The sequence below is a fragment of the Amborella trichopoda genome, chromosome 6, assembly GCF_054954075.1.
Source record: "Amborella trichopoda isolate Santa Cruz 75 chromosome 6, AtrichopodaSantaCruz75HAP2 v2.0, whole genome shotgun sequence".
Lineage (NCBI taxonomy): Eukaryota > Viridiplantae > Streptophyta > Magnoliopsida > Amborellales > Amborellaceae > Amborella > Amborella trichopoda.
In genome coordinates, this window is record NC_142341.1 from 42,056,095 (window position 1) to 42,110,463 (window position 54,369).

General features: G+C 35.8%; 2 protein-coding genes across 4 annotated transcripts; both read left to right on the top strand.

Moving 5' to 3' along the window:
* Positions 1-424: 424 nt before the first annotated feature.
* HOS1 (ubiquitin-protein ligase) lies at positions 425-22,001 on the top strand. Of its 3 annotated transcripts, XR_016058592.1 has the most exons (11): positions 438-909; positions 7,066-7,453; positions 7,572-7,706; positions 7,813-7,988; positions 11,274-11,678; positions 11,777-11,935; positions 17,358-17,519; positions 17,645-18,178; positions 19,735-19,869; positions 20,010-20,839; positions 21,547-22,001. XR_016058592.1 is itself a non-coding variant. In XM_006840078.4 (10 exons), the coding sequence occupies exons 1-10, from the start codon at positions 823-825 to the stop codon at positions 21,722-21,724; spliced, it is 3,027 nt and encodes a 1,008-aa protein (XP_006840141.1). In that variant the 5' UTR covers positions 425-822; the 3' UTR covers positions 21,725-22,001. The 3 variants fall into 3 exon arrangements, 2 of the variants coding, with proteins under 2 accessions (XP_006840141.1, XP_088727050.1); XM_006840078.4 differs by lacking the exon at positions 17,358-17,519 and having other exon boundaries at positions 425-909; XM_088870924.1 differs by lacking the exons at positions 438-909; positions 7,066-7,453; positions 7,572-7,706; ... (1 more) ...; positions 11,274-11,678; positions 11,777-11,935.
* Positions 22,002-27,605: 5,604 nt separating this feature from the next.
* Positions 27,606-33,896, top strand: LOC18429905 (transcription factor FAMA). Its single transcript, XM_006840077.4, has 4 exons — positions 27,606-28,093; positions 28,171-28,668; positions 29,308-29,688; positions 32,854-33,896. The coding sequence occupies exons 1-4, from the start codon at positions 28,067-28,069 to the stop codon at positions 32,938-32,940; spliced, it is 993 nt and encodes a 330-aa protein (XP_006840140.1). The 5' UTR covers positions 27,606-28,066; the 3' UTR covers positions 32,941-33,896.
* Positions 33,897-54,369: the final 20,473 nt, after the last annotated feature.

Genomic DNA, 54,369 nt, shown 5'->3' on the forward strand with positions numbered 1-54,369 from the left:
CAAATAACATAGACAAAATATACAAATTTTGTGAACACATGTACGTGAGCTTCTTTGAAAAATAGAAGCTATGGTTTCCCATTAAGAAAAGTATACAATGAGATCAATACAAAGTGGTCACAATTAATCATGACAATTGAATGTGGAATTGGATAGCGGCCTTTATTCCATTGACCAAATTCAAACTTAAAAAGAAATTTTTACAAACTTTATGATACACCCAAGCTATGAGATTTTACATTGAATAGTTATACATAATTGTGACCACTTTGAATACATTATTTGGAGAAAAAAAAAAAAAAAAGATATTTTACATTGGATAGTTGTACATAATTGTGACCATCTTGAATACATTATTTGGAAAAAAAAAAAAAAAAAAATTCTCACGAGCTAATTTCGTGAGCTCTTCAACAACCACGCTCGAGCTTTCAAAATTTAAGCAGTCGCGGGTTACACCAGTAATTTTGACTAATCCTTAGGGCTCTTTTCGTGTTTCTATTTGGCTCTTCAAGGGCCTATGGAGGGAAAGCGCCCCGGCGTTTTACCAGTCGATCTCTCTCTCTCTCTCTCTCTCTTCGCACCATTCAACTGGCATTTCTCTCTCTTCCATTGCTAGGGTTACCTTATTCAAAATTTTCTTCCATATCCCACTTGCATAGACCATTCCTCTCTCTCTCTCTATCTATCTCATTCTCTTTCTCTGCAACTCCGTTCTATCTCCTGAGCCAATGTTCTCTCAGTTCAACTACGGCATCCTTCCTGATACCTCGTGGTTCTTCTGTTTATAGTCCCCTGTTAGTTTATCGTGATTGTGACCAAATCATGGGAAGAGAAGCAGGAAGAGTAGGAGTTTCACCCGAGCAGTCCAGTTTGCAGATTGATGGGTCAGGTCCGAGCAGCATTGTCCAGGTATGGTTCCGTCTTGTTCAAATTGTTCTGAAAGTTATTAGTTTCTTCTATGCTCTGCTTGATTATTTGATTTTCAGGTTCTCCATATTTTCTCCCTCTCTGGTGTTTCTAATTCATTATTTCAATTCTTCCTTCCATTTAAAATTTTCCATGTTTCTTGTGCTATTTTAGTGCATACTGCTAAAATTTACTTGTTTTGTTGTGCTTTTGTTTTCCATTTTTGACATGGAAGGTTTTTTCAGGCTTTCCTTTGGTAATTTGTGTGTTTTACTTTATTTCCATGTTCTTTTGGTAATTTGCGTGTTTTACTTTATTTCCATGTTTGTTCTTTCAAGAGTACCTTGGATTATTTGAAGGAGGGAATTTTTGGTTTATGCCATATGGTATATTGTCTTTTTCTCTTTTTTTTTGAGCAAAGACAGAAAATTTTATTAGTGGATTAAAACCAATGCAAAGATTCCAATAAATGATAAACGATGATAAGTTGGTCTTTTGCAGTTTATCAATTATGGTTCCAAAAACTTCAATAACGAACTAGTATGATTCATCTATTCTGACTGCTCTACGAGATTGTGATGTTGTTCGATTTCTCTTATTTTTCTGATTATTTATTTGCATTGCTTTTACTGAAATACGTTGCTCGCCTACATTGTTAAGCAGGTTCTGAGTTCCAAATGCAACCCAAGTCCAAATCATTTATTCAAGCATATATCATACATTCAATGTAACCCTAACATAGTGTTATCTTTTCATGGGACATGTGCCAAATGGTATTTTGGTGTTCATATGTTGTGATTGCTTTAATTCATCACTTGGGCACATTGTGTCCCAATTTTATCCATGTTATAAAGTTTGTATTCTAGTTCATCAAAGATTGAACTTAGGACGAAGGTTTAGAAACTTGGCTCAGGCTCAGGACTTGGGCCTGAACCGGGTTACTTGGGCATCCGCATCGACTTGCTGGAGTTAAGCTTGAGTCCACCATGGGCTAGGGAAAAATAAAAAATTTGGGGAAAAATTGCAAAAATCAGAAAATATGTAATCAAATGAATTTTTGTATAATAAAGCCAATTAATAACAAAAATAGGATATTTGTGCAAAAAAATGTTAATTTCTTTGAAATATAAACTGTGAGATACAATGTCATGGAGTACACAATTTCTGAAATATAAGCTCATCTCACATGTATCAATCCAATACAACAAAATATAAAAATATTTACAGGTAATAGGAGCGTCGGTGGGGTTCAGGTTACTCTTTGGTTCCATTATCAGCGTGGGGTTCCCTACCAAAAATCTGTGAAATAGGGTTCGCTTCATGCTCATCATGGCCTTGGTCAAAAATCAAAAGTCTTTCCCTCACCTCCTTGGCTATGCCCCTTGGCACCAAGGCTAGGTTGTTGGCTACATCATTGGCTACGATGCTAGCTTCAACATTGACTCAATCGTTGGCTATGTTGCTAATAGCTATACCTCTCTCTCTCTCTCTCTCTCTCTCTCTCTCTCACCCTTTGGCCGACCACCTTGGACCTCCTTAGTAGAGCTCCCATCACCATGTTTGCCCTCACCCCTCTCCGCTTATACTTCATTCACGTCCTCCTGGTTGGTCCCTATCACTTCCACGTCATTAGGGTCATTTGTAGCCTCTTTTTTTATACTACTGATTCCTCCAGCCTCATCGCCCATTCCTCTACTGCATCTCATGAATATGTGGTTGAGGTTGATCGGGTTATGGCCTCTCTCCGTAGCGGCCTTTTCCTCAAGTTGAGGTTGTAGTGGACATATACTAGGTGGTGGAACCTTTATGTCTTCAATCTGTTCTTCCATGTCGTACGTGTCTACTGGACTACTGGAATGTACTCCAGTTTCTCTCACACCTTGTGGAGGATTAGGCTTCGCTTTGGACCCTGATTGCAATCTTTTGTAAGTGATGGGTCATGTTAAGTCCATATGACTCTCACCATTTTGTTGAAAGGAAATAAGAAGATTAATCAATTGATTTAAAATTAGAAATCTGACTATGCATACTAGTTATGTTAGGAAATACTGAATGATGAACTTTGTTAGCCAACCTTGCTCTAAATCTCCTCTAACAAACTTGCTTTAATTCTCCTTGTGTTCCTCTAGCCATGTTGGTCCGAAAATCACCTTGAGCATCCATGTACACAGAAAGCTAAGAAAGAAAATTTGACATAATCAATCATACTACAACAAACTAACAACAACAGTGTTTGACTACTAGAACTTATTTATAAGTTTACCTCTCTTATGGCATGGATTTGGGCATGCTCATCAGGCTCTAGTCTCTCAATGCAGTACCTCACCCCTTCTATGATCTCGGGTTGTTTCATTTGACCCAGTTGATAATAATAATTCAACTTAAGGAAAAAGCTTGCATATAGTGTTAATATAAGCATTAATATGCCAACTCGGATCACAAATTAGCATTAAAACATAAATGGAACTTTGAAACAATAATTACTTGCCACATTGATATGGTGGTGTAGCTGGTTAGCCCACTTGGCATTGATGATCTCCTAAACCTTTTCATGGAATTTGCAATTCTACCTATTGCCCACTTTCTCTTGATCTAATGTCTCATAAAGGAATCCCTTGACTGGCTTAAGATTGGCATCAACCAACGTTAGTACCTGCACAGGTGGTGTGGCGGCCCAAACAACTTCATCGTGTTTAACCCAAAATATCTGACTGCTAAGAATATCATGAACCTAACTTTCAGTTGAATTCCTCCAAAGAGATGTGGAGAGCCACTCCTCTGATGCCACCATCTGCCTCACTACTGACTGCTGCCTTAGAATCAACTCTATGGTCAAATATGAAGTGGCAAACCTCGTGATAATAGGCCTGATGAGCTCTCGATCACAATGAGATCTCATTAAGCTAAGGATGTATGAGTGGTTGTATATAAACTTGGTGATTTTTTTGGCCCTCTTAACACAAATATCCACCTTCCTCAACTCACCTACAACCTCCAGCATGAGATCTACACAGTAAGCAACACATGGACTCCAAACTAAATGCTGTATCTTTTTGATAAACAACATTCCTGCCTTTACATAACTTTTCTCACCATCTGCAATCAACTGCACCACATTTTCTTCTGCAATATTTTATACTACTTTATCAATCTTCCTAAATGGAAGCTTTTTGGTCCTCCTTTTGTGGGGATAGTTCTACACTGGAATGAGAAACTATCTCTTTAGGCCAGTTAGATCAGGAAATTAACTATGTGCCTCTACACCCATCCTGCCAACCCTCTGACATAATTGTGACCTCAGCTGTAGCCCATGACTATTTAAAATCTTGAAGGAACAAATCTACTTCAGCCACCTCATCATTTAAACATTTTTTTGCAAGCTTATCTGCAGTTGAACCCTTGAGTCCGGATCGTGCTTCAACTATAGCAGATATTATAACTTGATAATATTCAAAGTTATCTATTGAAATGGGATGGCATTGCCATGAAAACAACTTGCAACCTCCCCCTTCACCTTAACCTTGAGTTTTGATGCCCATAAGCAATGAAATGTCCTCTGGTGATATTGGAGCTATGGGGATTAAGTCCTAAGGTTTCAGGGGCTTGAGGTTGGGGCTGGGGCCTTAGGATGGGTTTGGGTAGGGGCTAGTAAATAGTAGAAGGCCGGGATGTGTTAGAAGGCCTGGATGAGAAAGACCTTCTCAATATGGAAGAACAAGACCTAAAGAGCCCAAGCCCACACCCTCCCATGCTAGGCACTATAGGTTCGGGAGTTTGGCCTAGAAGTTCATACCCGTCTAGCAAACATCTCATCAATCTGCAGCCGTCTCTCCTATATATCTTGACTAGCCTGCCTAGTCTACTCCATTGAGGCCAAATACTCTGCTCCCTATTATCTCTTGTGGTTGCATAATATTTTCTCCCTATCTCCTTAATCATCCTCTGTCTCTGCACCTTCTTTCCATTTGCCACCTCTGATGTCTTTGGGTTCTGCTCCTTAACTGCCACATGCACTTTGCCACGAGTGAACATCACCCTAAAATTTTGCTAGGTGATATTTTAGGTGATTAATCCCCCTTGTCATCGCCCTCCCACAGAAATTACACCTTTTCTCCCCATGATCCCAAGCTGGATCCTCCCTCATCATCTCTTAGGTCTACAAAAGTTCATATCCATAAATACTTAATCAATATGTTCGTCATACAAGTAATAGTGAAATATGAAGTGGCGAAATTGATCTTATTATAAAGGGAAAATTATCAAAATAACTATAAGCTATAAACTATTTAACATTTTACCCATGTCTTTTGATTTAGTTTCAAAATACCTTTCAAAAGACGCATGATCATGACATGGAATAGTTGCAAAAGGGTAAAACTTTAAATAATTAATCTTTTATGGGTATTTTGATAAATTTTCTTGTTATAAATTTGAAATAAAGGTAACTGATATAAAAAAAATAAAATATGATTACTTCAATCAAAGGTAACTGTCATCATTAAATAAATTGGTTCTTAGAGGAAAAATAAGAAAAATGATATTAGAAAAAGCCCAATGCACAAGATTTAACCTACTTCAGAAAAATGGATCCCCCTAGTCCAAAAATAATTCCTTAAAAAACAGTTCCTTAACTGCAAAAAATACATCCTAGATGCAACAAAAAAGCAGAAAAAAATGCTGTTCATATCATTAAGTCTACAAAAAATAAAAATCTCAAGCTCATTCATCAAAATGCACCCTAAGTAAATAAAATTTTGGAAAACGTAATTAATACATGTCTTTTTTCTGGAATGCCAGAAAAAAAGAAAAAAGGAACTGATTGAAATGATAACACATAATAGCAATCAATAATATGACACTAAATGATTGTTATGAATTTAACTAAAAAGAATAAAATTTACTTTAGTTTTTGAGGCCAAAATCTGGAACTTTGTGCTTGGCCTATATCGGGACATGAAGTCTGGGTCAAACCTTCTCTAAGCACGAATGGAAGTCCCCAAGCAACTTTTGGTATTGGACTTTGCATCTGCGAGATCCATGGAATCAAAATCTAAAAAAATTGGGCCAAAAAATTGAAATTTTTTTTTATCTTTGAAAGCAAGAGATTGAAGTGTTTTTTGTAAGTAACACTTCTATTAGCTAGATCTAGTAAAAAACAAACCTAATTGTGAATTTGTGATCAAATGGCATGGAGTTTGGGCTTTGGGCAAGATTATTTGGCAAAAATGGGGAATGAATCTTCCCTCCCCCACCAAATATATATATATATATATATAAAATTTCACAAAGTGTACAGTACTCGAGCGAGCATGTACAGTACTCACTCGAGTATTATACGCCTTCCCATGTAGGGTACATGGGAACTCGCCTCGCCCATAGGCTGAAGCAATTCACAAATTCACAAAGTGTACAGTACTCGAGCGAGCATGTACAGTACTCACCGGAGTATTATACTCGTTCCCATGTAGGGTACATGGGAACTCGCCTCGCCCATAGGCTGAAGCCAAGTAACTATTTGATTTGGTTGAGTCCCTGAACACTGCTTATGGCACCTTGTGTTTCTTTAAAGTTGATTCCAGAGTATTATTTTGTATGTAATATCATGTCTTATGGCCCTACTTGAACTGTTAATGCATTAATATTGGCCCATTGTGGAGTCAATGCACTCTCTGTGTGCTTGGGTGATTGCTGGATAATTATGCTATGCGTTGGGAATGCATTACAAATATAAAAGTACTTATATGTCTATAAGCACCTAATTCACTTCCTTTTCATTTGGGTGGGTGCACTTGCACCATTTTGAAATCTGATAAGAATAAAATGAATTTAACATTCAAAATGTATTTGATGTATTAGGTATGCCAGCTTAAATACATTCAAAGACAATCTTTGGATTTCGTAGCATTTAATTAATTATTTAGATGAAAGCTTTTAATTTATTTTCAATGTCGATTGCTATTTTGAAATGTGAAAAGATTAAGATGAATATAATATTCAAAATGTATTTGATGTAGTAGTTATACCAGTTTAAGGACAATCCGGATTTTGTAGTATTTAATTCATTATTTAGAGAAAAACAATTAATTTGTTTTTAATATTGATTGCTATTCTTGGCATTGCATGAGTGAGTCCTTTATTAAATTGTAATTTCTCTTTCAGGATGCTTTGGTACGCTTGGCATCAACTGATCCACTAGAACTGTGCAATGAAGCAAAGATTGAGCGATGTCGTGCTACTAGAGATTTGAGAAGTTGCGGGCGTTATGTTCAGCATGTTCTGAATTCATGTGGGCATGCTTCGTTATGTGCTGAATGCAGTCAACGTTGTGATATGTGCCCAATTTGTAGAATCCCCATACCGAAGAGGGGCAATAGGTTCAGGTTGCGTCTATACTATGAATGTGTGGATGCCGGCCTTATTTCTATAAGAAGTGATGATAGATCTAAAGACAAAAATGAAGGAAAGTATTTGGCTGCTGATATTCAACATCTGTACTCTCTGTTTGATGTTGCCATTGAGCACAATTTGGTCTCTTTAATCTGCCATTGTATCCTTCATTAGTGCTGATATCTTGATTCTCAGTCATATGAAGCACTTATGGTTGGGTTTCCTCCTTTTTTACCTTCCGCTTGGATTTTGTGTTTTGTTACCTTAATGATTGCTAGATATAACTGATGTTTGTATGGATGAAAGTGCTGTATCCAGCGATCCTGTTCTTGCTATGCTTCTTGACGAGGTTGTTGTCAAGGAATGGTGCAAGAGGACATTTGGGAACATCCTAGAAGGGCTTCATGGGATATGTATGCCTAAAGGCTTTTTTGAAGTTATTTTTAAAAATATTAGAACAATTCAAGTTGTTTATTCTATGATCAGTTTTCAAATGTTAAGAGTAGACCTCATGTGCAGATAATCTTGAGTCTAAAGAGATGAAACTGAAGTCTGCAGTACTCCAGAAGCTTTTGGTGCACCTCAATGGAATTGCAAATGTCCTTGAGGCGTTGGACTTATCATTCAGAGGAACACTTTCTCCACAACTTCAAGACTTGCACCATCTTTTAGATAATGTCTCAAAAGCTAAGCAGGTGCTTTTCCATTAAATGAAATTATTTTTTGGTCATGGTGCGGAAACTTGAAACAACCTTGTCTTTTAACTCTCTATATATTGCTATTGCTGAACTAAGTTTCAAAGATGTCTGTTTGTTTCATAGTGTACAAATTGTGACTTCAATGTGGTACTACTCAGGTTAGCTTGTCAAGTTATGCAGCATGAATCGATAGAATGTGACATGAAAAATATTTTATACTTAATGGAAAATAAAAGTGAATATCATAACATTCTAGGAAATAGGAAAAATCAAGAAAGAAAAATTAAGCAAGTTAGGCCTAGTGTTGTATTGTTCAACCACCAATTGGGAACATGAGCTGGGCTTATACTGTTGTGACACAAAAATAAACTACTAGTGAGCATGATACAGTAGCAACTTAACATAGTACATGAGTTACTGTTGATTCAAAGAAATGGTCATCGCTCTTGGTTTAAAAGCCAATGTTACGAAACTAACATTTGCTAAATTATGACTCATCACGTCTAACTCAGAATCCAAGCTAGGAAGAGGGACGCTTCCCTTCGAGCCGTTCCTACAATAAGGTTTCACAAGCACCCCAGAGGCTCATATCGTTGGTGAAGTTTCAAGGGGTGGATGGATGAGCAGGATCGCTTTGCAGTGCGATTCTCGTTGGGCGGAAGGCAAAATTATTTGCTGATGACTTGAATAAATTGCGGCTATAATAAGTGGCTGAGTGACTTTTCTACCACAATCATCTGACCATGTCATGCAAGTTTTGTGTATTTTCAAAGAAATGTCAATCTTTCTCAAAAAAATGAAGATAATGGAAGATACAGAATATGGCATTCGGAAAAGCATAGATCAATAATATTTTTTAGATTATAAAATTGTTAAACTAGGAAATTTAGGACTGGAAATCATTAGAAAAAAACTAGTAAACTTATCTTCACATAAAAGGAATTAACCACCTTTTTCATTATTGGGACAAGATGCACTGAAGAAAAATGGTGAATGAAAAAGATTTTGCATATATAGAGAGATTGGGTAATCCTAAATGTGGTATGAGAAAATGTTCCATTAATATGTTTTTTTTTCTGGAGTCTTTTCATCAATTTAGTGCTCTCGTTATGAAAGGGGGATCAGATGACCCCTTTTAATCCTTGAGTACCAGAGAAAACCAGAAGCCCCCTTTTAGTTCCGATTTGTGATCAAACTAACAATTCAAGGATTTCCTTGGTTGCTCTAACTCGCTTGAGTTAATGAGTCTTGCAAGTAACTACTGTGAGTTAGCTGTAATTGGCTGACTCTTTGTTGGTGTGGTCATTATTTTTATTTATCCCTTGACCATGTTGAATAGATTTGAATGGTTCAGTCCGAACTCCAAAGTCAGTTGACTTCATGTATAATGTATTTACATGCTTTGTGGTTGGGACTGAATTACTAGTTCAATGGTTCTAATGGTGAATGGCTGCATGCAATAGGCCTCGATATTTTGTGGCATTGGCTGAAGGAGCAGTGTAGGTGAAGGGGGTGTATAGACTATGTATTTTGGGGGTGGTTTAGGAGGCACCTGTGAAACTCTAGTCAGTTTGGAACTTCTGATTTGACTGGTTCCTTTTGATGCAAAGCAATGTTTTAAGAGCATATGGACTATTCTTGATGGGTTTGTTTATGACTCGCTGATCCAAATTTAGGTTATTAGTGGTACAAAGTTGGTTGCTAATGTGTGAGTTGTGAATTGTGATTATGCAGTTGCAAGGACTTGCCTTTTAGAAAGAGCAACTCTATCTGATTATATTATAATCAATCAAAGGAAAATCTGGGTTATTTTCCTTTAGGAAGTATTGCTTTGTTTCTCATTGGTTGGCAGGCCCTTCAATGCTCTCATGCTGAGTTTCAAGTCACCTCTCATATTCATGCAAATGTGGTAAGAAGATACATTCTGGCAAGGTCCTTACTTATGTAATATACTGTTTGTGATAGCGAATCTATCTGCTGCTATCTGTCGTTTCCAGAGTTAGTTAAAAATCTGATATGTCTAAAGGGTCTTCACTGTTGTTCAAGCCTCCCAATGAGATGTGATCTTTGAAGTGGGACAGGCGGTTAGAGGTAGCTGAACATTAGGACATGTCGCATACCCATGGAAGGGAATGCATGATAACGATATGGAGATGGAAGGGACCTATTTTTGGGTTAATGTTTTTTGATAAATAACATTTTATTGAAACATTGGAAAGTATAAAACTGATTGTTTTGAAGAGACCCTGATTGTTTTGAAGAAACCGAGTTCCATGAGGGGGGGGACCAATGCAAGAGGTGGGCTCTTTTTAATATATAGTGTAAAAAGGGTATAGTTTAGCTGTTAGGTGACAAAGAGGTAAAGTTGGCAGATCTTTCTCTTTTGTGGAGCAGGGAATATCAGAGTTTGGGGCTTCCCTTTCACGAGCACTAGTGATGATCGTATGGGTGCGATATTTAGGAGGACAATGGCTAGGAGGTCATTTAGTTGAATGTATTATCACGATCTTTAGGAGGATAATGGCTTAGGGATCATATCTTTGGTGCCAAAGAGTCGAAGACCCTTGAATTTCACAGAATTACTTAAAACTGAAACATGTAGTTCTTAGTGTATAAAAATATTCCCCAAGCAATTACACCTCTACCCGGGCCCCCTGACTGGGACAAGTTGATTCCAGGTACTAGCTTAGGTGGCTGCCTGGATCACCATGGTGCCAGCTTAGGCAGCTGCCTTTATCATCGTCTCATACAGTGATTTTTTTTTTGTTCTTATTTTTAAAACATATATTTTGCCAAGAACACTGAACGTAGTATTGACATTCTGGATTGTGGACAAGTGACATCAAAGGGCCTCGATGAATAGTTTGAGCTTTTGTAACAAAGAATCTGAGAATACAAAATGCAAAAGTTCGAAATAAATTTATAAATTAATAGAGTTTCAACCTTTTTATATCTTTTGATTGCTTTAGTTCAAACTTAGAAATTATGCTTGTTGAAATTAATAAAGTTTCAACCTTTTTATGTCTTTTGATTGCTTTAGTTCAAACTTAGAAATTATGCTTGTTGAAGTTTTTTAAATATGCCCTCTATGCGCTTGCGCACGAATCCACCAGACTTCTCTACAGCTTTATGTGTTGGTTTACTAGATAATAATCGCAATTAAGGCTTGCAAAGTCATGAGATATGAATGCATCATTCTCTTATCTTGGCCAGAAGAGTGTCCTTGATTGATCATTATCGTGCTAACCGTCTAGCAGCTTGACTCTATTCTGTTGTTCTCAGCATTTGGAGGTTATGGCTTGGTGCGTGAGATATCAGTTCCTTGATAATATCCAGTCCTGCTATCCCAGCATCATACAGTGGCGATCTGCTATTCGTGAGAGGAAATCAGCTGCTATTCAACGTGCATGGCCTGATTCAACTAGTCAGATAACAGGCATACAACCTGGATCTACGCTATTTATTGAAGATGCTTTATCAAATCTTGGAATAGAACAAGATTTTGTAGAAGAAACAAGAATTCCTTTCGAAGTTACGTGTTTGAAGAAAGATGTTAGTTCCAGATCATTGTTTAGATCCAAAATTGAGGGAATGGAAGGAAGCTATCCATTTGAGAATATGCGAAGTGCTGTAGATACTCTTTTCTTGCAGGGTAGCTCTGATCTTCTTGTTGCGAAACAAGCTATTGTATCCTTCATAGGCTTGATTTCAATGTATTCATGGTCTTAAATTCTATTTATTTTCCTTTTCTTCCCCTTTTCCTGTTTTCTTTGACATGCATACAGTTGTTGTACTACTTATTTGATCAGCATTGGACACTTCCTGATGCTGAATGGAGACCTATAGTGGATGATTATGCTGTCACTTTCTCTATTACAAGGCACTCAGTTTTGGAGTCTTTGACATTCTATCTTCTGGATGACCATAGTGATCTAGCATTGCAGGTACTTTTGTTTCTATATCTGTAAATTGAATGAGCATGTATTTTTTGTCTGCCTATTCATGGATACATATTTAAAAATAAAAATAAATCAAGTATTCATGGATATATGTGCTACTTCTATGCCTGCAACCTTATGCCTCTTGTCTTTTGAATTTCTGTCTTTTTACTACTAATTTATATACATTTGTTTTGCTTTCTATCAGAAATTATTAGGTCTTTGTCTAGTTTGGACTATTTTACAAATTTTTGGAACCTGTTTCTAAGTTCAATTATTATGATAATGGCAATGCTATCTTTGCACTTGCACTGCTTCTAGATAGTGTTGCTGAATATGCAATATTGCCAACTTCTAGGAAGAGCTAAAAGTATTAAATGTTTATGATTATTTCCTCTTGTAAGAAACTTCTCAATTTTTATTACCTCAAGTTCTCATGTAAAAAAAAAATCACAAATAAATTGAGTGAAAGTTTGAAGTAAACTTTTCTTATTTTGATTGGGGGGGAAGGGTGACAAGTGGGTATGGTTCTTGAAGAAAACCTCGGGACACTAAAATTGAGGACTTGAACTGCATGTTGGTGAGCCTTCAAGAAGTTTTCATTCCACCAGATAAGATATCATGGAAGTGGGACAATGTTATCGCTGAAATTCTATCTATGCACTGAATTAGGTATGAGAAAAAGAAAATCCCATAGTCCATGGGACAAACCAATGTTGTCAGATTTTCTTCAGAGTCTTCTTCGGTTTGGTGAGAAAAATGAAGCAATTCGGTGCTTCACCCTATTCGGTGAAAGACTTCAGACTTTTTTTTAAAATTTAATATAAATAAATTAGATATTTATATATAAAATATATACAACTAATGAATGTAATTGTAATGATAATGAAAAAAGAAAAGAAATCAGAAATCAAATCATAGTGTGATGCGGACTCAGGCATTTGTACAAGGTTTGTCTCTTGAAAAAAAAAGTGAAAGTAAAGAATATAGTAATTAGAATAGAATAATAGAATGAAAGAAAATAAATGAGAAAGACATTCATAATAATAGATTCTATAAGAGTGAAACAAGAACAAAAGTTGTTTCAATAACAAGAAGGAAAGTTTTTTAGTTTTTGAATCAGGCAAATCATTTGATCTATCATTCATTAGAACAAGAAAACGGAATGGCCTGTCCTGTCCTAGGTACTGGCCAGGCCGGGGAACAAATAAATTTTTTGGGCGAAATAATAAATAATAAAAAAAAATACTTTTATATAGCTATTTCTTTGCTGCCCGAAGCATACCCAAATCCGACTGAAGAAGCCCGAAGTGGTCCGAATCTGGTCGAAGCGGCAGCGCTAGGCTTTGCTTCACTTCGGTTTATGCCTAAAATCCGAAGGCTTCGGTCGAAGCGAAGCGAATTTGAATACATTGGGACAAGCAAGCTCATTATGCTGCCTGCTTGTTGGTTGGTTTGCCACTCTTGATAAGATAGTTGCCACATGTTGCCTTGAAAGCAGAGGGTTGTAGACCCCAAACATCTTCGTCTTGTGTTCACAGGTAAAACTCTTGGCTGACTTTTATATTGGTTTGATGTTTTTCCAAGGTTTGGGCATTTCTGTAAGCTTATTTGGTTCGTCCTGAATTGTTTTTGAATCAGTGGAGTGTTTCATAGGCTATTGGTCTTGTGTGGTGATGGTTGAGAGAGTTTGCCATTTCATAAAGTATGCCCTCAATCATCTTCTGTGTAGTTGCAAGGAAAGAGAGTGATCATGAACGCAACTTGTCATGTAGAGCCGTTTTGTAAATCTCCCTGGTTTTTAAGAATTGGGGACCTGATCTGTGAAAGTTAGTTGGCTCTCTGCAGTATCCTTGTGGAAGATAGTTTAGAGATTTGTGGGCCATAGATTATATGATTCCAAACTCAATTTTTATGGCAAGTCCCATGAGAATGCAGGGTTGTCTTGAGTGGGTGACTAGTTGGGATAACCATAGTTGTTGGGATAAGGAGAGGGACGGGGAGTAGGGGATTGTGAAAGGCGTTGGTAAAATGCATATTTTAGGAATCAGGATCCCCAAATGTATGGCATTGAGATCTCAACCTTTTGGGGATCTTGAACCTGAATTTTTGGGGATCATGCTCTGAACCTTAAAGAGTATGTAAAATCTATGACTATATATACTCTTTAAAATAGGGATCTCTTTATCAATATCCAGCTAGCTATGTGTTTAAAAGTATAGTTACATTGCTAGCTGGGCTATAAGTAAAGAAAATCATCAGTTTGGCCGTTATCTTGGTCTTTAAGTTAGAGGGTCGAGATCCCTAACAATGAGGACCATGATCCCAAAACTTTAAAATTGAGATCCTTTAAAGATCCCTTGCCCATAACAGAGGACCGAGAATCTGGAGTGGGATTACCACCTAGGTTGGAACATCTCAACAACTATGGGAGTAACTCAGGGTTAGATTGGATTGTCATGCAGGAATGTATGTTTTTTTTCTGGAAGTGGACTACAAATTTATGCAAAGATGACCTGTAATCTTTTATGTATCTGTCAAAGTTGAGAGCCACTCTCAGTTTTTGTATAAGACCCACTGGAATGGAAGGAGGGTTTGGATAATTTGGTTTAGGAGTTTATATGCAGATGTCCACGGGACAATAGGAGGCCTGCTCGCTCAAACCAAGAACTCTTCTCCCTCCAGGATCTCATCCATTCCATCTGTAATTAGTTAATTTAGAGGAAGAAAGAAACCAAAATATGGAACCTATGTTGCTTTCCTCTATGGCACTGATTAGAGATAAACACAAAAAGGAGAAGAAAGAGGGGCATAAAGGGAGGACATCGAGGAGAGAAAGGAACATGAGTCCATGCCTTACGGGTTGTTATCATGTAACCTATGTTACTGTGTCATGGATATGAGGATCCATGTCTCACTTGTACTTAAAGGAGCTGACTAACCTCCCTATATTTTGCCAAGTCCAATGCCACATCTCGGTACAAAGAATGTGCTTTATGTATAACATACACACACACACACACACACACACACACACACACACACACACACACACACACATATATATATATATATATATATATATATATATATATATATATTAGCTATATATTCAAATGATTTGTGACTTTTAATAATAAGGAACTTAAAAACTAAATCATCGGCTTCCTAATGACCCATGCATTCATGCATCTTACAATATGGACACACCTGTCTTACAATGCACACATATGTGTCTTACAATTGGGCATGTGTCTTATACAAAATGGACATGCGTGTCTTGTTTGTCCAATTTGTAAACTTGCTTGTCCACATAATAGACGTCATGTTTGTGAGCCCAAAAAAATGGAAATATCTTATGTTTGTAGTCATGTATTCTGTCTCGACATGTGCATCCAGTGCATTGGTATGTCAGATTCTCCTAAACAGATGTGACACGCATGTCGTTATTACATAGGCATTGGTGACCCCTTTAGGTGATACATATGGAGGTGCAAGCCTTCTATGAGGAGCATGGGTAAGTCTTAGGGACATTGTAAAGAAAAATTCATATTAGATAAGGAGGTGTTGGCCCCATGCTTGATCATGGATCAAGTGGATCATAGCCCATCATCTTCTCTCATATATATTGGTCTACTGGCTTGAAATAAAATTCAACGATAATTGAGAAAGGGGGGGCATGACCCAAATTGATTTCAAATTAGAAAATCTAGATCCAATTTCAGACATTTTTTTTTAAAAAATATAAGATAAAGAAAAGAAAATTGAAGCCATTTCAGCACATTAACATTTATGATTTTACATCTCTATAAAGAATATGATTGAGCAAATTTATTGACCTTATATTGATGGATATTAGTTACAAAGTACATTTACATTTTCCCAGTGGAAGATCATCCGTTCCCCCCCATACCATGTGCATGGGAAGAGGCCGCATTTTTGCGGACCTAAGTGTCTTTTGGGACATTGGTGATGTCCAATTTTGTCATTTTTTACCTTACCCGAATTTTCCTTTCTTAATTTCTTTTAAATCCCAACCCAAATAACTACTGATTATTCATCTATGTATTGGGGGGTGTCTATATAAACCCCCAACCCACCTCACTAGGAGGATTTTTTTTCCTTGCATGCCTTGAGAAAGAAACTCTAGCAATTCTTTTGAGAAGAAAGAAACTTTTGGTGAGAGAAAATCCTATACCTACCCAAAGCCTAGCTAGAAACCCTAACCAACACCTCAAACTATAGTTAAGCCCTAGAAACCCGAACCACACCTACTTAACCCCCTTGGTAGGTTTCATAACTAAAGTTCTAATTTCTTCTGGTCTAGGAATCTTGTAACTAAGTTTTAGTATCTTGTTGTGGTCCTTGTTCATAAGAGTTGGTACCTCTGTGAAGTTTATTATCTCTATGGTTTTCTTTGCTTAATGCCCTTTATTATCGACTATATTGGTAAAAATAGTTGGCAGTTGGAGAACAATTATTTTATTGCTTGTAACATGAAGTCTCAAAGATCAACACAATAGGTAGTGAAATACAATATGTTCACAATGGTTTATGGTTTTATGTAAGATTAGCGTTGATAATTTTTATATTTTAACTAAGATATCTGTCCAAATATTTCTATAGTATTCACTTTAAAATTTTTTCATAATCCCTTTACTGCTATTATTGCTTGTGACGTTGTAAATTTCCTATGATATCTCTATGCATTTTCAACTTAGTTATACACTAGAGTAACTTACCGTAGAGGTATCTATGGAATCCTACCACTTTAAATAATCCCACAGCACAGAAGTATAGAATCTGTGGGGAGTATCACTTGGCCATTGTAGCTAGTTCTTTATGAACTAAAATGTTTAATCTTTGGTTTCCAACATTGGCGACGTACTGGTTATGTAACCATCAAATTTGAGCTTCTGTGTAAGTATCCCTTTTTTTGGGCAATTTGCGCTCCAGGTGTAGTTATTTAATAGTTGCAATAAGGAACTAAATCTCCAATAATATTCCTATATTGTTAGGCTCCACAGCGGACCATTAGTGAAGCCATAGTTGTCTCAAGTAGCAGTTTATAACTGCTTAGGGACTTCTAAATTGTGAAATTGCATTTTTTATGTTACATTAAACTGGTCACTGTTTCATCATTGTGATTTGGATTTTGAGTTCATTCAAGAAGTTAAGTTCTGTTTCATTCTCTAGAAATAGAATAGCTTTCTCTTGTTTTCTCCAGCATCATGTTTACAACTAATCTCATACTTCCTGATTTAGTTATGTTTGTTAGTGTCCACTTAAGAATCAATGAATTTAATGGTAAGAGACTCAGTTTCTGATTTTCTTTTTAATGGTAGACAACAAATAATCTTATATAAATAATCTTATATTGCTTTTTCTTTTCACTTCTGTGTTTCTTGGAACTGTCTTGCCTTCTCAGTGCGTTCCTTTGGAAGGTTGATTTTATTGACAAAGAAAGTGGAGGCTGCATAAGATAAAAGAAAAAGTGGAAAACAAGGTGCTCATATGGAGGTCAAGAGGGCATCCTGGAGGAAAGAAAGTTAATTACATACGTGTATAAAAAATACCTTCTTATTGCTAGGTTAGAAATAAACAATGTAAAAATTAGTCTTCTGGATAAACAGGTTGTGCTTTTATATGTCCAGATTGCAAAACACTTATATTATGCTGATAATACTGATCATATTTTTCTTATATTTCTTCTAGGAGGCTTGCCGTCTTCTTCCTGAAATTGCTGGTCCTACAGCACATCCAAAGATCGCTCAAGTTTTACTAGAAAGGCAAAATCCAGATGCCGCCTTGATGTTTCTAAGGTACTCTGGTCATGACAATCTGTACTCATATGCAACTTTGGGGCATGAAGCAACAAATTTGGTTTCGCTCAGGGAGGGTGTAACATCTGTTCGGGTGAGAATTGAATGTGGACTACTGACTGAAGCTTATATGTACCAGAGAGCTCATTGCTCACGAGTAAAAGAACATAAGTTAACTGAAACACCTGCATCAAATGTTTCACTTTCACTCAATCAAGATGGTGGATACAACGATTGGTTGAATCAGATGGAGGTTCTGGTAACTGAAATTTGTTGCCTCTGTATTCGGAGAAATTTATTGGATAGAATGATTGAGTTGCCATGGAATCACGAGGAAGAAAAATTTCTCCATAAATATCTATTTGACAGTGCTCTTCAAGACCTTTCAACCCCTCTCGGCAGCTTTCTGGTTGTGTTCTATCTCCAGGTAACATCTTGTATCTGTTATTTGGTATTGTTGAATGTTTTTTTTGCTTTTTCTTTATTGTAGTGTCTTCTCAAGGATGAGATACATTGCTTCTTTGTAACTGAAATATTTGAATCACATTGGAAATGATTTGTTTTTCTGGCAAGTTTTATCAGTATGTCTCATCCTGTTAGCAAATTTGGTCTGGAAGGCAGAAAGCTCTGTGGTTCAAATTTGACTTATAGAAATGCAGTTGCATGTGGCAATGGGCTCTAGGCAGAGGTGGCCAGGATGGTGAGTGCCACATCGTGATGTCTAGAGTTCCATTCCTGCCAGGTTCCAATTTAACATTTAAAAGAAAAAGAAAAAAAAGGAAAGAAATGCTCTTGTAATGTTTGGCTATAATGTCCTCGGCATACTTATCGACTATTGACAAACGCATTTGGTTGATTATCTGGGAAAATGTGCCTTTTGCTTTGAATCTTTGGCTGTATTGGAACAAGAAATGATTTATAGGTGTGTTTGTTCATTGTACTCAGATTAGCTTTGGATAGCATTTTGATTTGTTCAATCCCAATTTAACACTGTTCCTCTCTTGCCACTGCTTGGTACATTAATTAGATGTCAAAAACATCATTCTATGTGTTCATCTCAAGGAGCAGGCTTATGTGCATCAGCCTTTGGCTTTGAAAGCTAGTATTTTCTTCCTCTACATATTTTAAGCTTGCCAAGGCTTTCTGTGGACTTGGTTAGGCTCTCTAAGCATGGTTCAATAATTGAGCGTCAATACATCATCACTTTCAGCTATATCACAATCTAGATTTATCCTCAATGTTCAACACTTCTGTGATAAAACCATTGTGTTTTGGAGGGAACATTTGAGGTTTTTGATGGGGCGTTTCTGATCAGAAGGTCAAAATGAGTTAGATATTATGGGGTTCAAAACCTGGTGGGGAATTACTTGAAGATGTTGGGAGAGTGTCGATGAAACTGTGAAATTTTGTCTCATCCTTGCATGGTGACACTGTGGAAAGTGTTTCTTATTTTCCAGGTTTTCATTGTGGGGGTGCTATTGGTGCATTTTAAAAGCCATTTTAGGAGGGTCTAGATGGAAATACGCAGTTGGACACATCTCCATAGCATGTTTGGACTGTGTTTGGTGATCATCATTCATTGGTATCTCAGTATCTTAAATCTAAAGGGATTAAGTAGTAATCATAGTCGTAATCATTTAGTGAGCTGAGCATTGCGTCTATATTTTCATTATGGCAACTTCTTGATTCCTGCAAATTCGTTAGAGAGGGAAGAAAGGTGATTGATAATCTAGATTGTCACCTATAATTTTCTGGAATGGTGCGCAAAATTGTCTGTAGATGTACGAATTAGATGTATGCAGGTAATAGCTGGCAGTGTAGCGTGCTGGTGCTCGTTGGAGTATCTTCATTCCTTGGATTTGTGGGGATCTGTGGTTCTACATTCTTGTTTAGTTTTAGAAGCATCTTTCTTATACATTTCAGAAATTACAAAATGTGTCAAGCTATATCTTTGAATCGTGATTTTCTTTTATTACATTTCAGCGTTATCGTTATATAGAAGCATATCAAGTTCATCGTAAGCTTCAGAGTTTGGAGCAGAGCATTATTTCGAGGAGCACTGATGGGGAACTTGTGTCTAAGATGCAATCTATGAAGGAATGGAGATCAGGACTTGTTGTAAGTAACTCTTATGCCTTGATTTCAGCAATTGGGCTAGTGCACACAAACACACAATGCGGACATTGATGGACAGATGGATAATATTCAAGCGAAAAGTATGTGCTGATCTCTTTTCACATTTTGTCAATCCATAACAGGATAAGTCCATTGATTTGCTACCTGAGTCACAGCGCCAACTGGTAAAGAGTGGAAACATGCCTGACCTTTTTCTTCTCCCTATTAAGGATGTTGAACCATATGTGAAAGCCAAGATGACAGCTATGCAGCCACCAAAACACATCACATTACCTGTTTCTGCATCCATCGCTTCTTCCCTTATTCTTTCTCCAGATTGCACACCATTTTCCTCCAAGGGGGCCTTGGCCTCTAAAACTTTCGCTAAGACTGATGAATTAAATACAGGCTTCAACTTTGATTGGAGCGATTATCGTCCTCCCTCTATACTCCATGGGAGATCATTAGCCTCTCTAAGAAACCCATCTTTTTTGAACAAATTTGATACACCAGCCAAGAATATACCACCTATTCCTGGAGACAAAACTGATATGCTTTTGACTCCCATCACATCTAGAATACAAGGATCTGGCCTGGGTGCGAGGCATAGTTTTTCATTGAAAGAGACTCCAGGAGGTCGTAATCTTGGTGGGTTTGAACTTACCCCTCAAAAAGACACCGAGAAAAGTGCTTCTAGAACCATGCAGAGCATTCTAGAAACTCGATTTCATGGAGAAAATGCAAATGGGTCTGGGAATCAAGTGGAGGATTCATCCCCCATGCCTTCAGTTGAAGATGATTCTATGGAGAATGGGGTCCTTCCCCGAGATAATCTGGCAAACAAAATGAATGGTTACGATTCGATCAGAAGTGGGACTCGAGAACCTGTTTTGAACTTCACCGGGAAGCGTGTTCCATCAGACAGATCACGGTTGACAGTGGGTCCTGTTGAAGAGGCCAATTCCATTGAGAGGTAAGATAGCTGTCCTCATTTCTGGGGTTTTACTTTAAGGAAAAAGATGTATACCCCGCTATTTGAAGCCATAATCCCAAATACCCCCCAACCCCCAACCCCAACCCCAACCCCAACCCCAACCCCAACCCCAACCCCACCTTGGGCCTGTGAAAAGCGCATAGGCCCCCTTCCAGTTAAAAGAAAAAGATGTTTAACCCCCTCCTTTTTTTTTTACTGTCCAAATTACAATATTTACCCGTTTTCTTTTTTCTAATAACCCGATATAAATGGAATTTGAAATGCCTTTTAGCATATTTGTGAGTTTCATGAGATCAGAGAGATTTGAGGGTTCAAGGGAGGTTGAGAGAGAGAAAGTGATAGGTAGAGGTTCATGGGTGAGAAAGAGAGGGAAAAGGGGGAGCCTTTCTAAGGTGTTGATGGAGTCATTAGAAAAATAAAAAGGATAAATAGATTGTAATTTGGATAATTATAAAAGTATAGAGCATGGTAAACGTCTTTTTTGTTTATAGGTTGGAGGGGGTCATGCGCTTGCCATGGTCCTACGGGTTATTTGGAATTATGATTTGAGAGCGGGAGGGTGTACGTTTTTTTTCCCTTTAGTTTTCCTGCCTTAGTTATTACTGGTGTTTGGCTCTCTCTCTCTCTCTCTCTTTCTCTGTCTCCATAATGAAATTTTGATTTCAATAATTTTTTGTGCTTTGAAGTATTCACGGCAAGAGAGAGACTAGCTTTGGAGATACAATTATGAATAGTGGGTTGAGATGGAGGTTAGATGAAACTAGTGATGATGAGGAGGAGGGCCATCTGAACCCTGCTGCAGAAAGAGGCAGGCATTCCTCTGTGACTCCTGCAAGAGGAAGAAGAAGAAGCAGGTTTTACTGAAATTGAGGGGCCTGAAATTGGTTCTTTGCGTCCATTTTTGTAGATCTTTCATTACCTTCGGTTTTCTTCTCTATCTTTGTTTCGTTTTGTTGGAGAAACAGGTGAAACAGGCTGTTACAGTCAAATATTGAAGGGTCATGAATGTGCCTCCCTATTGTTGTTTTTAATAGGAGAGAGCATTGTTAATGGTCCCCCTTAGCTTTATTAAGCTTCTGTATCATTACTGTATTGCTAGGTAATAGTGTTTTATTGCAATAATAACATCTTAGCAATGTAACAAGGGGAATACACAGTTTGTGGTGCCTTAATCGCTTCAAATCTGGCTAGGAATGACACCCGCCACATTCATTATTGGAGTCGGGCAAAGAGCAACACTCACATTGTATTTCTCATTTTCAAAGTTGAGAGAACTGGACAATTGATTATTCTTTCTTCATTTAGAGATAGAAAGGACGGGAAACTAGTTTTCCTTTTTCCTTCTACCCAATTAGTTGGAAAAAAAGGCTTTAATGACGAAGATGATGATAAGGGGGCGGAATATGAAAGGAATGCTGTTGTGGGAAAGAAAGAAATTTCGTATGGACAAAGGGCATTGGTGTGTGAGCCAGTGCACCAATTCAAATGTGGTCTCTTTCAAAAATCCATCTTAGAGATGGAGTTTGGACTTTACTATTCAAATGTGGTCTCTTTCAAAAATCCATCTTAGAGATGGAGTTTGGACTTTACTATTCAAATATGGTCTCTTTCAAAAATCCATCTTAGAGATGGAGTTTGGACTTTACCATTCAAATGTTGGTCTCTATCAAAAATCCATTTTAGAGATGGAGTTTGGACTTTAAAATTTCATGGGTCGATAATCTTGGCTAATGTGAATTTAGGAAAAATTGGATTTTGTGCCTAAAAGAAGACCATTTTAAACTCTCTTTTTGAATATTTATCATCTTCATTTTTATTTGCAGATCGTATCTGTGCTATTTTTTGAGCAGCAAAAACTTGGATCTAAGGCCCAAATGCATATGAATTTTTGGGAAGGGCCTGCATTTGAACAGTAACTCATTCAAATGTTTCATGAACTGCTTTTTCAAAATAATTGGGTAACGTTTCCTTGTAATTACATTTGCATGCAGTGGTACCTTCAAACTTTTAAGTTGGAGATGGATCGACACCTTAGAACTATTTGAATCTAATTGCTAAACAGTCTACTTCAAGTTTTTCTAGATTTAGATTTATCATATCTGTGCCATTTTGGAGCTCCAAATTCAGGGTTTGGGGGCAAAAATGGTCCTGTAAGTCATCATGAGGCATTAGATCCTCAATCCATCTCCCAAGATGGAGTTAAGGGGCTGCGGTTGCATGCATCAGCGGCAAAGCTTTTTCCAAATAAAAGATTAATCAGTAGCTGCAAGTTAGTGGTTACACTACTCAAATTTGTGGGGTTATATGAGCGCAATATGTGCATATTAGGGAGGAATCTTGCTGGGTAGCAGTTGACCTTGGCAACACTACATCTCAAGTTCAATTCTTATTTCTCGACTGCCAAAAAAAAAAAAAAAGCTACACATTAGGGCAAAGATTCTCGCAGGGTGGGTGGCCTTCATATTGGCCCTTTACCATCCATGCATGCATGAAAGCCAAACAAGAAACAAGAAGGGAGTAGTGTTGGCTACAAATTATGGACTCAGTTGTCTTGTTGCGAGTTTCATTGTATCATATCTACAAGGAAACAAATGACCTGGCGGATGCGCTTGTAAAAAAGAATGCATATCTCTCCGAATTGGTGATTTTTGATTATGTAACTGTGTTGTTATGATCTGAATACTGTAACTCTCTGATTGATTAAAACAAGTTCCGAACATTGTAAAAAAAAAAGAAAAGAAATAAAAAGAAAGAAAAAAAAACGAAGTCAGTCAAATCATTTTTATTTTTTTTCAATTGAAAGGAAACGAAGATGATGTTTCCATGTAATCGTTAGTGATCCAGTTCATGATGTATCGTTTTCTCCTCTTTATGTGAAAATTGAAGGTCGCCTTGCTCATCGATATATACCTTTGGTCACGAGAAAGCTACACAACCTTTTTACCCCTTAACATGTGAGCATCACATGAAATTTTACTTCTCTCAACCTAACCACGGCTTCTCCTCATCTTCACACGTGCAAGTCATAGACAGTAGACACCTGGAAAACTCTAGCAGCCTAGAAGCTATGACTTTCTTTAGAGGCTTCTAAGTGAGATTTGGAAATGTTTAGATTAAAATGACATAAAATGTCTAATTTAATTTAGACAGTGTTGATTTTGCGTTGTACTTTAGATAGTCGATAATTTTATTAAAATATTAAAATACCCATTCTTAACGACTTCCAATAATTAAAAAAAGGTAACGATGATGATGAAAATATCCATCCTTCACCTATAATATCCACTTGGAACGCGCCAAGTGGAACGCGCCTGTCTTAGGTATTAGAATACATTGGGAAGTACATGAGGATGTGGTGAATGGATCAAGGATTACATACTCTATGGGAACCCCTTAACCATGGTATGACACGTCCAAACGCTCCCCTCAAATCAAAAGAAGAAACCATAAAATAGGTCACAGTATTTCTTCTTTTTCTTGATTTTCTATGGATGCAGCCAGCTGAAAAAAAAAAGAGTAAAGGCCTCACTTCAAAATCTTACCCCGAAAACAATTGGGGTATGAGAGATGGGCAAGCTTTTTATGCTTCCTCTACAACATAAAAGTTCTATCTTCTCTTTTATCCAACCTTTCATTCTGAATGGATGGTTAAGATTGTCCCAATCACAATGTCACATCTCTACATTATTTTATTTTTAATTTTTTTTCTATAAACTATTTTGACACCAAATTTTGGATGTCCATTCCTCTATTAAACTCGCACTAGAAAAAAATAAAAAAAAAATCTTTTCAATAAAATAAAATGACCAAAATACCCCTGAAATCTTCAAAAGGTATTTTTGTTATTATATTTTATCGAAAAATTATTTTAAATATTTTTTATAGGTGCGACCCAATGAGAAGATGATACATACCAAATTTCATATTCATACAATTTGTATACAAAAAACTAAAAATAAAATATTTGGAGACGTCGAATCTAAGATCAAACGGTGAGTGGCTCTCTTGGTCAAAATTGGGCGGCTGGATGGTAGGGAGAGGATAGAACTTCTATGCTGTAGGGGAAGCATAGTAATCTTTTCCATGAGAGATCCCTAAGATGGCTTCAAAATCTATTTATGTAATTGATTATGAAAATTTATAGCTCAAAAACTGGTACTGATCTTGTAGATCCATGAACACATGAAATAGACAATTTAGATAACATGTTATAAGGACATGGTTAGCATGTGGCCAAGCCCGCACATGTACAAGTGCGGGCTCTGCAATAAATATATATATTAAATACAATTTGATCCTAATTTGTATAGAATATATAATCTTTAACATAAGATCATGAATATGCATAAATGAATAAATTTTGAAAACTAGAAATAATAATTATATCAAGAAAAATTTGGACCGTTAGTTACAATTGTTTTTAGATGGACTACCTATTTGCATCCATCTTTAAGATGGATGACCACATATTGTACAAATGTGGTCCAACCCGCATGAAACAATTGTTCATATTATATTGTACACTATTTTTAAGGCCGAAAATCCTAATTTTTTTACAACCACAATAATGATCAAGGTCGAGATGATTGATTTGAAGGTTTCTGATACTATAATATTTAGTGAGTTTTGAGGAGAGGTTTTACTTTTTCCAAAAAATCTAAGCCTTATTTTAACGTTTTCCTTTTCTATAGCCGGAATTACACAAAAAATTGATTAAATACAGGATGGGGTATTTATATCCATTTTTGTATTAACATAGTCATTTTGGTTGAGTAAGGGATTGTATCTAATGAGACTATTTATCTTTGGTACAAGGAGGTCACAATTATTTGTAGAGAAATGATCATATAGGATCCTCCTCTACCCATGTGTGTAGGAACCCAAGGGTTCACCATTAAATTTGACACGGATCTATAGAAAAGTCAAGTCCTATACTCATGTGATAACTTTTTTAGAGATCCATGTCAATTTTAATGGTGATCCTTTGGGGCCCTACATACATGGGTGGGGAAGGGTCCTATAGGATCATTACTCTTACTTATAACCATCCAATGTGAAACCTGATAGCTTGGGTGTGTCACAAAGTTTGAAAAAATTTCTTTTGAACTTTGAGATCAGACAATAAAATAAATACAACCACCCAATTTCACATCAATAGTCAAAACTACCTTCCCTCATTTAGGAGTTAAAAAGACCCTCATTAATGGGCTCATTGACATTTTTTGAACTCCTCCATTTGGGTCTCAAACAATATGCTAAGGGTGCAGTTTGCATACGGACGCATCCGTAGGTGTAGATGTAAGGTGCACCTTCAACTTTTATCATGGTATATAATTTTGATGTAAAATATTCTTAGGATTATCTCAAAATCTATTTTTATATCTAATTATAAAATTTTAAATTTAAAAAAATGGCCAAATCAAGTAGATCTATAAACATATGAAAATCTTGAAAATGGACGGTATAGATAATATGTTGTAAAATTCACTCTTTCTGAGACTTAAAATCTTTTTATTTTTCATAGTCATACATCTCGATGTCGAGATGATCAATCAAAGGGTTTTTCAACATTAAAACCACCTTTTCCAATGGATTTTTGAGGGGCATCCGTAGTTGAACAGTATAAGGTAGCATCCTCATATAAACTTTTTTCATATGCTAATCATCCCATGTCAACAAAGGACAATTGACGGATTAGGAGGTGTTAGTATTATGTTTGAAACCATATGCCATAAATAATTTTGGGATATTGGATATTGGGCCAAATGGGTCAATTTCAGAAGGACAGAGGGCCAAATGGTTATCAAAATCGGACCAAACCGATGGTCAAACTAGTCAGAATGTTGATGGGTGCTTTTGCCCATTTGATCCTAGGTAAAATGAGATTTGATAAAAAATTATTCGAAATTATTATTAGACCGGTTTTGGCCAGTCAGATCAAATGTTTTAAAAGGTCATTGGAGTTCGGCATATTTTTTTAAGTATTTTATATTTTTAAAATATTATTTTTATTTTTCTTTCATTTTTCTAAAATTCAGTCTAACCAACTGGTGCAGTAGTTCAATTGGCTTTAATAGGACCAAACCTTGTATGGATTCAATGGACAGTCTGATCTTGGGAACACCCCTTCGAAGTAGGTCCTAGTTAGTGCCGAGAATGGGTAAGGTTGGATTCGGATCTATTGAGATTCGGATTCAGATCTGAAAAGTATACATGGGATTTAGATTCAGATTCAAACCCAATCGGATGTAGATTATTTGGATTTGGATCCGAATCCAAAAAGTATATATGGGATCTTGATTGGGTTCCAAACCCAATTGGATCCCAAAAACTTTTTATATCTATAAAATAATATATAACAAAAAAGTACTCTTTAAGAAAAAAAAAAAATTTACAATAATAATAATAATCTAATAACTAGGCCAAATCGAGATCTCTACTCAGATCCAATCTGAAATACTATTTGAATCCAAAATTTGGATGTGGATAACACCCATAGGATCCAATCTTAGATCCATATCCAAATCCAGATAGAATCTAAAATTCCTTTTCGAATCCAAACCGGATAAAGTAAGTTGGAGAGGGGCGGTCACTAATCAAGTGGGTGTCATGGGAAAAGTTGGGAGGGGAGGGGAGGGGAGAGGAGAGCGGGGAAATTAAACAAAAGTGAGATAAGGCGACTTGTGAAATGTATTAAGTTAGGAGGCGGAATTTATTTATTACGCCATCAATCTCAAACATTGCCATACCATCCATTCAATATCCCAAAGGCTCCTCAATACTTCTTTCTCTCAATAAAACTATAAACAACCACAAGAACCCACCGTGTTGCTTGATCCTAGAGAGAGAAAGAGGGAGACCCACTTCTCTTGTTCCTAGAGAGAGAAAGACCCACTACTCTTCATCCTAGAGAGAGAAAGAGGGAGACCCACTTTTCTTGTTCCTAGATAGAGAAAGACCCCACTTCTCTTGATCCTAGAGAGAGAAAGAGGGACACCCACTTCTCTTGATCCTAGAGAGAGAAAGAGGGACACCCACTTCTCTTGTTCCTAGAGAGAGAAAGGGAGACCCGCTTCTCTTGCTCCTAGAGAGAAAGAGAAAGTCACTTCTCTTGTTCCCACAACTGCAACCATCCACCTTCATGTAACGATTCATAGGAACAAAGAGCCTCTATTCTCTCTCTCTAACCAAATCCCAAATACTTAGATGGATAAAGACGAAGCAAGCTACTCGGTAAGCAAGAATCTCTCTCTCTCTCTCTTAGAAATGATCACTGAATTCTATCTCTCTCTGAAATTTTGTTTGAACAGGTGATGATGCAAGGAAATTATTCCGGCATCGATAACTCTGGTGCAATTCCAGAGTACTCCATGAATGGTGGTTTGTGCACCTGGGCTTCTCTTGAGAGATTGGGCTTTGGGGAGCATGCAGGCGTCGACAGTGAGATGGGTATAGAATTCCTTAAATTTCCGGTGCTAAGCGAGAGATTCGAGCACGAAGGTGTGATGAATTCTTCGAAAACGATTGAAGAGGAAGAGATAGAAGAAGAAGAGAGAGAAACTGGAAGTCATGGTGCAATTAACAGCAGCAAGAATAGCAGAAATGAGAGTGTTGGTGTGGCTAACAGTGGGGGTGGAGAGATGGAGCAAGGGAAAGGGAGAAGGAAGAGAGGGAGGTCGATGAAGACGAGCGAGGAGGTGGAGAACCAGAGGATGACACACATAGCGGTGGAGAGGAACAGGAGGAAGCAAATGAATGAGCACCTCAGGGTCCTCAGATCTCTCATGCCAGCCTCCTACGTGCAGAGGGTAAGTCGGTTAGAGAGAGAAACTATTATATCTCTCTCGTTTTTGAGAGAGACTATCTCAAAATTATGAGAGAAAAAAACTCTCAAAATTATGAGAGAAAAAACCTATCTTAAATTTAAGTTTTAGAGGGAGAATATCTTCAAGTTTTAGAGAGAGAAACTGTATAAAATTTTAAAGAGAGAAGAAAGCAATTGAAAATTTTAGAGAGAGAAACTATTTCAAAATTTTTAAAGAAATAATTTCAAATTTTAAGTTTTAGAGAGGAAGTGTATTAGAATTTTTTTAGATAGAGAAACTATCTTAAAATTTGTAGAGAGAGGTTATCTCAAATTTTGAGTTTTAGAGAGAGAAACTATATTAAAATTTTAGAGAGAGAAACTGTATCAAATTTTGTTACCAAACAATGGACATGGATATCATTACAAGGAACCCATAAATTTTGTATAGTTTATCCAAACTAGAGATTTAAGGAATCCATGACAAGAATCCTTGATACTAAAAATCCATAAAATAAATTTTTTTGGATTTCAAACATCCAAAAATCTTACTTTCCTCCTATCCAAACGGATTTCTCAGTCATAAAAGAATACCATGAATGGAGATTCATGGTGAACGGTGGATATGGTGTTTGATATGCAGGGTGATCAGGCTTCAATTATAGGAGGAGCCATAGAATTTGTTAGAGAGCTTGAACAACTACTCCAATGCTTAGAGTCTCAAAAGAGGAGGAGGATTCTTGGTGGTGCAGAAGGGCAAGGAGGAGGATTGGTGGTCATGGGAGGAGTGGAAGGGCAACAACAACAAATGGCTGTGGAGGAGGAGGGAGCGGAGCGGCGATCATGCGTGGCCGACATCGAGGTGAGGGTTGCCGGGGGCGATGCCATGATAAAGGTGCTTTCGAGGAGGAGGCCGGGCCAGTTGTTGAGGACCATTGCAGCCCTTGAAGAGATGCCTCTTTCCATACTCCACACCAACATCACCACCATAGACCACACGGTGCTCTACTCCTTTAATGTCAAGGTGTGTGATTCTTTTGCTTACCATCTCCACCCTCTGCAAAAGGACAAAAACACCACAATTTTTTTATACTCATTAACAGTATGCAGAAGCCAACTTCATGCACTACATGCACGCACGTTATAAAAACTATCGTCTTAAAATGTATACAAAATTTATATATAGGCTTTAAGACCTACTCCATCACCACAACCATAGCCACCACCATTATCCTAAGGCTTGTTTTTGTTTGTTTTTCTATCTATCTATATATATATATATATATATATATATATATATATATATATATATATATATTAGGATAGTTTGTGAATCTATCTTCATCTCTAATTATAAAATTTTAATCTCCAAAAATAATTCAAATCAAGTAGATCTATAAATATTTGAAAATATTGAACATAGATAGTCCGGATAATGTATTGGAAGATACACTACTTTTAGGACTTGAATCCTTTTTCCTTTTCATATTCATATATTTCGATGTCGAGATGATTAATTAGAAGGTTTTCAAACGTAAAAATGTTTTTGATAGAGTTTTTAGGCGCACCTTAATTCTACATTTTAAGGTTGCAACCTGAATCCTTCATTGTTTTCCTTTTTTCCCTTATATCTACTTTCTCTCTCTCTCAACTCCTCCTTTCGCTTGTTTTTATCTCTCCTTCTATATATCCCACCTAATGCTCTCTCTCTCAATCGTCTCTCTCTATCTCTCTCTTCACATCTAACAATTCTCTCGTGGATCTCTCTCTTCCCTTTTTTGCATCACTTTTTTTTTAGATTTTTCTTTTATTTATCTAATATCTTTAATTTTCTCCTCTAATCCTCTATCTCGCTTAGATCCCCTTTCCATCTCTCATATCTCTCTCTCCCCTTTATCTCTCGCTCAGATCGTTATCTACCTTTGAAATATCTCTCTATCTCCCTATCCCCTCTCTCTCTCTCCCTCCTTTGCCCTATTGTTCCACCTCCAAAGCCCCTTTCCTCCCTTTTCTATATCTTTTATCTCATTCTCTCTGACCTCTATTGTCTTCTCTATTTCCTATAGTGCCCATGTCCTTCTCTCTCTATTATCTATTTTGTTCTCTCTTTTATTTTCTTAGCTCTCATTTTCTGTTTTCCCTCTCTTTCTTTCACAATTTTTTACTAGCTATTCCTTCTCTTTCTTGATTCCAAGAAAAAGGCATAATCTCCCCCCTCCCACACACACACCTTCCATCCCTTTTCCTGTATGTCTCCTTCCATCCATCTACACCATTTGTTGATGACCTCTTATTGGCTTTTGACCATTTTTCTCTTCCCTCGTCTCCCCTCCCTAAAGTAAGTTAACATCTAAGATTAGATTCTCTCATCTATTTGGGATTCAATAACCTTTCATAGGGTTTTTTCGAGCATTGCGGTTTGCTTCGAGGGCTTCGATGACCCTTGTATCTGGTTACTTAGATTAATGCCTAAGATGGGGTATGGCCCTTCAATGGGCCTTAGTGAGCCCTATTGTGGTTTTTTTTGTTCCCTTTCAAGGGACTGGAATTCTTTTGTGTAGCCAAATACTGTTTCTTTTGGGAGTTGTCAAAATTAGCTTCCTACAACTCCTCTTTCTTTGTTTCCTCTTTTATTCACTTTAGCCATTTTACTTGACGGTCCCTCACTTTTCTTCTTTCTCTCCCACTTCTCATTTAATCAATCTTTTAGATCCTAGTTTTAGCTACTGGTTATGATCCGCCACCCTACTGTACTTTGCCATGCTTTTTTCATTATTTATTTGGCGCCGTTTCAATATAGGTTGTGCGCTACCCTAATCATAGCCATTTATGGGGGCGTTTTTTTGGGAAGTTTGGAGTGGGCAGTAGAGGTTTTGTGGTGGCGTAAGATCTTTCGAGGTTAGGGTTTATGTTGTGTTTAAAAATCGAAGCGGGTCATTTTTGAAAATAGGGAGTATTGTTTATATTCTTGTAGTTCTTCATCTCTTTGCTTACTATTGTATTTATGAAGCTTTGTTCCTTTATGTAATCAGAATTAATAGTTATTATGAAGAAAAACAAAAACTATCCTCTTGATATAAATTTGGTATGATCTTTTCATTTTTTTGAGTGAACATAAATTTGGTATTACTTACTACTTGGATAAGGGGTTAGGACCCAAATCTCCATAATCGTTTGTCATTTTGGACGTAAATCTAAAAAAGTTTGCCATGATTGGTTGGTGAACTTTTGAGTGGAAAATGGAAATTTTGGTGCTCCCTTGGCCCTAGCAGCCATGATGATTTGCATATACTTGAACCAATTCATCAAAACCTACCGAAATTTTGGCCATAACAACCCGCCTCTTTCAACAAATTGTCGTTTTTATTATTTATTTATTTGCCTTGTTGGTTTGTCTCCTTAGTTGTTATACAGGTTAGTGGGTCCATGTCGTTTTTAAACTTTTCTATTTAGTAAATACTGACACTTTCATTTTGTCTGCATTTTGAGTGCTCCTCTCTATTTAAAGGACGCGGTTTCTATGGGGGACCAGCCTGCATATTGTAGAAATGCGGGCTTGGAAATAAATCTATATATTTTAAAGACCCGGTTTCTATTTAGTCAAGCCGGCATATGTAGAAATGTGGGCCTCTTAATAAATTTATTTTTGACATGGATTTTAAGACTTAATTTTAAAGATATAGAATCTCTAACATAGAGATCATGAATATGAAAAATAAAAATAAAAAAATAAAAAATTAGAAATAATAATTCTAGTAAGAAAACATTTGGACCGTTAGTTTCCATTGTTTTTAGATAGAACACCTACTTGCATCCATAAGATGGATGCTTTACGTTTTCTAGACAAGAAATGTGGTCCAACCCGCATGAAACAATTTTTCATATTTTAAGAATAATTTGATACTAAATTTTAGTGAATATATAGTCTTTAACATGGAGATCATAAATATGATTTTTTCGAAAAAAAAAGCTAAAAATAATAAGTACATTAAAAAAACATTTGGCTTGTTCCTTATATAAATGTGCATATTGGATTTTAACCTTATCTTCATTTGGGTTTTCTTCTGTGGCATGGATGAATTTAGATGTCTATTCTTTGAAGTAAGTGGGAGAGTATAGATGAATTAAGATCTATGCCTATTTCATTTTGATGGGATTAACAATCTTTTTATCCTATTTTTCCAAACAGATTATTGGGGATTCCAGATTTACTGCAGAAGACATTGCCAGCTCCGTACAGCAGATTTTCAATTTCATTCATGCCAACACCATTTAACAAAATGAAAATGCTCTACCTCTCTCTCTCTCTCTAAAACCCCTCCCCCATCTCCTCTCTCTCTCTCTCTCTCTCTTTTTCTCATAAAATCATAGAGAGATGGTTTATTGTCTTGGGAGCGGCGAGTGTAAATGGGTTGGATTTGTACGAGACAAGTTCAGGAGTGGGGGACATGAGTTTATACACCATGGATTTTGCAAATGTCAACTCCCATCACTAATGCCATTGACTTGTCAGTCTCTCTTTGTTGCTATTAGGCTATGCCACTCCAAATTTTAGCACGCCCAAGGGGACCCAACCCAACCCAATCTCTCTCTCTCTCTCTCTCTCATAATCTACAACTTCTCATTTTCTCTCTCTTGTCCCTCTCTCTCTTTTAATCTACTTCTCATTTTCTCTCTCTTAATCTACTTCTCATTTTCAGTTTCTTGTCCCTCTCTCTCTCTCTTAATCTACTTCTCATTCTCTCTCTACAACTTCTCATCTCTCTCTCTCTCATAATCTACAACTTCTCATTTTCTCTCTCTTAATCTACTTCTCATTCTCTCTCTACAACTTCTCATCTCTCTCTCATAATCTACTTCTCATTCTCTCTCTACAACTTCTCATCTCTCTCTCTCATAATCTACAACTTCTCATTTTCCCTCTCTTGTTCCTCTGTCTCTCTCTCTTAATCTACAATTTCTCATCTCTCTCTCAACCTCCACTTTCTCATTATCTCTTCAGCTTGCCTCTTATCCCACAACAGAATTTGGGGCTCTAAAAGCTTGGCTTCATATGTTTTACGACTGTTTGTGTATGTGTACCTACTTTGACCAAATACTCTCCCCCTTGTTTGGCCATGGAGGCCCATTCATGCTCTCAAGTCTCAACCAGTTGATGCTTGCAATTGTATTCTGATGTCTTTAGTGCTTTCTCTTGTCTTCATTGAGCTTGACTTTAGTACTATTGCTCCATGCCTCTGTTTTTATGTTTGTGTTTATGCATGTGCGCATGTGGAAATGGTACTCTCATTGTGGCGCTAATGAAAGGTATTGCATTGGCACTTGTGTGACGAGATCTTTCATTCAGGCTAAGAAACAAAAGCCATTTAATGCAGAATTGAAAAAGGTCAACTATAGCTACTCTTGCAAGTCCTTACTTGGGAATTATTCATCGTCCATTTGCTATTTTTACTACCAGGCTAATATGGTCATGGATATGGACTTGGGAATTATTCATGGTCCATTTGCCATTTTCATTACCAAGCTAATATGGTCGTTGATGTACTTAAAAGACTGCAATTTTTTAGGAGGCCACCATTTGACGCTCTAAGCCTATTGAACTTTTTTACCTTCCTTTACTTCATGATGTGGTGCGATTAACTTATTGTAAGGTTGTAAAATAATGTGATGTCATTTTTTCTATTTTTTATTAATAAAAAGAGTAATGATCCTATCAGACCCTCCCACACCCATATGTGTAAGATCCCAAATGATCATCATTAAATTTGGCATAGATCTCTAGAAAAATTATCACATGGGTATGAGACTTGACTTTTCTAGATATCTGTGCTAAATTTAATGGTGATCCTTTGAGGTCTTACACATATAGATGTGGAAGGGTCTTATAGGATCATTATTTTTTTTATTGGTCCATCATAAAAGGCAAGTTTAGATGAGTTTTAAACATTGAAAAGGTAGTGTAATTCTTGTTTAATGGTCCATCCAAACTTGCCTTTATGACAATGCGCATGTTGAGGTATATTTAAACAAAAGTGACATCAATGGCACTACCTTTCCTCCTGAGGTTTCTCAATGTATGCATATATTATTTTGGTAATTTTAATACATTGATTAACATTATCAAGAAAATTAAATGTACAAAGAAAATATTAAAAGATGAAGACAGTTCAGGAAAGTAAAAGTACTACTTGTATGGTTTACAGCAAAGTCTTGCTACATGGATAAAGCAATAACATTGAAACTTTCGGCTATTGCTTAAAATTCAAATACAAGGTGATATATTTATATATATATATATATAGAGAAGGAGCTATCAAAAGGTGGCGTCGATATTTACTAGTAATATAGGTGGAATCTCAGTAATTAGATCTTGAACGAATGGCTGAAAATGTATATTATTTAGGTTATTTTAAATTCTTGAAAATATTTGTTTTCAATTTTTATAAGGTGGCGATGGTGTTAAGTTACTACACCCAAATTTTCATTTTGATTTGATTTGTAAAAAAATTAAAATTCAAATGATGACATGCATTTTCAATCACTCGATCAAGATCTGGGGACTAGGATTCCACCTATATTAGTATTTATTATAGATGTCACCTTTTGGTAGCTTTATATATATATATATATATATATATATATATATATATATATATATATGAAAGATACCACAAAATGCTTATAAGCAAAAATAAACAGTGATTTTGCTTATCTCATCACCGTCCAAAGTTCATTATACGGTCACGATTGTCCGGTATTGTTTTATTTTTTATTTTTTTTTACAAATCTAAATAATTTGAAATTTGGAGCGTATGTTAATAAAAAATAAGCGAATCTACGAAAAATATCAAAAATATATTTTACATGAAATAAATTGACCAAAATACAAAATACCTTCAAAATGTTTTAGGGGTATTTTGGTCAATTGTTTTTTGAAAATTATTTTGTTATATATTTATTAGGTGCGCCTCATGAAGATTTACACATGCTCCAAATTTCAGATCATTCCGATTTATAAAAAATAAATAAAAAATAAAACACTACAGGATAATCGTGACCGTGCGATGAACTTTGGACGGTGATGACGGTAGGCAAAATTACTGTTCATTTTTGCTTGTAGGCATTGGGAAGACTTTTCCATATATATGAAAGATACTACAAAATTCTTATAGGCGAAAATGAACAATGATTTAGCCTACCCTCATCACCGTCCAAAGTTCATTGCACGGTCATGATTGTATAGTAGTGTTTCAATTTTCAATTTTTTTTACAAATAAAAAATATCTGAAATTTGGAAGGTATATTAATTAAAAATAGGTGAATCCACAAAAAATATCAAAAAAAATAGTTTACATGAAATAAATTAATCAAAATACCCCAAAAACATTTCAGGGGTATTTTGGTTATTTTTTTGTGAATTACTTTTTTTTATATTTTTATTAAATGCATCTCATTAATATGTATACACGTTCCACATTTTAGATCATTTCCATTTGTAGAAAAAGAATGAAAAATGAAAACTACAGGACAATCGTGACCGTACGATGAACTTTGGACGGTGATGGGGGTAGGCAAAATAACTATTCATTTTCACCTATAGGCATTGGGAAAACTTTTCCATATATATGGAAGATACTACAAAATACCTATAGACGAAAATGAACAGTGATTTCACCTAAACTCATCACCGTCCAAGGTTCATCGCACGGTCACGATTGTCCGGTAGTGTTTCATTTTTTATTTTTTTTGTACAAATCAAAATAATCTAAAAATTGGAATGTATGTTCATAAAAATAGGAGAATCTACAAAAAATATTAAAAAAATATTTTACATGAAATAAATTGATCAAAATACCCTAAAAAAGTTTTAGTGGTGTTTTGGTCAAAACAATTCAGCGAATTATTATTTTTTATATTTTAATTAGGTGCACCTCACTAAGATGTACACACATTTTGAATTTCAGATCATTTCGATTTGTAAAAAAAACAATGAAAAATGAAACACTACCAGACAATCGTGACCGTGCGATGACCTTTGGACGGTGATTAGGGTAGGCGAAATCACTGTTCATTTTTGCCTATAGGCATTAGAAAAATATTTCCATAGAAGATATTGGAAAATGCCTATAGGTGAAAATGAACAGTGATTTCACCTACCCTCATCACCGTCCAAAGTTCATCACACGGTCATGATTGTCTGGTAGTATTTCATTTTTCATTTTGTTTTTACAAATTGGAATGATCTAAAATTTGGAGTGTACGTTTATAAAAAATAGGCAAATCTACGAAAAATATAAAAAAAACAGTTTACATGAAATAAATTGATCAAAATACCCCCAAAATATTTCAGGGGTATTTTAGTCAATTTGTTTTACGAATTATTTTGTTTATATTTTTATTAGGTACCCATCACTAAGATATATACATGATTGAAATTTTATATTATTTCAATTTGTGAAAAAAATATGAAAAATAAAATACTACTAGACAATCGTGACCGTGCGAACTTTGGACGGTGATGACGGTAGGTAAAATCACTGTTCATTTTCGCCTATAAGCGTTGGGAAGAATTTTCCATATATATATATGGAAGATACTACAAAATTCCTATAGGTGAAAATGAACAGTGATTTCGCCTACCCTCATCACTGCCTCATCACCGTCAAAAGTTCATCGTCGGTCACAATTGTCTAGTAGTGTTTTAGTTTTCATTTTTTTTTTACATATTGGAATGATCTGAAATTTGGAATGTATGTTCATAAAATATAGATAAATCTACGAAAAATATCAAAAAAATTTTTTTACATAAAATAAATTCATCAAAATACGCCCGAAACTTTTTAGGGGTATTTTGGTCAAATTATTTTTCACGAATTATTATTTTTATATTTTTATTAGGGGTGCCTCACTAAGATGTATAAACGCTCCAAATTTTAGAATATTCTGATTTGTTAAAAAATAAAACACTACCGGACAATTGTGACCGTGCTATGAACTTTGGACGGTGATGAGAGTAGGCAAAATAACTGTTCATTTTCACCTATAGGAATTGGGAAGAATTTTTCATATATATATATATATATATATATATATTTGGAAAAATCTTAGGTTAACCCACTAGCTCATATGAACATATGAGCCCAACGGCCCAGATTGAATCTGGGCCAATTTGACAATCACAGAAGTCCGGTAATATTTGAATTTTAATTATTTTTTTACAAATCTAAATCATTTGAAATTTTAGGCGTGTGTTCATAAAAAAATAGAATAATCTTAAAAAAATATCAAAAACATATTTTACCTAAACAAAATTAATCAAAATACCCCCGAAATACTTTGGGTGTATTTTGGTCATTTTTATTTTCACAAATAATTGCTTTTATATTTTTAGTTGGTGTGACTTGATGAGAAGAATACAAACCTAAAATTTCAAGTAATTTGGATTTGTAGAAAATAAAATAAAATTCAAGCACTATCAGACATCCGTGATCGTTAGATCGGCCCATATTCAATCTGGGCCGTTGGACTTATATGTTCGTATGAGCTAGTGGGCTAACCCCAGTTTTTTCCTATACATATATATATATATATATGTATTATTTTTATAAAGTTGAAACCTTAAACATTTAGAGCAAAATGCACCTCCAAACTTTGTCATAAGATGCAATTTTGGTATCGAAAAATCTTAAGATGGCCCAAGAACCTATTTTCATCTTTAATTAAAATTTTTTTGAACTTTAAACATAATTCAAATCAAGTAGATTTATAAACACATGAAAATCTTGAAAATAGATGGTTGAGATAATGTATCGCAATATGTACTCTTTTTGAGACTTAAAATCATTTTTTTTCCTATAGACATATATCTCGATGTCGATACGAACAATTAAACTATTTTTTTGAGGTGTACTTTAATTCTAGAATATAATGTGTCAACCTTATATAAATGTTTTCATATGCAATGGTTCTATAGTAATATAATGAAAAAATCTTCATAAAACATTTTACGGCTATTTCTTTAATCCCAATTTTTAAATATGCATTCTTTTCATTCTAATAAACAATTACAAAAAAATTAATTTGAAAACACATATTAGAAAGTATTTATTTAGCTCAAGTAATATAAGCCATCTATTTTAGTGAGATGCATAAATTTAGGCTTTAGAAGGATGTTTTATTTTCCGTGGCCCAAGTAATCTAATTGTTTCATCAAGAAGATTCTAGTCAAAGTGATCATAGGCCTTCTCCCAATCTAGTTTGATCACTAGACCAGAGGTATTTGACACCATTCTTGAGTGGGTGGATACATAAGTGAACTATCAGAGCACCATCAAGTATCCGCCGGTTTTGAACAAAGGCACTCTGGTTATGGGAGATAACCGAGTTGAGGAGTGAGTAATCCTAGAAGAAAGGACTTTGGAGGAGAGGAGATTTTGTTAGTATGGATGATGACGCTAATGGGCCTACAATCTTCAAGGTCTTTCGCTTCCTCCAGTTTTGGGGTAAGGGAAAAAGGTAGCATTCATTCTTTTATGAATAATGCCACGATCATGAAACTCGGCGAAGAAGGATGTAAGGTCAGGGTGAAAGAGTTCTTAAAATCGCTTAAACAAGGCCATAAGAAAACCATCAAGGCTTGGTGCCATGTTTTGGCCAAGGTCATTAATTGCCGAGAGAATTTCTGTTTATGAGAAAGGCCTTTCGAGCCCATTTGCTTGGGAGGGGGAGATGGACCGAGACGCTACATCACCATGAACGGGGTGGCATAGGAAGGGGCCTTAAGGAGGTTTTGAAAGTAGTCCAAGATGGTTGATTCTATAAGCTGGGGTTGGTCGATGACCACCCCTTGGGAGGAGATGTGGGAGATGGAATTATCTCTCTATCTGTGGTTGGCTATCTATGAAGTCATTTGTGGTACAATCACTCTTATCCATTAGACGTAAATTCGGACAGCATAAAGTGTGTCACATAGTTCGAGAAAATACATTATGGACTTTGTGCCACCCTCAACTGCCTAATTCCACATCTAGCGATGATAATTGTGACATTTTTTTTATCAAAAATAAATGATCTTATTATATAAATCTCCGCATTTTGAAGGTCTTGTCACTTAGGTGCACCTAGAAAAATTACAAAAATAAATAATCTATAAAAAATGAATTTTATACGAATAGGTCATTTATCTTTTGTACATAGATGTCACAATTATTCTCACTTATTAGATGTAAAATTGAAAGGTTTGGAGTATCAAGAAGTCTGAGAATTATTTTTTAGAACTTTGTGTTTATCCAATGACACTCTTACAACCACTCATTTTAAAATTTAAGGGACAAAAAAGATTTTGACCTCCATGTACAAAAGAGAAATGGTCTCTTTGTAGACAATCCCATTAAAAAATAAGAGTATTTTGGTCATTTGTTTGCATTTGGCTTTTTATATTTTTTAAGGGGAGCTGATTGAGGTTGATGGACTTTTAAATTTCGAATGAATACCTGAATTGTCAAAAAGCATTAAAAATAAAAATTTACAAACAATCACGACCATCCATTTTCTTTGACTTGTAACTCTGAGAGGGTGAGGATGCTTGTGCACCCTTCAAGCATCCACATCACATAAACGTACTTCTCCAAAATTCAATAGCATACCTAGCTGTTTGGCATTCTATTACATTTTGATATCACCATCATTCAATGCTTATTCCAACATTTTGATACGCATGTCATATAATATGAAACATATTTTGATCCATATGATCGAACATTTTAATCAGCATCAAACTAATTGATGGACAATGGGGGACTGGGACGCTCCAAAATGAAATGACTCGGATGGTACGTCCTACCTTCTCTCTCCACCTCCATCCATCAATTGGATTGAATGGTGATGATAGTCATTATCATGGTTTCTTTATGATCGTATGGATCAATGTACCTTCCCTTTCCCACAACACTCTTTCTCTTATCACAGTGCTCGTTGTGATCCGACAATATGCGTAAGTCTCCCAAGCACATGGATTTATTATTTTCATGAGTTTCGTTGCACTTTGTTATGAAATCTAATTTCCCCAGATTCTGAAATAAATGATTAGAGTCTCAAAATGGATTTGTTTATAAAAAATCAATAAGATTTTTGCTATTTGTGCCAATAATCACAAAATAGCATCTTTGGGATTGTTTTGTAGAATACAAGATTGATTTCGAAATCAATCTTCCCGGGAATGATAGAAAGTTTTTAACTTCTTAGAAAACCAATAGGAATGGAGTATTTGCATCTGCAGTCGATGCCTATGTACTCATCCCCCTGGGGGGCAGAAAAGGCAATCAAGTAAAGGCTATAGCATCATTTTCTACCACAATCCGCGACTCTAATAATCAATTTTCACTGACAATGAAAATGAAGTTCTTACTTTCTCAAGTGCAGAAATACTAGACAACCTCCTGCTGCTGTTGTTCTCTAGCTCTGCGAGCACAGTCAGTGAATGCATTGACAACATCAACATACTTGAGAGGATTATCCTTCGAGTGTTCCTTGTAACACTGCAGGCACGCATCCTTCTCCCTCATGCATGGCACTGGCTTTTGGTACAGAACCTTGAACTCCTTGTCTCTCACTCTCTCTCATAACTTCACAAAAGCATTAATCTCTTCCTCATTCACAGCAAAAGTGGAGGGAGTTTCAAGGGGAGGTTGCTTCAGTGGTAAAGGTAAGAATGGGGGCATCATTTTGATTGTGGAGTCCTCATGATGATGGATAACATTGGGGGCCTGCTGTGGCAGAGGAAGAGGTCTTTTCTTTGATTTGTTTCGGGTGGAGGGCTTCTTCTTCTTGACTTCATCTTCGATGGTGAGCCTGTTGATCAGATTGGAGCGGATCTAGATACCCAATGACTCACTCATGCCTGCAAGCAACCTACATGATCATAATCAAAAGCTAATATTCAAGCTTGAAGGGTATCTCATACTAACTTAACAATCAAACAGCCACTAATTGGCACACTAGTGGTCCCCCTCTTTTGACTAAAGCATCAACCACAATGAATCAAACATCCACACAACCATTACAACAACATAGACATGCAAAGAATAGTTATGTTACCCTTGCAGACCTGTACACCTTGGGATATAATTATGTTGTTTCTTTAAGGCAATAGAATTGACATATTACCAGATGTTCCTCATGAATTAAATCAGAAGAAAGAGTTAATTTTTTTTCCTCTTTATTTTTATTTGGTGAGATTGGTTTTTTAACCCCTTTATTTTTATTTGGTAAAACTGCTGACGAGTGAGGGAACTCTCCACTTGTCAAACATATTATAATCCGATGATGAATTTATTTGAGAAAAGAAAAAAGGAACAAGAACCTTAGATATTATCTAATAGAAGAAGCCCTTTATCCAGAATTTCTCAAATAAAATTATGGAATATCAAGGGATTGTGACCTAGACTTAGATGGGCTGGCCATATATAACGTAGAACTAATACAACAACGATTAAGAAGGATGATTTGGCTCAAATAGAAGGCTCTAATAGGTCAAGGTTAAGGCCCAAAAATACATGGATGGAAGTAGTGAGAAGAGATATCATGACTTATGCTCTAATAGAGAGTATAGCCATTGATAGAGCAGAATGACAGAATATGATTCATGTCGCCGATCCTAAATAGTTGGAATAAGGCTCAGACGATGAAGATGAAGGGGTCAGGAGTTCAAGCATGTTGTGAGGAGAGTGGTCTAAAATTCTTAGATCATTTCCCATTATGTTGCAAGAAGGCAAAAGCTGAGACAATTGTCTGTGATTTTGAGACATTTTTTAGTTAATTGTTGGTTAAATGGGAGTATATTCCATATCATGGGGTATTTTGGTAGTATGTGGTTTCGTAAACCTGGTTAGAGAAGATATTGTAGCTGGAGAACTCTCACTTTTGTTGAGATTCTGAAATTTAAATGATAGATGTTGTTGGGTTGGAATCCCATGTTAGTGTATGGATGAAACCAAAGATCTTGAGAGGAGAGAACTGAAGTGGGGCAAGTTGGTGCCAGGAATAGGCATGAGTAGCCTTGAGTCTTTGGTGGTGATTCAAATGTGGCTCAATTCTGCTTTGAAAGAAGAATTGCACAGCCCCTCCACTCCCTCTACGCAACCCCTTACAATTGGGGTCGGCACAAGCTTCTACTCACCAATCCAGTGCTCAGATCGACTCTTTTTATTCGTCCGCACCTGCTACCTCGACACATTTTCCTCGCCTATCTCCTTAGGCTCCAGCACTGCTTCAAAGATGGACTCCGCTCAAGGCAACATCAACCGAGTCCTTTGACTGGTTGGCTTCAAATTTGATGAGCCTAAAGAAGATGTTGAATCTTTCTTTAATTTCAACTTGCAGTCCAGATTCAAAGTAAGTCCCAAACTTTCTCAAGAGCTCGCAAAGTTATATTATAGCAATAACTACGACCACCATTCCAGAGCTATCCCTAGTACTCCTCCATCCTCTAGAGCATCCGCCCTCACATGCTCTGCCAAATATCACCACTTTACTTCTAGATTATGAAAATCTTGTTTTGAAATATCTGTGACTCGGCTCCATGCTAAAAACCAATGCAGTTAGAGCGCTTTGCTCCAAACACGCACAAGGCATCTTGGCTCTGGTGGAAACTAAACACTCTTCCCCATCCCTCTTATAAGCCTAACAGGTATGGGGGAGAAGACCTTGCCAATGGGTGGTCGTAGATGTTGTTGGAGCTTCATGCGGTATCTGGGTTATCTAGGACCCTTCTGTCTTTTCCCTGTCTAATTCTATATTAGCGGAGTTCTCCATCACTGTGTCATTGCATAGGATTTTTTATGCCTTTCCCTATAAATTCACGATTGTTTACGGCCCCAACTTTGACTTTGTCCTGCCTATGGCAAGAAATTGACGTTGCAGCTGCGTGTGACCCCACGAGAAGGTGCCCTTGGAGGTGAATTCAACGTCACCCGATGGTCATATGAGAGAAACAACTCTTCTAGAATATCTCCGACCATGCTCCTATTTGCTGACTTCATCACCTGGCAGGAGGTTATTAATATCCCTATCCAAGGGCCAGCGTTCACCTAGCCTAATCATTCCCATGCCTCCTCCTCTTACTCCAAACTTGGTATATTCCTTTGTAGCCTTGATTGAGATTTTTCATTCCCTGATACCCACTCCTCAGCTCTTCCCAAAACAACTTCTGACCACAAACCCCTCCTTTCCACTTCTCCCATTCTTGGGGGTCGTAGACCGTTCAACTTTGAACTCGCATGGCTGGAAGAACCAGGCCTCCTATCCTTTCTCCCTTCTTGGTGGTCTTTTTGTTCCACCCAAAGGTGGGTGGGCTTCAAATTATAGAAAAAACTCACCTTCTTCAACACGCCCTCAAAGCTTGGAGTGTGACCCTCCCCGACAATTTTCAAACTCAAAAAGCTTCTTCTGTCCTTGATCCAAAACTTCGACTTCCTTGAGGAGCTTAGCCCTCTCTCGCACAATGAAATCCTCCTCTGTTCTCAAGCCAAATCTAATTATTCCTGCACCCTCCAAAAGGAAGAAATATTTTGGGCCCAGCATTCCAAAGGAAAATGACTAAAATGCGAAGATCTCAACACTACCTTCTTTCATAGGATCGCCAACTGCACACGGAGAGATAATTTCATCTCCCATATCTCCTCCCAAGGGGTGGGCATCGACCAATCCTGGCTTATAGAATCAACCATCTTGGACTACTTTTAGAACCTCCTGAAAGCCCCTTCCTACCCCACCCCATCATGGCTGACCTATTTTTCTGGTCCATCTCCCCCTCCCAAGCAAATTGGCTCGAAAGGCCTTTCTTGAAAACATAATTTTTTTTTACAATTAATGACCTTGGCCAAGACAAAGCACCGGGACCTGATGGTTTTCTTGTGGCATTGTTTAAAATTTTTTGGGACTTTTTTCGCCCCAACCTTACATCTTTCTTCGCCGATTTTCATGATCGTAGCATTATTCATAAAGAAATGAACACCACTTTTCTTGTCCGAAAATGGAGGGCAGAGAAAACCTCAAAGATTTTAGGCCTATTAGAGTCATCATCCATACTTACAAAATCCTCTTCAAAATCCTTTCTTCTAGGCTAAAATCGGTCCTCGACTTAGTTATCTCCCACAACTAGAGTGCCTTTGTTCAAAACCAACAGATACTTGATGGTGGTTTGATGGCCCACGAATGTATTCACTCAATAATGACGTAAAAACCCCTCATCTAGTGATCAAACTAGATTGGGAGAAGGCCTATGATCATATTGACTGGAATCTTCTTGATGGAACCAAGTTATTTTTTTTCCCATGGCCCAAGTAATCTTGCTCACAGCTACAGTGTAAGCCCATTGGCCCAGATTGAATCTGGGCCGATCTAATATTCACGATTGCATTTTATATTTAAATTTATTTATTTTTCTATAAATTTAAATCACTTGAAATTTAGAGTGTCTATTATTTAAAAATATGAGAATCTAATAAAAATATAAAAAAAAATCGTAAAAAAATAATTGACCAAAACCCTAAAAAGTTTCAAGGGTATTTTGATCAATTTATTTATGTGAATTATTTTTTTAATATTTTTATTAGATGCACCTTGATGAGAAAAATAGAGCCCTCAAATTTCATATGATTTGAATTGGTAGAAAAACTATTAAAATTATATTACGAAATAAGGTAGTGACTGTCAGATTGGCCCATATTCAATCTGGACCATTGGGCTTACACTATTTTATCAGACCATGGGCTAACAAGATATTTTCCTATATATATAGGGAAAAGCTTATGTTAGCCAACTCGCGTACCCTTTTCCTAAACGCCAACGGTCTGGATCAGCTTGACATTCGATGGACGGTCTTCAAAGAATTTGCATAACGTGGCCTTTTTCAGTCAAAATAAATAATTTTATAATGTACTCTGACTTTCGTACACTGAGTACTGACTCAAAATCAGATATCTCTCTGTCTCTTGAACGACCTCTCTCTTCCTCTTTTCAGTACCCAAAATCAGATATCTCTCTCTCCTGAACGACCTCTCTCTCTTCCTCTTTTCTCTCTCGTTTCATTTACCCAAAAAAAGGGCTTTTCTCCCTCTCTCTCTCTCTATTCCAATAGAGAAGAAGTTATGTTCCTACCTCTTCCACTTCCTTGTGCCAAGCTGCTCCTCCCTGTGCGAAAAGAAGGGCTTTTATCTCTTCCTCTTCCTCTTCCTTGTTCCCAGTATCTCCCCCTTAGTATTCCCTTTTCCAACTTCCCGCTTTTTTTTTTTTCTTTTTTCAATTTTCCGTCGGGTTTTTAATTTTCCGACGAGTTAGGGAATATCTGATTTTTATTTATCTTCTTGTTCATGATTAGGCGGAGGGATGGCGGTTGTTGCAACTTGGCTGAGGCCTCTGGTCTGATTTTGGTTAGTACTTTGAGCTCAGTCAAGCTTTTTCGGCTACTGTTCGTTCATTTTTCAGACTGCATCTCGTTTTCTGGCTATCATATGTTTATTTTTCAAGATTATAGTATTGTTTTAATGTGCGTATTTAGTTTATTTATGCAAATATTGTCAATCATCCTATTGATTTTTTGTAAGAATTTGATGTTATTATTGTTGATTTTCTGGTGATTAGCACAGTTTTATAGTTGTGATTCATTTTTTTAATATAATTGTTTTGTTCTTGATTGATTAGGGATTATGTTCTGTCTACGGCGGGGATTTTCTCTGAAACAGTTGTACATAATTGATTTCGCAGTCAAAATTGGCGCTTCGTGTTACTAGAGATTGTGGTTCAATTTTAGCAGCTATTTTCATTTTTATCTTACTTTCCCACTGCGGAGTTCAATCTCCGTTACTTTCAAAGTACTTTATATATTTGTACAGATCCTCTATCTCTCTCTATGACAATGTTTTGTAGGCATGGTTTCACATATCTACCTCTCTACCACGAAAATTTTTAGGGCATGATTTTTTCTCTTTTGTATAATCGATTTGGGGGGAGTTTGGACGTGGTTTCACCAATTTTCCTCTATCTCTCTCTATCTCAAACATATACTCGTTGAAATTCTTAGAAATTACAATATCTGAGTTCTCAATTTCCATCATCGATTTGGGTGGAATCCACCAAGATTTTTTTTCTCTTTACCTCTGATGATTTTTAGGGCATATTTGTACAGATCCTCTATCTCTCTCTATCTCAATATTTTTTGGGCATGGTTTCACATATCTACCTCTCTACCTCTAAAAGTTTTTGGGCATGATTTTATATTTGCATCGGAACAAAATTTGTCGGTTGAGGTTTTGCCATTATATAAATGGGTTGGTCTGTTAAAGTGGCTCTCAATTTCTGAAGCCTGGGCTTTGTAGTTGATGATATTTGTTTCCTTCATGAGAGTGAATTATAGGAGGAGTGAGGCCATAACAAAGCTACTTATTATACCTATTATATACCTATTATGGAGAAGGTTGTGTTATATTTTGCATACACATTGCCGAGCTCATTGAGTGTATCAATGACTTTGTAGTACTCGACAATGATCGATGTGTGTGAATTAGACGAGTTTTTTTTGGACTAACTAGAACATGATTATGACCATTAACAGCGCTAGTCACTTTCCACTTGCCGTATTCTTGACAACTTATGCACATCCTGAATTTGCACCCACACCTTAATTCAGGGTAAACCTTTCCACTTTTATTAGGTCTATCTTGTTTAACCCCTTCCTTCAAGTACACATAAAGCCTATCGATCCGTTTACCCTCCTTGTTATGAGTAGTCCCCCTACGAATATCAAAACCTTTGGTCAATGCATAAGACATATAGAACTCATATGCATCGTCCACTGATCCAAACAGCATTCCTATATATGGTTCTTCTATTTCTTGGCTTATCTTTGGTGAGCCACATGTTACCCTAGCGAGACAGAAAGGTAAGATATAAAGCACTCCCTGAGGAGATACCGAGCCATTTATAGAAAGTAAAGCATTAGTTGCTAGTCAGATTACGACAAGGGAGAGATAGTTAGTGTTCTTTCTTAGTCGTAAGATGCTGGCTACATGTGGGCATATAATAAGTATATAATAGGTATAACAAGTAGCTTTGTTATGGCCTCACTCCTCTTATAATTCACTCTCATGAAGGAAACAAATATCATCAACTACAAAGCCCAGGCTTCAGAAGTTGAGAGCTACTTTAATAGACCAACCCATTTATATAATGGCAAAACCTCATCCCACAAATTTTGTTCCGATGCAAATATAAAATCAGGCCTTAAAACTTTTTGAGGTAGAGAGGTAGATATATGAATCCATGCCCAAAAAACATTGAGATAGAGAGAGATAGAGGATCTATACAAATATGCCTTAAAAATTATCAGAGGTAAAGAGAGAAAAAAAATCTTAGTGGATTCTACCCAAATCGATGATAGAAATTGAGAACTCAGAGATTGTAATTTCTAAGAATTTCATCAAGTATATGTTTGAGATAGAAAGATATTGAGGAAAATTGGTGAAACCATGCCCAAACTCCCCCCAAATCGATTTTACAAAAGAGAAAAAAATCATGCCCTAAAAATTTTCGAGGTAGATAGGTAGATATGTGAAACCATGCCCAAAAAACATTGTCATAGAGAGAGATAGAGGATCTGTACAAATATATAAACTATTAACTTTGAACGTAACGGAGATTGAACCCTTTGATAAATGAAGTGGAAAAGTAAGATAAAAATGGAAATACCTGCTAAAATTGAACCACAATATCTGGTAACACGAAGTGATTTTGACAGTGAAATCAACTCTGTAAAACTATTTTAGAGAAAATCCCCGCCGTAGATAGAACATAAACCCTAATCAATCAAGAACAAAACAATTATATTAAAAAAAACAAATCACAACTATAAAACTACGCTAATGGCCAGAAAATCAACAATAATAACATCAAATTCTTAAAAAAAATGAACAGGATGATGGAAAATATTCGCATAAATAAACTAAATACACACATTAAAACAGTACTATTATCTTAAAAAATAAACATATGATAGCCACAAAACGAGATGCAGTCTGAAAAATGAACGAACAGTAGCCGGAAAAGCTTGACCGAGCTCAAAATACTAACCAAAATCAGACAAGAGGCCTCAGCCAAGTTGCAATAACCGCCACCCCTCCGCCTGATCAAGAACAATAAAATAAATAAAAATCAGATACTCCTTAACTCGTCGAAAAATTAAAAGCTGGCAAAAAACTGAAAAAAAAAAAAAAAAAAAAAAAAAAAAAAAAAAAAAAAAAAAACGGGAAGTTGGAAAAGGGAATATTAGGGAGGAGAGACTTGGCACAAAGAAAAAATAAAAAACGGAAAGTTGGAAAAGGGAATACCAGGGAGGAGAGACTTGGCACAAAGAAGAGGAAGAGAGAAAAGCTCTTCTTTTCGCATAGGGAGGAGCAGCTTGGTACAGGGAAGTGGAAGAGGCAAGAACATAACTTCTTCTCTGTTGGAAGAGAAAGAGAGAGAAAAGCCCTTTTTTTGGGTAAATAAAGCGAGAGAGAATAGAGGAAGAGAGAGAGGTCGTTTAGGAGAGAGAGAGAGAGAGATCTGATTTTAAGTCAGTACTCAGTGTACAAAAGTCAGAGTACATTATAAAATTATTTATTTTGAATGGAAAAGGCCGCGTTACGTAAATTCTATGAAGACCGTCCATCGAACATCAAGCTGATCCAGACCGTTGGCATTTGGGAAAGGGGTGCGCGAGTTGGCTAGCATAAGTTTTTTCCATATATATATATATATATATATGATGTTAGCCTACTAGCTGATTGCTACAATGTCAGCGCAACGCCTCAGATTGAATTTGGACCGATCTAACGGTCACGACTTCATTTTGTAGTATAATTTTAAATGGGTTTTTACAAGTATAGATCATATAAAATTTTAGGTGTATTTTTATCAATTTAGTTTTTGCAAGGTTTGGATAGCATGTGGTATTCAAGAAATTGCTCATAGGTTTGGATATAAGTTGGGATAAATTTTTAGATTTACTATGTAAATAAATATGATGATAATAATATGATAAAATATGATGTGAACATTTCGATGGTACAATAGGTACATGTACAAATATTGAGTGATTTGTGTTCCCTCTTGTATATGCTATTTCTATTGAAAATCATATATAGACTTTTTTAGAAAATAAAAACTTAATTTTTATCCTAATAGTATTATTGGAAGTGGATTTCCAAATATTAGATCTCATAAATGGTTATCGGTTTTTGATAGAGTAATTGTATAGCATGTTCTTAAAAGCATGCTATACAAATTTCAAAAAACAAAAACCAATAGCATTAATTACTATGTAATGTGGCAAAAGTACCAAGAATTGCTTTGGAATTTTTGCAAAATGGCCGATATTTTTAAAGAAAAACACAATTGAATCTTTTATCTATTTAATGAAGGAAAAAGTTTATATAAGGTGTCAGCCTTATACTATAGAATTAAGGTATACCTAAAAACCCAGTAAAACATTTTGCTCCGAGGCTAGAAAACTGCCCAATTGATCATCTTGACAGAGGATGTATAGCTAAAGAAAAAAAAAAAAAAATTAAACATGAGAGTAGTGCATCTTGTAACGTATCACCTAGACAATCAATTTTTAAGATTTTCAAGTGTTCATAGATCTGCTTCGTCTAAAATTTTAAACTTCATAGTTAGGGATAAACATAGTTTTTCATACTATCACATGAACTTTCGGTTTTCCTACTGGATCTATCAACACAGTTTATTGGTGTGCCTTACTTTGATTTTTAAGGCTAGCACCTTGTACGAACCTCAACCTTCAATAAAAAAAAATCTCTACTTAAAAAGGAGTAATCTAATAAAAAATAATATGTACCTTAGAATGGAACATCACGTTTAATTTAAAATTTTCATTTGAAACATTTCCTAACTCTGGTTTAAAAAGCTAGAAATATATACAAAAGCTGAATTTCGTTGAAATATAATATTTAAATAAATTTTTTTTTGCGAGTATAGTTTTAAAAATTCAAAATTTAAAAATCTAGTTATAAATATAAATGTGTTTAAATTTTATAATCATAACCTATAATTTATAATGCAAAATACCTATTTTTAGAATTCTAACTCATAATTATAATGCAAAATAGGTATAATACAAAATACCTATAATTTATAATGCAAAACAGGTAGAAATATACTTATAAAGTATATTTATATTAAATTTTCTAAATCATAAAGAGAGTTAGGATAATCATTCATAGTTTGTATTATCTACCAAGCACTTAAGATTATTAAATTTGTAGTTACACTTGGAATCACGGGTAATAGATTAGAAAGTGAGTGACCAAAGGACTGTCATCAATAAAATGCTCTCTGAATTCCAATAAATCGTATGTATTTATAATATCAACTTACTAATCAAATTATAAAACATTAATTTTCAAGTTTAAAAAAAAATTATTTTTTATTCACAATATACATATAATTAAACCTTGAATCTAACATAGTTCAAATTTTTTATAATTTTTATGTATTAATTAAAAATGGTCAAAATCATTCCAAAATCATAAACTTTATTCCTTAAAATTAAAATGGGACATTAATCTTATTCTACTTTTGAAAACTAAATACACTTTGGAAATTTAGTATTAATAAAACTTCTAATTTCACCTTGAGTAAAAAAGTCTTCATTTTATAAATTTAATTAAACTATAAAATTAAAATTTTATTTTTTAAAAAAAATTGTTATTTATGGAAACGTATTTTATTTAAATAATGTTATTAATATTATTACTTATGAATGAATGTTTTCCCTAAATTTTATTATAAAAAAATTGGATATTATATTAAGACATACTTAAGGGTAGGACATGTGGCATTTATTTTGACGAGATATCTAATGAAAATGAGTTAGGATAAGTAGCTTACTTTAAGTTACTTTAGGTGATACAATAGAAGATCAGGCAAATTACATTCCCATTAGAAAAAGAGATATGAGATAAGATAATATTACAACTTTTTTTTTAAAAAAAAACGGCCACTTTTGGATTTGAGGATGTTATTTGTTGTACGCACATATACAATGACATTTTATTATTATTTTCTATTTGCATGGGATCAGTTGGTCTTAAAATTACTCTTAAATTAGTTTTCTTTATTTGAAGTTATTATTATTCAAATTAAATCATATTAATTTTTTATTTTAATTAAAATGGTCATAATTAATTGAAGTTATATCTTTTTACACATATATTCCTATTGAACATGCAGAAATCAAGTTTCACTTAAAAAATTTAACATGTTTGCTTTGATAAAAATCCTAATTTACAACCTAGGTTAAAAAATAATTCTCATATTTATAAATATTATGAAATTATAAACTTAAAGATACTCCCATCAATAAAATATCCAGCCATAAAACTTAATTGCCAATTAAATAATGCCATGGGCTAATAGGTACAGCATTAGTCAATGGTTCAGATTGAATCTGAGCCAATATTACGATTACGACCTCATTTTGTGTTTGAATTTTCATTTTTTTTTCTACAAATTCAAATCATTTGAAAATTGGAGCGCATATTCTTCAAAATTAGAAGAATCTAATAAAAATATAAAAAAATAATTTGAAAAATATAAAAATGATCAAAATACCTCTGAAATATTTCAAGGGTATTTTGGTCAATTTATATTTTTCGAATTTGTTTTTATATTTTTATTAGGTGCGACTCGATGAGAAGAATGAACGCCTAATATTTCAAATGATTTGGATTTGTAGAAAAAAAATGAAAAATTCAAATACAAAATGAGTTTGTAACCATCAAATCAGCCTAGATTGAATCTGGGCCATCAGCTGACACTATAGCAGTCAACGGCTGACAGAATCCACTCCCATATATATATATATATATATATATATATATATATATAGGACAAGTCTTTCTAACGTCTATAGGCGAAAATGAACAGTGATTTCACCTACCTCCATCACCATCCAAAGTTCATCGCACGGTCACCATTGTTTGGTAGTGTTTTATTTATTATTTTACTTTTTTACAAATCAGAATGACCTGAAATTTGGAGCATGTGTACTTCTTAGTGAGGCACACCTAATAAAAACTGAAACAATCTAAGTTCAAACCCTAGTTCACTTATAAGCTTCCTAAAATGACGTGACGTGGGACCTCTTAAACTTTCCTATTTAGGCCTAAAACCCCTTTAAACATTCCAAAACATGACCTCAACCTGATATAATTGACTTAAGCCCACCTAAAACCTACCCAATTTGGCCTAACCTCAGCTTAGAGACCCTCAACTTAAGTTAAACTCTAAACCCTACCTTGATCCACTAAAAACCCCAATTTTGACCCTATGTTTAATCCACTTAAACCCCCCTTCAAAGCCACTTACCCAATAATACGCGCCTAAACGCTCACTCCAACGTTCCGAAAATGCTCCAACATACACAATAGGATAGGTGGAGTGAAACTATCAAGGTGTGGGGTACACCGATTTCTGTATAACCCTTTAAAGCTAGCGACTAAGTGTTTTTTTGTTGGTGATCAACGGCCTAGATTGAGCCACCACTTGCCGGAGGCATTATTTAAGAAATTTGCTTATAAATAAGGCCTTCAGCCTCAGTTTTGGGAGAGGAAGACTTAGTGAATTGAGGTGGAATCCTGCTGCATTTGGGACTGGATCCTAACCCGAGAAACCTGTAAGGACCAAAACCCCAATTCCTACTCTCATAGACCCCGAATCCCGCTTAGGAATCTAGTAGACCCAACCTAGGTGCACCCATGAGCTACCATTAAAGTTGTACCACCTTTAGAGACCTACCCTAAGGCCCATTTGTAGTCCCTATACCTAGGTCCTTTCTATCAAAACTACATTTAGTTGATGGCATCATCCTGTTCCAGGAGACTCTAGAGAATGAGAGAAGTCCTTGCATCAACCTCAAATCTGAACCAGGCCACCAAGGGCATATGGACCCCGCTTAAGTTGAGCCCCCTTTTTCTCGTCTATTTCATTCTCTTGCATGCTTAATGTAATCATTTTTTTCTTTTAGTTTCTTTCATTTTTAATTCAAATTTTAGTTTTTTTTCTAAAAATATCTTTTAAATCTCTCCCCCTTGTACTCTGAAACCCCTTTTTTTAGGCATTTTTTTGGCAGATTTTTAGTTTTTTTGCCTTCGCACATTGCCGGTGATTCGTAAGAGAGTGGTCCTACTGCTAGTCTCTCTTGTGGGACGGGACCCCAAATGTATCTCTGAGCGACATTGTTTACGTTCGAGGTCAAGGCGAGCGGTCGAAGCACTGTTAGCCTCAAAACTGGGCATAAAGAGGAAGATACATTCAGTAAGAGCATACAATATTTGGGAAAACAAAACTCAAGCAATTATGTGAAAACATTGTAAGCTCTAGTTCCATTGCCCGTGCATCATATATTCTCTCTCTGTGCATTTAATTACATGGCTGAAAGAAGCTAATAATAAAGGAAAAAAATTATATAAGTTGTCAATCTTAGAATATAAAGAAAAAGTGCGCCTAAAAAATTCACCCTAACTTATTCCAATGCCCAAAAACTCTAGAATTGAGCATCTCGACCTCTAGATGTATGTATATGAAAAAACAATGATTTTCAGCTTTAAATATAGTGCATCTTCTAACACATTATCTACAGCGGCGTATT

What these genes read in the sequence shown, in the direction of transcription:
- HOS1 (XM_006840078.4), top strand. Translation starts at nt 823, where the DNA reads ATGGGAAGAGAAGCAGGAAGAGTAGGAGTTTCACCCGAGCAGTCCAGT. An exon ending in TTGTTGCGAAACAAGCTATT is followed by an intron (nt 11,679 to 11,776) that starts GTATCCTTCATA and finishes ACATGCATACAG; the next exon opens with TTGTTGTACTACTTATTTGA. An exon ending in AATGGAGATCAGGACTTGTT is followed by an intron (nt 19,870 to 20,009) that starts GTAAGTAACTCT and finishes AATCCATAACAG; the next exon opens with GATAAGTCCATTGATTTGCT.
- LOC18429905 (XM_006840077.4), top strand. Translation starts at nt 28,067, where the DNA reads ATGGATAAAGACGAAGCAAGCTACTCG. An exon ending in AAGACGAAGCAAGCTACTCG is followed by an intron (nt 28,094 to 28,170) that starts GTAAGCAAGAAT and finishes TTGTTTGAACAG; the next exon opens with GTGATGATGCAAGGAAATTA. An exon ending in CAGCCTCCTACGTGCAGAGG is followed by an intron (nt 28,669 to 29,307) that starts GTAAGTCGGTTA and finishes TTTGATATGCAG; the next exon opens with GGTGATCAGGCTTCAATTAT.